Source organism: Vulpes lagopus, chromosome 1 (genome assembly GCF_018345385.1).
Source record: "Vulpes lagopus strain Blue_001 chromosome 1, ASM1834538v1, whole genome shotgun sequence".
NCBI classification, from domain to species: domain Eukaryota; kingdom Metazoa; phylum Chordata; class Mammalia; order Carnivora; family Canidae; genus Vulpes; species Vulpes lagopus.
This window is the reverse complement of record NC_054824.1, coordinates 22,773,424-22,845,512: the sequence shown is the minus strand read 5'-3', so window position 1 is coordinate 22,845,512 and position 72,089 is coordinate 22,773,424.

The following is a 72,089-nucleotide window of genomic DNA, read 5'->3' as shown; positions in this document are numbered from 1 at the left end:
AAACTAAGGCTTTGAAAGATTAAATAATGTCAAATTGAGTTATTTATGACTTCAAAGCTTATGCTTTAGGATTTGCATTTCTAAGTTTTCCATGACACTGAAGTTGCTAGTCCTGGGACAACACTTTGAGAAACTCTACAATAGTGTCTCCTCAAATCCTTGTTGAGTTCTTCTAGAAACTCTGTAAAAATGCATATGTATGCTTCTGAAATGAAAATATAACTCTTTGAAGGGAAATCAGAAATAATTCTCCACCAGGAGATCCTAAGTTAGATTCTGGCACAACAAGTCCTATAGTAGATGACTTCGTCACTGGCTGAAGGTATTTTGGGTGAACTTTATATTTCTCACCATGCCAAGGGCACATAACTTTGGTCCTAAATTGCCTAGCTCTGTGATTTATTGTCATTTCTAATAAAATAGTTCTATGCATAGTAAAACAAAGCAAGAAATAAGAGCCTGGAAATGGTTGTGGTTTGTCAATGGTAACACCATTGGTATAATGTTTGTTTGTTTCTGAGATTTTGAAAATTGCTTTAGAAAGCCTTAGGGCAGAAAGCTTCACTTAATTAAAATATTTTAAATCAAACCACAGGAACTGAATTCAGTTCATAATGCTGCAGGGTACAGCCAGCAATTGTAAGAAACTCAAATGGGATAGGGTGGATGAATATAATAATAAGGGGGATAGGTTTTTGTTATTATTTCTGCTTGCTGGATTGAAATAATTAGGCAACAGAAAATCTTTAGTTAACTCTTGGAATTCTGAGGATATTCATTAATTGATACATAACTGTTTAGTGTTTCCCAAAGAGTATTCATGGAGCATTGGGATAATGTTCCAGGATGTTCAACAAAGAAAGCATCCCCCTTGAAGGTAACTTTAGAAAGCACCGCACCACTCTCTCAGAAATCGACATTGCCCATTTGCTTAAGAAAGTCTCCTAGAAAGCCTTCAGTAAGGTAACCTTCTGGATTCTGTTTCAGTTATCATTGGGTCACACAGCTTCTTTCCCTACTCTTTTCCCCTAATTTCTACCCAAATAACACCATTTCACAAGATATGAACTAAAAACATTTGAGGAAATGCCAATATACACATTTTTAAATCAGTACTGAACCAGTTATGTGTGTATGCATATATATATATATATACACACACATTATTGCAAAGCCAGACTCCTCCCACCTTTAACTCTTACTTTTTCATAAGTATTGTCTACTTGCTTTTTGATGAAATAAGGACCTGGATGTATGTAGATACCATTTGATCACTGAAACACACAAGCAGTAAAAGATGCTAGGGTTGCTTTCTGAATTTATCACTAGGTGGGATTCAGTAAAACCATAGAAATTTGGCCTAACCAGAGGGAAGATCAGTCAGATTTGTGGAAAATTGGAAAAGAAATTTCATTACATTACCACCAATAGATAACTTTTATTCCTTGAATGCTGCCTAGAAACGGTCCTTGGAGGGAGTCTATTCTAATGACTAGAAAGAGGTGATTTATAATTACAACAGCACTTGTTTATCTGTTAAATGTACCTAAATTGTCTGAAAACTACTTGCTCAATCAGTGAAATGTTTTTCTCTTTCGAAATATTAATTTGCTTAGCAAATTCATTTTTCCTAGGTACAGGAAAGTAATCTTCAACCACTTTTCCCCCAGCTAGAGGAAAGGTAAACTTTAACCTAACCATTTTTCTAATTATCAAACGTTTTGAATTAATGGGGTCCAAATTAATTAAGGTTTTATTATAGTTTCATCCTTAGGAGACAAGGTTTCATTTCCCTCTTTTGAAGTATTTTCCATCTGAATCAAAAGAAGATTAACCTCACCACTCTCATTGCTTGAAGCCAATGGGTTTCAACTTCTTTTTTCCCTCCCCAACATACCTGAAGGTTATGAAACACTCCCTCTGTAAGGAAAAGATGAGGTGTGTGGGGGGCTATAATTAGGAAAATCTCCCTAGGTGATTCTGATAAGCTCCCTACCCCTTCTTGAGAATCCTGGTTTTATGCCTTTGATTAAAACCTTGTAACCCTCAGGCAAACATGGAATTGGGGCAGGAAGGGCAAGAGAGGCCCTGGCAGGACTCCAGGTAAGCTAGTGCTCTGATGGCAGGGGGTTTTGTCATAAATGGTCAGCTAAAGCTTGGATAATCAAAAGTATGGCAGGCACCATAAGCATTACTAGCATTGTTAGCTGCTTCCACCATTTGTACTGAATACTGGGTGTTGATAACCCGGCGGGGGGTTTTGGGGAGCCAGAAGGAAGGAGGTTGAAGGTCTTTGGTGCAAGCAAAGTTGGAGATTTATAGTTAATCTACTGGACACTGGATCTATGATTGAGGTGGAAAAGAGAACCCCATCTTGTGCTTCCTCACCTTTTCTTCAACCTCAGCCACGGTCTCCTGAAGTCACTGGTAAGGAGATACACTATTTAATATGGGTTCATAGATAATAGGGGTAAGGTGTCTGCAAACTAGGTAAATGAGGTGCTAAAATATGACTTTCAGAGAAGGAAATTAATGGTATAATGGAAGTTATTAATGGAAGAACCATAGCCTTTTTTTGAATTCTTACTATGATCTAGTTTTTGATGTTTAGAACAGAGACCTAGTGAAGATAAACAAATATTTAAAAATTTTTACTTGTAAACAAAATATTAAATGTGAGTAAGGTAACACATTTCCTCTTGGTATTGATATACTGAATCATGTAGGCTATTAAGCAAAAAGCCTTTCAGGAAATACCTTGGCCTTACCTAATACCCTTATTGTTTTACTCTGGTCCAGGACTAGCTGGGTGCTTATTTAATTACATCGGTATTTATTTAAGTTCCTTTTAACTGGTTGTCCACTTTTGATAACATTCCATTTATCACCTAAATATTTTAGCTTGAGGACAGATCTGTTGATTAGAGGTGTAGACTGATATAAAAGAGGATTTCCCCCCCTCCCTATGTTGCTCTAAGAACCAGTAAATAAACCACTTAAGCTCTCTGAATTTCAGTTTCCTTATCTATTGGATAATTGTTTCTTCCTCAGGCACCTGTCTGATTTTATAGGTCAGTGACATTTGACTTAAGTTTTAGGTTTTGGACACTAGATGGTGATGTTGTGCTGCTTTAAGTCTCACCCAGCGAGGCCAAGGTCTAGAGTTAGGCTTCTCATTTTCTCAGATCTTAATAAGAATGGCTTATAATGAAACCCTATCCATGAAGCAAACATAATTGAGCATGGAAATAACACAAGGAGCAAGAAGAAACCAAAAATAACCTTTGTGTGCTTTTTGACATGCTAGCTTCTAAATACACTGAACCTTATCTTAATTAGCTTTAGCATCCTTTGGCGTCCGAAGTCCCTCCTTTTTTCATCTTACTTTTATGTGAGGCAAATTATTGATCTATTGAAGCTACTTTGGCAAGCCTGGCTCCTGATCCCAACTTCTGTTTCTCTCTCTTTTATTCTACTCCTCACATTCCTGGAACTACTCTCCTCAGAAGTACTTGAGAGATTTTTAGGCAGCCTGTTGAAATGTTAGAAATATACATACTAATACAGGTTTTGTTCAGAAGCAAACTCCTTAAGAATTCATTTCCTCATCATAGGTCAAAAAACCTGAGAACAGTTCTTTCAGAAGACCAGTTCTCTCCCATGGACAACTTACTGCTTGTTTATAAAAGCAGCTACAGGAGGAGAATGGGTTTGCTGAAATGGCGGCTGCCTCTCCTATTCTTCCTAAGTTTTCAAGCTTGAAGCCCAGAATGGGGGGTGGAGGGGGAGCTCCTTCTTTTCCTGGCACTGAGTCTGCAGATTTTCTGGGTGGTTTTATGGGGGATGGTGGCAATCACTCAGCCCAAGCTTCTCTCCTGCAGAAGGCCTTGTTAATGAAAGGGCATGTCTGGTTAGACTCCTGCCACTCTTGGGCCTGGGTCCTTGGAACACGGAGTAGGCATTTTTTTAAAAGAATATGTTCATTTTTAACCATTTTAAGTTATCTATTAAGTATAATTATATCCCACTTAAGAAAATGCATCTTTGCATTTGATCCTACTGTGGTATAGTCCTTTACTGACATGAGTAATTAGAAATGGAGACTTCTCCATTGTGAAGTCTCTTCACTAGAGACCCTGTATGATGTCTCAGGAAAATAGCTATACGAGACAGGCTGGGGAAGCCATCTTATGTAGATAGGTACCATTCCCCCTCAGGCATGGTGTCCAGATTTAGGAAACTGGCACTTCTGGTTCTCATGATAGTTTGGGTCATCATATTACATGACCTAATCTTAGACCTCAACCCGAGCAGGTAAATTTCTGCTATCTTCTGAACAGATGACACCATCAACTGTCACTTTTCTTTGACTTATTATACTTGAACACATTGACATGTAATTCATTTGAGGCTTATGAAAAGAAAAATGGTTTTAAATTTGAACTCTTCCACTCCAAACAGATAAGGTTGAATGAAAATGAACTTGACTCCTATAATCCTCTAATTTAAGGCTAAGAGAAGAGAGGCCCTTTCACACAGTCTGAAAACATCCACCTCATGGAGAATGTTTATTGCTTCATCTAAGGAACCTGAGTGAGAGATAGGCTCCCTGAGGACCTGAGACTCAGAATTTACAAATTGAATTCTTATGTTTCTTTTTTTTCCTTTCATTGAGCAACAGAAGAAATAGAACTAAAGAATATAAAGAAACAAAACAAAACAAAACTTTGAGACAAAGGCAAGGAAAACTTGGAGTTAATTTTATATGGCCAAAAGAATAGACTCATGGGGTAGCACAAAGACCATTTTTGAATGAATTGAGTCTGTATTTGGGTGATAGCAAGGAGATAAGTATAATGTAGAACTTGGCACAAATGAATAGAAATCCTCACAACTACTCAAACCACATCTCTTTTTGTTTCATTGTATAGTTACAACAGAACAGTTTAAAAGACCAGAGTAAATGTGACCTAAACATTTGTCTATCTTGGGTTTTACAAGTACAATTTGAACTAAACTGTGCCAAATAAGTAAAGAAAGCTATAAAAATAAATACATAAAATGGAGTATAGCATGCTAACCAAATAGAGCCTATATTTAAAATGCATTTCAAATATTATTTAGGGAATTTAAAAAATCATTTTATTGCAGATAATGGCAAATTTAGTAGGACGTGGTAAGAAAATTTCATCAGAAGCAATAAACAGGTAGAGTGAAAACTGATTATATTCTGATTTATGTAGTTAATTCAAGTTCTGGGTCATTTGTTCTCGCAATGTAGGTTCCTTGGTTCTAAAAAATTCTATTAAGGTTATTTGGTTACCCCCAAAATAGGCTTTATATTAGGATACCATACAGCTTTTCATCATATTCTTTATGCTCTGCTCTCTATATTTCATGTGAAACTTTTTCACTCTTCAGTACTATCCAAGGGGAATTTTTTATCAAGAAAATGATGTAAAGGATGGAAGAAAATGCTTAAATCTTAATAGGAGGGTTTGGTTTGTTTATTTGTTTTTGCTTTGTTCTTTTAAACAACAGAAATTTATTTTTCATGGTCCTGGAGCCCAGAAGTCTGAAATCGAGGTATCAGAAGTATGATTTTATTCTAGGACCTCTCCATGGCTTCCAGATGGCATCCTTCTTGCCGTGTCTTCATGTGGTCATCTTGCTGCATAGTCATGTCTGGTATCTCTCTCTATGTTTGTCTCTCTCCGTTTGTGTCCTAATCTCTTTTTCTTATAAGGACACCAGCTATGTTGAGTTAGCCCCCACTCATGTGATCTCATTTTACCTTAATTACCTTTTTAAAGGCTCTAGCTCCCATTGCAGTCACATTTTGAGATACTAAAGGTAGGACTTCAGCATATGAATTTGGAGATGGGGTGACACAGTTCAGCCTGTAACACATAGTAATTCTATGTTTAACTTTTTGAGAAACTGCCAAACTATTTTCCAAAATAGCTGTACCACTTTATATTCCCACCAGCAATGTATAAGGTTCCAATTTCTCCATATCCTCAATAACACTTGTTATTGTCTGTCTTGTATTTTAACCATTCTAGTGGTGTGAGAAGTGGTATCTCCTTGTGGTTTTGGATTGTATTTCCCTAATGAGTAATGATGTTGAACATTTTTCATGTGTTTGTTGGCCATTTGTATATACACTTTGGAGAAATACCTATTCAAATCTATTGGGTTGTCTTTTTATTGTTATAAGTGTCTATTATATATTCTAAATACTAAATCCTTATCAGACATATGATTTACAAATTGTTATTCTGGCTTATCTAAGCTGGTTGAGTGAAAAAAAAAAACAAACCTTCCCAAAACAAATGTAGAATTTGATATTTATGGGTAAAATAGGAAAAGTCCCTCTCTTAACTCAAGAATACATGGTAATGGGAATCCTGGGTGGCTCAGTGGTTTAGCACCTGCCTTTGGCCCAGGGCATGATCCTGGAGTCCTGGGATTGAGTCCCGCATCAGGCTCCATGCGTGGGGCCTGCTTCTCCCTCTGCCTGTGTCTCTGCCTCTCTCTCTCTCTCTGTGTATCTCTCATGAAGAAATAAATAAAATCTTTTTTAAAAAAAGAGAATACATGGTAAGGAATGAGATTCCTTTTATGTCATTGCAAGAGGGGAACTTTCTTCACACAGTCTCTATGGTGGTGGAAGAGAGGGTCTTATTGCTGTTGGGGAGTAGGGAAGCAGGGTTCAGGTGTCATATGAAGTCAGTCACCCCTTGGACATATATGATTCTGAACCATTGGTACTCTATGCTAGGGCTCAATAAATAGATCTCTTAGGGGAAGTCCAACATGGAACAATTGAAGAATGAGTGTAATGGAGGTGTGCAGACCCCTATAGAAGAATCTAGAGGATAGGGACACCTCAGTGGCTCCATCAGTTAAGTGTCAGCCTTCGGCTCAAGTCATGATCCCAGGGCCCTAGGATTGAGTCCCACATCAGGCTCCCTGTTGAGCAGGGGGCCTGCTTCTCCCTCTGCCTCTGCTGCTCCCTCTGCTTATGGTCTCTCTCTCTCTCTCTCTCTCTCTCTCTCTCTGACAAATAAATAAATAAAATTTAAAAAAAATCTAGAGGCTAAGATTAAGAATAGGAGAGTGTTAGCTAAGTGAGGGAGGCAGATGGCAAAAGATGGGTGTTCTGGTTAAGGAAATAAGGCTTGTTGAGATGAAAAGCAAGTGAGAGAGGCAGGTGTGGTAAGCAGAGGCAAACCCATGCTGGAACTTATAGGTTCTGTTCAAAATACTGGTCTCTAGCCTAGGAGTAACAAGAAAACTTAGAAGTATTTTAAAATAGAGGGGTGTCACTGTCAGTTTTGCCTCTATAATAATATTCTGATTACACTGTATCATAGCCAGAAGTTCTCATTTTTTCCCTACTATTTTTAAATTTTTAAGGAAAGTCTCATTATGACTCATATAATAGCACAAATTCATTCAAGTTGGGAACCGACTTTATTACCTAATCTAGAGAAGACCATTAGACTTTTATATGAGGATAGAAGTTCATATTGTAGTAACTAAAATTTTAAAAAGATAGCCAATTTATAAAGAACTGCTTATTGTAAGAACCTTTTTAAAAGCAACCTTTGTAGTGTTTAATATTCATTCTGGAAAGTTTAAGTATAGTTTTGATAGGATAATAATATACTCATTTGACCAACTCTACCAATTTCCAACATTGTAATTTTTCTCATATGCTTTGTTTAATCTTGGAAATCCAATAAGCAATTTAAAAATAGAGATATAAAGACTCATTACACTATATGGACCCACTGGAAAGTCAATAAGCAATCGACTTACTGAGCCTTCTGAGATATGATATTTTTAAAAACAGTAATGTGAAGGGAAAAAACTTATTGGAAGTTAGATCAGTTTAATTCTGGTATGTATGGATACTGTGGAGAATAGATAAGCCGTTATCACTGTCATCACTTCAATACCTAAGAATTGCATCATCTGCTAGAAGTATCAAAGTACAGAAACAGTTTTCTCTTTCTCTTTACATATATATACTTATATAAGTGTATGTGTGTGTGTGTATATAACACACATATACATGTGTAATACACACACACATACATACAAACTCAACTGTGTAAGAAATGTCATATTAGTTTTCTAAAAACTGAGAAAGTGTTACCCTGTGTGCCTACCACACCAAGGTGGTGGGGAATTCAGTTCCTCTCATTACTGGGGCTCCCTTCCTGAGTAGATTGATTAAAAAAAAAAAAAAGCCCGGTTCTATATGTAACAACACATTCTAGGAGAGCCCATTAGTTTTCAGTTCATATTGTTTAACCTGATATCCACATGATTTTCAATACGGTGGGTGGCTCAGCTCATTCTAGGCCAGGCTTGTTCCTGGGAATCTTTGCTGAGCCTGGGAACCCTGAACCAACTTTCCTTGGGATGCCATGAAACTCTTGCCCTCAGGTTCTGAGACCTTCCTGGGGCACCTGGGGGAGAAGGACACAGATTTGCCTATTTTCAGTTTCCTGCCTGATTTTGGAAAATCTTTGAGAAACTTCTCTCTGAGTTGAAGCTTTGAAAGCAAAGGCCAAGGAGTGGTCAAGGGATGTTTTTAGCTAACTTTTGCTCTCAGCCCTACAACACAAGACTCACAAAAACATTCTGTGATCAGGAAAAAGAAGAATATAGTGAAAATGAGATGCAACGTCTCGAAGATTACTCTACCATATATATATGCTTTTTTTCCCAATCTAGTAAACTAACTGGGTGCTATGGGTACCTGTATGTTGCTATATTTTTTTAATTAAAATAATAACTAAAACATTAGCAAGAAGAGAACTTAGCATTTGCATGCTTACTATGTGCCAGGCCACTATGAAGATGAAAAGTTCACAAGTATTTGCATCTCATTTTCTTTCCATTGCCCCATGAGATGAGCACTATTGTCCCTACTCTAGAGTAAGGAAATTGTAGCTGAAAAAGGTTAAGTAGCTTGCCTGAGGTCCTGTAGGTTCTACTTGAAATTGGTCTTCTCCAGAGTCCAGTTTTTAACACCATGCTTAGCTTTTGCCTCTTTCATGGGAATCACTCTTCATTCTTTGGGAGTTGTGAGGCTTTTCACTAAGATACATTGCTGTCTGTCAGCTCCAGAGACACAGGAAGAAGACTTGAGGAGCATGCTGGTTCTTTTCCTTACCACCAAAGCACTTCAGGTGCAAATTTCCAGCACCTTGCTCATCACACGAGTATATGCTAAAGATGGTGAGAATCTGAAATTGAATTTAGAATAAAATATCAGATTTAAAAGATGTGATTATATTACTGATGTTTAATTAAACATGGGTCCTAAAGTGATGCAGTTCCCAATATGAAACCAAGTATATTACTCCTGTTTAATCTTCATGTTTTACTTTTTCCCCTAGTCTAGGGCAGGTTTTAGCTTTGAGCAGATTTATGTGAGGTATTTAAAGTCAGTTTTAAAATGAGATGATTCAGTTGCCAATTTATTTTCTAGAGAAAAATTCTATGCATAATTTTGTTGAATGTTTCTCTTTAGGCTAATAATTGGAAGAATAAGCTGTAGCCTAAATCTATCTACATCCACGAGAGCTCATTTACTATCTTAGTGCTTTGCCATTTCAATTACTTTTCAAAGCTTTCAAATTATGCTGAATTTAATATACATACATGTGAATGAATGCACACACACATAGGTGGATATATATGTGTGCGTTCTCCTCAGGTGAAACATTTGGCACATTTCAGTATATTCATGATGTTATGGTGTTTCAATAATATATTACTTAGTGGTTATGCTTATTTGTAACCCACATTATTTTAATTTAATGAGTGCTAAGAACATTTTGATGAAATATATTTGACACCCTGAATGTAATTCTTTGTCCTATTGTGAGAGAAGACATCTATGACAGTCTGGAATCTGCTTGGGATTTTGGCAGGCATTTCTGTCTACAGCCAGCAGTAGAAATCCTGATTACCTACCAGAAGGGGCTTTCATACCTCATTCTGGTGTGAGGAAACCACTAGGAGAACACCTACTGTCCGCAATGGTATTGAGGTGTGGAGGCAAAAGGAATCCCAATCCCTAAGGATGGGGATGATTCTAACCATTAGAAAGCAATTGCTGAATACCCTTATTACGTAGAGTTGGCTTGTATTGGCTTAGGCTTTTAAGGAAATTCCTTTTGCCTCATGAAACTGAGTATGCTTTAATAATAGAAGTTATTTCATGTAGACTAAATCTCAAGTCTGTACAGAGAAATCAGCCACAGTTTGAGAAGCAGCTCTGAGGGGAGATGAGATTGTTAAAAACCTCCATGGAATGTGGTTGTTAAGTGTCAACCCCTTACAGATGCATGAAAGTTATCTCAGGATTGTTTAGGCCAAGGTGGTCAGTCTGAGGGAAGACTGCCTTATTCTTGGTCAAATAGCCCCTTTTAATAAGGCATCCATGGTACCCAAAATTGTGTGATATTCATCTAGCCTATTTTGAAAATGATCCCTTTCAGTGCTATTGAATCACAGTCCTTAACCATCCTTGACATTTAAATACATTCACATTGCCCTTAAACAGAATTTGCGTTTTGAAAACTTGAAGTATTTCTGCTGCTTCTGATAACACTTTTCACAACTCTTCTCAGCAAAATGTCCATCCAGTTTGGTGATCCGCAGGAGGAATTTGCTTGGAAATTATGTTCTCCCCTGTTTCTTTTCCTAATAATTTGTAATACAAGTTCCAACATGAAATTAAAATTCTTTTATAATTTCATTATCTAGGAAGTGATTTTGCAGTCTGCTGAGGATCCGATGTTGAAGTACAGCACAGTGTACAAAATAATTCTTGTTTTAATACATCGCTATGGCTCTCAGAGGAACCTCTGCTCAGCTCAGTTTATCATTAGCTTCTATATGACTCAGGTTTCCAGGTCTTTAATTCAAAATGAAAATTAAACAATATTCATTTTGTCAGGGCAGTTTGTAGAGAAATTGGTTTTAAAAACCCTATATTTTTCAATTAGAAAGGCTCTTACTGTAACAATGTCCAGTGTTCTTAATTGTTTAAAATCCAAATGCTAGAAGCCAGAAACCCTTCAGAGGATGGCCTCAGAGCCCCTGAGCCCCCGAGCCCCCATCGCAACACACACCATTACTACTGATGGGCACTAGTTAAAACCTTATGAAACCACTAAGCATATAGCAGGAAACCAAAATCAAATAATATCCACCCTTAGTGAAATTTTCAGGGGATCCAACAAGCATTTTTAGTTTGTATATAAATTTAAAAATTAGTGTTTTTAACTAGGAGTAATTGCTGTATTTTGGCTTATTTAGGTTAGGTCATTTTCATATCCAATTATCATAAAGCTGCACGGTGTGATAGAAAGGCATGAACTTTGCAGTTTCAAAAATGTTGGACTGAATTCAATTTGGTGCCGTATTGGAGCAAGTTGCTTTAGCTACTTGAAGCCTCAGTTTACTCATTTGTAAATGGGACACAATTATACTACTTTATAGAGTTGGTACAAGTAGGAGATAAAAAGCACAGATGAAAGCACCTAGCATACAACTTGGCATAGAGTCGTCTCCTATTAAATTTTCTTTTCTTATACCTATCAATTATTTAAAAATGGAATTGGTAGAAAAGCATAAAAGTAGAGCCTCTTGAATTTTTCTGCTGAAAGTCAGGCTCAGCTTCATGGATCAGGCTTTAAAAAAATCTCACCAAGCCCTCAGGATTGATATTTCTATAGCATTAACAAAAAAGAAAAATGAGATTTTTTCCTTCCTCGGGCCTATTATTTTTTTATTCTTTTTTTGTTCACTCACTTACAGTGTATTTAAGTGGAAATCACTTGAAGCCCTTGAACCACCCTCCGAAAGCTTTGCTAAATCCCACATTTTTGGTTTCACTCCAGATACAGTACTGTGTCCCCTACCTTTGAAGTCTTTGAAGTGTCCACATTGTAGGCTGAACCTGTGGTGAAGCCCAAACTGGTGGTTTTGACTGCACAAACCCATTTAAAGCTGGGACAGGTGGAATTGAAGCGGGATATGAGAAGGGGTGGTGTTCGCTTCCCTTTCTTGACCCCCACCTCTCTCCACTCTTAGTCTCTTCAAACACTCCTGCTATAGTCGCAGACATATCAAAGACTGCTCTACTATGGCTGCGGTGACACTGCGGCTGGAAGTGACTGCTTTACCCGACCACAGCTGTTCACTGCCTTACGGAGTGAACTGAAGCGGGAAGTACATCATGAGGTCTTCAGTTGCAGCCAATGACCTCATGTTTCTTTACATGGGGGAGATTTGCATCAGGGGTATAGGATAGAATAAAACATTTAGAATGGAGTATTTATGTTATAAAGTCTTATAAAGTTTTGCTATTATTGTAAATTATAAGTATAAATAGGATTTATGGCTTTATAATCCTACACCGTATCTGTGTATTTTTGAACGTTATAGGACTTTTTTTTGCAGTTTTAAAAATAAATGTAAATGATGTTACACTTTACAATTTAAAGAAAAACCAGAAATAATATAGTACCCAAGTTAAGAGCTAGACTGGATTGGAATACTCCTTTATGAACAATGAGCTGTATGGCCTTGGGTAAGTCACTTTACCTTCCTATGCCTCAGTTCCCTCATCCATTAAATGGGACTATAATAGTAGCAGTCTCTTAGGCTTGAGGTGAATATTAAATATAAATGAAAAGAGAATCAAATGTATAAATTAAATGATAATATGTAAGACACTTAGAACAACACAAGGCGCTTTGTAAGTGCTATGTATTTGCTCTTATCGTTAACACATTTTGAAGTTTATATATTTGACAGATTATTTTAAATGCTATATCATTGCTCATTTCAACTGCTGTAACATATACTATTGTCTACATATGCCATAATATATTTATTTTATCCTCTTGTTGATGGGTAATTGCTTCTTCCAACGACAAGTACAAACAATAAGAAGATGAACACTTTTGCACTCATTGCCTGAATATGATCTACAAAAATATCGCAAGATAAATACTCAGAAGAATTCCTGGCTTATAGGGTATGCACACCAACAGATTTACTTGATATTGCCAAATTGCTCTCCAAGCAGTTGGGCCAATTCATGCTCCTAATGTCAGTGTGTGAGAATTTCCATTGCTCCACATCCATGCCAACTCTAGCATTTTTACCAATCTGGTGGGTGTGAAATGGGAGTGAATGGCATCTCATTGTTTACATTTTATTACCAATTGGGCTGAAAGCCTTTTTCATATGTTTATTGGCCATTTGTGATTCCTCTTCTGTTCCTATCCTTTGCCCATTTTTCTACTGAGTTTTCTTTTCCTTACTGCTTTGAAAGAGTTCTTTAAGTATGGCTAGGTAATTATTATCTACTGGTTTTAGAGATTGCAAAGATCTGTTCCAAGTTTGTCACTCATCTTTTAACATTGGTTATGTTGTCTTTTGTGAAAAAGTTTTGAATTTTATAATTAGTTCAATATATCAGTTGTTTCCTTTATGGATTAGGCTTTTTGGCACCTTGTCTAGGAAATTCTGCTGTAATGCAATTTGGTAAAGGCATATGCCTACGTTTTCTTTGAAAAATATCAAAGTGTTGATTTTTATATATAGATCTTTAGTTCAGCTGGGATTTGTTATTGTTTATGGTGTAGAGTGTGTTTCTCTCTTTTCACATATAGATAACCAATTATCTCAGCAAATTTTTTTGAGCAGGGTGTTTTACTTTTTTCATAAATGTATAATGCCAATTCTGTCATATGAAAAATGGCCATATACAAAAGGGCTTCTTTCTGTTTTATCAATCACCATGAATATATTTGCACCAATACCATATTGCATAATAGCTTTGAAATACATCTTGATATCTGTTCGAAATAGTTTTCCCACTTTGTTTCTTTAAAAAAATCTTAGCTATTCTTGACATTTTGCCCTTTTGTGTGTCAAGTTCCATGAAGAATTCTGTAGGCATATTACATTGAACTACATTGACTATATAGATTAATTTGAGAAGAACTGATATCTTTATAGTATTGTCTTTAATCCATTCTGTGTGATAGTGCTCTATTTATTCATGTTGTATTTTATGTGCTTCACTCATATTTCCCTCATATTTTTATAATTTTTTCCATAGCATTCATAAATATCATTTCTTAGGTTTATTTTGAAGTAGCCAGAAGTTTTGAATGCTATCAGAAATGGAAGGGCTCCTTTTCCACTTAAAATTTTACCTTGTTTATATTGATTATAGGAATGATCTATTCCTTAAAAGTTCTAATAGTTTATTTGTAAGTCCTCTTGAACTTTCTATATATGCAATTATTTTTTGTTTTCTTTCCCAGTTTTTAATGCTTTTTATTACTTGTTCTTGTCTTATTGAATCATCAGTATATTTACTACAATGTCGAATAGAAACTCGAATAGAAGGCTCTCTTGTTTTTTGTCTGACCTCAATATTAATTTGGTCACAGATTGCTGTGCACTGCTGATTGATGCCATTTACCAGTTGGGCTGAAATTTCCTTCTATTAGAATAGTACTATATTTTTATAGTAACTCCATCTTAAATCGTGAATTTTATGAAAAAAATATTGTATCTGTTGAACCAATCATTTAGTTGTTTTCTACTTTAGCTTCTCAACATAGCATATTTCACTAATTGTTTTTTTATATAAACTATCCTTGCATTCTTGAGATAAATATAACAGGGTTATGGATTAAGAGAGGGAGAAAAAAATGTAAATGTCTTAGAGAAGAGGACTTCAGGAATAGGGACTAACAAGTGCAAAGGTCAGCAAGGTGTTTGGTCTATTTGGAAGATGACTGAATAGAGTCGTCTGATGAGGACACTACTTTATCTAGTAAATTTCTGGCAACAGACTATCCAGGTGTTGTGTTGGTCCCAGCCTCTCAGTAGAGATACTATTGGCTAGGAATGCCTGAGCACTCAACTGGGCTTGTATTACTTATGATAAGCTCCATAGACATTTCCCCCACCAAAACCAAGTTGTGGCTGGATTGGCCATTGTGGTTCTTATGACTGCGGGACACACCTCTGCAACAACCATTTGGAAATTTTGAAGAACAGGATTTATTACTCACAAACCCTGGAGGTTACACTGCATGCCCAAATCACAGCGAAGTACAGATATATAGAAGAGAAGGAGCAGGACCTGGAGCTCTGTTTTTATTAGTGTCCAGGAGTAGGATGTCTGTTTCATGAGTTCACTCTGTTAGGGAATTTAAAACATAAAAGCAGGAATTAGAGAGTGGGAAGGGAGAAGCGGGGTCATTCAAGTAGGCAATTATCTAGGCTACCCAGGGCTTACTATAAAGATATCCTCATGGGCAGGGGCCACCTGGTTTCTTATCTAGTAAGTTTGCTAGTTGCTTTTTCATATACCTGGAAGTATGGCTATCCAAGATGGATAATTTTTGAAATACATGCCTTGGCAATCAAAAGCTTAAGGTCAGGCACTTACACTGCACAAACCTAGGAGTTCTGGCTTCTCAAGGCAGTGCACTCTTTGCACACCTCCCTGTATCGTCTACCCTAATTCTAACCACCAAACCACATATATGATCCTCTTTCACATCCTTGGAGGCACAGCTAAAGTCCTAGTCCTCTTTCTAGCTCATAAGGATACATCTTTGTGGGCCAAGCTTCTCCTATAGTAAAGGTGAATAATTTGCTTCTGGGACCTCTTGGTCAGCATTCAACCCTGATTTGTAACTATGAATGACCAAACAGGGAGTGTGCCTAAGCCACACGCTAATATTGCATGGGTCTGAATTGGTGAATGCTATCTTCTAAAAGTGATTATGAGGAACACTGGAAGAAGGTCTAAAGTGTGCTGAATTGACCCTGAATATTGTCAGAAGCTAGAGGAGAAGATACCACTCTTTCAAGTGAGTTGAATAAAAGGAGATACTATATATATATATATATATTTGATTTAGTTCATGAGTAGAATGTCCTGGCAGTCTAAGGACAGTCAACATACTCCTTGTACAGTGAGGATCTAAGGTTGCTCTTTCAGGCTAAAACTAGAAGGCAAAGAAATGGAAATACTGAGTGGGACACATGTAATACATTTGAAGAAGGCCAGAAAACACTAGAGCTCTGTCTCACCTATGCGTGGGGCCAAAGGCAGAACAGTCTCTATTTGCCTTTTGGGACAGATAAACCCATCCATCAGGCTGCATCTGGTGCACAGACTGAAGCCTTGACACCCACGTGCTGAAGGATTTATTGGCCTTGTTCAGGGACTCATAAACTTCCTTCTTGGCTTCTTTTCTCTGGCTCCTTGTCCATGGGTACTTTGGCTCAGTAATCCTATTGGTTATGCTGGTCAGTGTTTCAATCTTCTCCTTTGTGAAGGAGACAGCGTTATGCTTCTTGTGCCTTTGAGTATCTCCCAGGCTCAGACAGCTCCTTAGCAAAGAAATCCTCACACTTGCCAGCCGACAACACAATGATATGATACAATGACAAAACCAAAACCAAGGGATTGTTTTCCTTTTCCTTACCTAGTCCTTTCCTTTCCTAGTCCCCTCCATTTTCACATTTTGCAGAAGCACATGGCTTTGGCCTACTAGCTAATGGCAGTTTTTTCTTTTCCTTTAGGCTCTTTCACAGATGAGGTGGCTGGCTGCTTGCTTAATGATTATGATAGTGAGACACAATCACTCTTTCATCGTGGCTCTGTGTCCTTAGGTAGCCAATAGCTCAGGATCTGTCTACCTTTGTCTTTTGGCATCGTCTTAGTTTTGCTCTGCCCCAAGATGACTAAGCATACTTTTACATGAGCAGGTGAGGTAAATTATTCTTGTTTCAAAAGAACTATTTTCTGAGAAAGCATTTATCTTGGGATTTCTTTAAATGTTAAACTCTCCAAATGCATTTCAAGTTAATTCTATTTGTGAAAATTCTATTTAGATACTCTGTTGATGTGTATTGTATGGATTATTACATGTGCCTGCTGCAAGTTACAAGGGACAACTAGGCTTAAGACATATTTGGATGAATGATCATTTTGAAACTGTTCAAATTGATGTAGTATTTTAAAATGATAAGCTGTCCTGAGCTGCATTGAAAATGCCTTGAAAGATATGTGGAGAATATGCTATTAGAGGCAGGAAGATGTCTGGTTTTAAAACAATAACAGTAGGTACATATTTGAACTCTTGTTTTTCCAATAACATCTTTTGTAATTCTCATAGCAACCCTTTGAGGTATGCACTATTTTTACCCTCTAGAGAAGTAGGAAATTATAGTGAATAAAAGCACGAGCATGGGTTTAAATCTGGAATCACTACTTACTACATGTGTGAACTTGGGCAAGTTATTTAACCTCTCTGTGTCTCATATTTCTTATCTGTGAAATGGGTGCTAACTGATTTTGATGACTAAATGAATCAAAATATCTGAAACTGACAGAACAGATTCTGACACACAATAAATACTTGATAAATGTTAGCTCTGATCTATTCTTACAGGTAGGTCAGCATCCTTACAGATGGGTCAACCAAGATACTGAAGTATAGGGGGTTTAGTTATTTGCTTAAAGCTATGTAGTAAGTATCACCAGAGCTAGATTATAAACTGGAAAACTGACTCCACAGTGGAAGTCTTTCCACTGGTACTCATACAAAGAACCATAATATTTCTTGTCTCAAGAGATGCTGCATAACATATTTTTTTAAATTTTTTTATCACAGAGAGAGAGAGAGAGGCAGAGACACAGGCAGAGGGAGAAGCAGGCTCCATGCGCCGGGAGCCCGATGTGGGATTTGATCCCGGGTCTCCAGGATCGCGCCCTGGGCCAAAGGCAGGCGCCGAACCGCTGCACAACCCAGGGATCCCTGCATAACATATTTTATTGAAATGTACTAATTCTATAATGTTGCTACCTGCTATTATTTTATAAATGTACTAGAAATTGCAAAAAATAAATTATGGCTAAAATTTAACTTTAGGCAGAGTTTTGCTTTAGTTGTAAATGCTGAGTAATTTTAGGTAAGCTTCTTCGTTTTTTTTTTTTTTTCTTCCTTTTTTAGAAGGAAGAGTCATTGCTTTTACAAGATCTATTAAACAATGCATTTGGATTTAAGAGCCCATGACAAGGGCTCCAAAGACCAAATATGTAACTTGGAATCCCTCCCCTCTACAAGCATTTCAAAACCTCTATATTCTTTTCTTTCTCTGCCTGACATCTCTTTTTTCAATGTCTTTTGCCACTAAGATCTGTCCCTGAATTTTTCCTGTCTCAATATTCAGTATAGACCAGAGCACACCACTCCATTCTACACTCTACTATGCTAGACTAGACTATATACTACACCATGTATACGAAGAAGAAAACAAAGAGCGCTTATTTACAAAATTTGTGACTACAAATAGCTGAATAGTGAATATGTTGGACTATAGAATTCAGAATTAAAGTGATATTGGTTGACTAAGGAAAAAAGAAATGTAATAGGAGATAAATATCTTAATCCAGTTTCATGAAGTGTGTGACTAGGCCTGACTTGATAGTAGTTTGTATAAATTACCTGGTAATTTGGATAATTACAAATCCAAAACAAATCAAGAGGGGCACTCTTGCTCCAAGAATTCATATATATACTTTGGACCGTATTGTAGGTCAAGGAAAATTGGACACCATCTATGTCCAGGCATGCTCAGTACATCCTCAGTTTCATTTTAGAAGGGCCTTTGCTAAACTAAAGATTTCAGGTGCTGATAGTGAGGAGGTCATAAGGGCTGTGTGATTGAAGCAGCTGACAGACAATCATTTTAGGGAAGAACAAATGTAATGTGTGCTTCTTTTGGTGTGTTTTCATAATACCCTAGTCCTCGGGATTGGAAGGAGGCTCCACACTGTCTCAGCAAGCAGTGAGCTTGTCTCCTAGCAGAGGCAGTTTGCTTTCTGCTGTTGTGTGCTGTCTGTTCAGTGGCTGTGGGCCCAAAGAATCAATCAAAATCAGGAGAAAAATGAGAGAATTGCTGAAGAACTTTGACTTCAAATGGAGCAGAAGAAATTTTGGGATTACTGAGAAATATTTTTGCTGAATCACTAGTTACTCAAGGATGTTCTGAATTTCTTAACACAATAATAGTTTTAATTAATTTAATTATAAGTACATTTCTGTATCACATAATTTTGGATGATTTTCAAATTGTCTTATAATTAAATAAAGTGACTAATTTCCTTCAAAGATGCATAGTCACTTCAGGAACGACTGAGAATATGGTTGTGGATTAGACATAGTGTAGTTAAGCCAGAAACAATCCTAGAAGCAACTCAGGGTGAATGTTTATGTGTCTGTGTGTTTGTGTATTTATATAAGATAGGACTAATGCCATTTAATGCCATTTTTAAAAAGCAAATCCAAATTGGTACCATCACTTTAATAGCTGCATTAATTTTATGATATAGATGTATTTTTTTAAGATTGATTTATTTTATATGTGTGTGTGTGTGTGTGTGTGTGTCTAGATTGACAGAGAGAGCACACATGTGAGTGTGGGGAGGGGGAGGATGAAGGGGGTTGGGTGGGCAGGTAGGTTTTTTTTTTTTCATAAGTAAAATCAATTTTATTAATAAAGATCTTTCCACATATCCAGAACAATCAAGGAATTCCAAGAGAATAAAACCTACATACAGTGAAATTAAAGAAGTATCCCAGGATGACAACAAATATACATATAAAGGAGAGGGAGACTCTCCAGGAGACTCCTTGCTGGAGTATATCATTTAAGGTGTGTTTCTAGATTAATCTGCTCTAAATTTACCTTAACCCATATTCCTACTAGCATTCAATAAGAACATCTCTTCTCTTGTTCAATAAGAATATCATCAATCTTTTCAAATTTAGCAGTTGGGACACCTGGCTTGCTCAGAGGTTAAGCACCTACTTTTGGCTCAGTGTTTGATCCTGGAGTCCTGGCATCGAGTCCCATGTTGGGCTCCCTGCATGGAGCCTGCTTCTCCCTCTGCCTATGTCTCTGCCTCTCTCCTTCTGTGTCTCTCATGTATAAATAAATAAAAATCTTTTTTAAAAAATAGAATAAAAATTACCAGTTGGGATCAGTATGACACATGGTATTTTTTAAATTGTATTTTTTTGATTACTTGTGAGGATCACTATCTTTTTTTTTTAAAGGTTATAACATTCTAGGTTTTTTAAAAATTTTTATTTATTTATGATAGTCACACACACACACACACACACACACACACACACAGAGGGAGAGAGAGAGAGAGAGAGAGAGAGAGGCAGAGACACAGGCAGAGGGAGAAGCAGGCTCCATGCACCGGGAGCCCAACGTGGGATTCGATCCCGGGTCTCCAGGATTGCGCCCTGGGCCGAAGGCAGGCGCCAAACCGCTGCGCCACCCAGGGATCCCCAGGATCACTATCTTTTGTTAGACTTATTGATTATTTCCATTTGTTTTTGTGTATTGCTTGTTTTCCTAGAAGAATCCTGTCATTTTTCAGTTAGCTTAAAAAACACTGTAGCAGAAATCATTGATGCCCTACCAGCATACCCTTAGATTTATTTCCCATTTTTGTAGACACTGGCTTTGAGTATGCTTTTACTCCCAACAACCAAAGCATGTATGCCTTTACAGATGGACTGCATCCAGGCTTCCAGAAATAGTTTTTCTTGTGTGCTAGGAGGCTTGGGTATGTAGGAGGGAGTAGGAGGTGGTATCCTTAACCAATGGCTGGCTAACAAGTGTGTGGATATAACTAGTGCAGCTTCCTTTATCATTGTGGGGGATAACCCTGAAGTGTGACCTGCACTGTGGCCAGAGTCCCCTGCATGAATGAGATAAGGTTACCTTCTACGGGTATTTGCTGGATGTTTTTACCTTTGCCGGGCTTCCTGTCCTCCTGCCTCACTCTTCTGCCATTTTTTTCTCCTGAGAACTCTTCCTAAGAAATTACTTCCATAGATTTTTGGAATATTTCCACATAGATTTTTGTCTCAGGATCTGATTCTATAAAACACAAGTGAAGACAAATACTTTATTCATTAAGGATATTTTTTCTGTGTCATAACAATTAGAATGATTTTCTACAGCTTATTAATCTCATTTTTGGGGGGAATATTTTACCATGTAGACATTGCTGTATTGTTTTGTTATACATTGAGGCAAATCTGATTTTTTTCCTTTCATATACCTGACTTCACATAATTCTTACAAATTTCTTAGTCCCCATGTTAAATAAATGTTCATCTTTCTTCAGTTGATTTTCCATTTAAATCCTTAGACTGACTATGCTTGAGGTTTGTTAAGGTTCTTAGATCAGTGGACTTAGAGATTTCATCAAATTCAAGAAATTTTCAGCTATTAGTTCTTCAAATATTTTCTGCCTCCTGTAGCTTCCATTTCACACTTTTGACTGATTGATATTTGTCCCAAATGTCCTTATGCTGTGTTCATTTTTAAAGTTTTTTTGTCTTCTTTTTATAACTTCATCTTCAAAGAGTTTCCATTGTATGCTTTCAAGTTCATTGATATTTTCTACTGCAGGATCTGATCTGCCACTAACTCCATCCTGTATATTTTTCATGTCAGATACTGCATTTTATATCTTTAGAAATTTTACTTGTGTCCTTTAAAAATATCATTTATTGTTCTCATCATATTTATGTTTTCCTCTCTCTAACATTTCAAGTGTATTTATAACAGTAGTTTTGACATCTATGTCTGCTAGTTTTATCATCTTTGTGATTTCTGTGTCTGTTTTTATTAATTGTTTTCTTTTCTGGTAATGGATCATATTTCTCCTGCTTCTTTGCATGTAGAGTAATATGCAAATAGTATTACTATTCTTTAGATGCCAGACAGTGTGAATTTTGATTGATGACATACATTGTGAATTTTACACTATTGGTTGTTGGATTTTATTAATTCCTCTAAATGGTGATGGTGTTTGTTCTGGTGTGCAGATAAGTTACTTGGTTCAGTTGGATCATTCTGAGGCTTTTTTTTTTAAGTTGTTATAGGACAGATCCTGAGCAGCCTTTGGTCCTGTGCTTATTTAGCTCCATTACTAAGGAAATACTTTCTAAGCATTTACCCAATGCCCCATGTCTTAAAACTCTGGTAGGTAACAACAAGAACTATTCCTAACCTTGTGTAAGTTCTACATATTATTATTTTTTTTTAAATTTTATTTATTTATTCATGAGAGACACACAGAGAGAGAGGCAGAGACACAGGCAGAGGGAGAAGCAGGCTCTTCACAGGGAGCCTGATGTGGGACCCAATCCTGGATCCCAGGATCATGCCCTGAGCAGAAGGCAGACGGTCAACTGCTGAGCCACCCAGGTGTCCCTACATATTATTTTAATTACTCTTTTTTTTTTTTTAATATATATCCTTCCCTGGCCTCAGGTAGGTTCTCCCATACATGTACAGAGCAGTGTTTGGCCAAAGCCTTGGAGTAACCCTTCTGCAGATTTGCAGCGCTTTGTTCTGTCCAGCCTTCTCCTCCTTGCTGCTTTGCCCTGCATGTGCTAGTTGCCTTGGCCTTTCCAAACCGTAATCTCTGTCTTTACAATTCAATGTGACAACTGAATTCTGTATCCTTCCTCTCTGCACTGTGGCCTGGACACTTTCTAGGCAGTAAGCAGGGGACATGGCAGGGCTCACCTTATTGGTTTCATTTCTCTTAGGGGTCACAGTCTTACACTCCCTGCAGACTTCTGTGTGAAACCATTGTTTCACACATTTTGTCCTGTTTTCCAGTTGTTTAACAGAGTAAATGTGGTTCCTGTTACTCTGTATTTGTTGGAATCAGAAATCTTTGGTTGATGCTATTTGACATCCCTCTCTTCCTCAGTTCCTCATCATCATCTTGACTGCTGAAAGCACAGGTGAAAAAAGGTCAGCATTTAGTGAGAGGTCAATATGTGTTAACAGAAAAGGTAGTTAGAAGTGTGATGAAAAGATGGTTTTAAACAGGGGCGGGAGAGGAATGTCCCTAAGCATATCTGTTCTTGTAATTATCTCTGTGCCTCTTTACACTTCTATGTCCCATTGCTCACCAGCTGTGCTTATTAAAGATCTCCAGGTAATAGTCATCAACCTTGCGAGAAGTAGGGACTGCCACATCCCTCGAGACTTCTTTAAGAGATATTTGAATCTCAGAAATAGCCACTTGTGTCATTCTCTCAGCATTCAGCTAACGAGAATTTTCTGTTCTACTCCAAACACTTCATTTTCTGCCTCTCTTCACAGGTAAGAGAAGTTACACATTGAAGAACTGGCTAATGATTCAGTTCCACATCACTGAATTACCTCAGAGGAAACTTAAAATGCTGCAAAATCATGATTACTTATCCAAAGAGTATATGGGGTTTTACAAATACATTTTTAGTGCCTGGATGAATCTGTTGATACAATCATTACTTTAATCTCCTTTCTTGTCTCTGTAAAAATCCACTAGCATGTTATATATTACATATATGCTATCCCATATGGAAATTTCAAAGAATAATAGAATGGCTTTTAGGATTGATATACACTGGGGAAAAAAACCAAATAAGCCCAGAACAGTTTTTTTTCATCTAAGTTTTCAAACCATTTTCTTGTACAGTAAATATTCAGAGAAATATATAAACCATAAATTAATGGTTTAATAAATAATAGAAAGTGAACATGCATATTTCTATGGCCAAGGTCAATAAATAGAACACAAACAAGACCAAAAATGTCCCCTATGCATTTCTTAATTATTATTAAGAGCTCTTTGTTTTCCCTTAAAGGTAAAGACTATTCACTTTGAATTGTCTGATAATTATTCCTGTGTTTTTCTTTGTATTTTTTTTAAAGTCACATATGTGTGTATAAATCAAAGTAAGTGAAAGTATGTATGCACGTATAAAAGTAAATGTAGCTTAAGCTGTATTTACTTTTAAGTATATTTGGACTTTATTAAATAATTGAATCTGAATCATACTGTGTCTTCCTCCTTTAGTCAACTTTATATTTATATGATTGACCCTTGTTGTATGTAGCCCTAGCTTATTTATTTTTACTGCTTTCAAGTAGTTTCTAATACTGCATTCCATAATTATTTATCCACTCTATTGCTATCATAGGTATTTTATTTTTGGAATTCCTGAGAATAATGTTCCTATGAACATTTTTGGACATGAGCCAGAATTTCTCTAGAATAAAATACCTAGATGTCTGTGAGCATATAGTATTAGTTAATTGTGGTTGTTTTAGCTTGTGTTTCCCAGGCTACAAGCTCTTTTTTATATATTTATTAGCCATTTGGATCTCTCTCTCTCTCTTTTTAAGGTATCTTTTAGTCTTGTGCCCATTTCAAAATTGTGTGTGTATTTAAAATAGGAGTCCTGTTGTTTGTGAGTGTTTTCTTCCATTCTGTATTAACTATTCACTCTCTTTGTAATGTCTTCTGATGAACAGAAGTTCTTAGTTTAATGTAGTAAATTTGCCAGTTTTGTCCTTTTTGGTAGTGCATTTGTGACTTGCTTAGGTAATTTTTCCCTACCCTGAAGTCATGCAGATATTCTGCTCTATTATATAAAATCTTAATAGTCTTTTACTTAATGTTTAGAACCTTATTAATCCATCTGGAATTGATTTATATGTATGGCCTGACTTCATGGTCTAATTTAGTTTTCTCCCATAGGGACATCAAATTGTTCCAATGCTATTTATTTAAAAGTCTGTTCTACCTACAGTCCTTATGGCTAATATTCTTATAAAGCAAGGGTCCATATATGTGCTTCTGTGCTTTTTATCATGTTTCATTTACCTACTTTTCTCTATTTGTGCCAGTGTTACACTGTGTTTATAATGAATTTTTATAATTAGTTGGATAAGTTTTCCAAATTTGTTTTTCTTGCTCAGTTGTCTTGACTCTCAGCTATTAATTTTAATAGTTATTTCTCCTTTCTGACAAAGAAAACTTTAAAAAATGGCTGAAATTTCAATGATATTGTAATAGTGTTGTATGGTGATGGATGGTCAGAATGCTTCTGGCGAGCGCAGCATAATGCAAAGAGAATGGAATCACTGTATTTTACACTTGAAACTAACATAACACTGTGTGCTTACTATATTCAAATAATTTTTTTAAGTGGGTGAAATTTTAATTGGGATCACACTGGATCTAAAGATCAATTTGGGGATAACGATCATTTTTATAATACTGATTTTTTGCAACCTCTAAAGGTGATTTATTTCCTGATACATTTAGGTCTTCTTCAATATGTCCCAATAAAGTTATATCTGTTTTTTTCTTAAAGATTGATTCTTAGTCACTTAAATTTTAAAAATAGAATTGCAAATATTTTAAAATTTTGTCAATTTTTTTTCTGCATATATATTGAGATGGTCATATTATGATTTTTCACCTTTCATTTGTTAGTTTAAATTAATTGGTTTTCAAATGTTAAATCAAACTTAGGTTATTTGAATAAGTTTGACTCAGTGACAATGTATCATCTATTTCACCTATGTTATATAGGCTGGGTTTTATTTTCTACTATTGTATTATTAGGATGTTTGGATCTATGTTCATGAGTGAGTTTGGCTTGTAAATTTTTTTCTTGTACTATCCATGAAGGCTTTGTTATCAAGATTATGGTAGTCTCATTAAATGAGTTGGAAAAGTGTTTCATTCCCCACTTTCTATTTTCTGGATGAATTTGGGCAGTATTAGAATTATTGCTGTTTGAATATCTGGTAGAGATTGCCAGAGAAGTAACCATGGCTTAAAGTTGTCTTTGTGGAAAGTTTTTTGAGTACTGATTCAATGTATAACTATTGATATTTTCTGTTTTTTTCTTATCTATTTTGCAAAATCGTTTTTCCATGTAATTACCCGTTCCACCTTAATTTTCAAAACTATTGAATAAAACTATTTATAATAGTTTTTTTAAAAGAAATTTTCAGGATATGAAGGGGTGTCTCTTTTTTCATTCCTGATAATGGCTATTCATGCTTTCTTTAATATTTTTAAACAACCAACTTTTAGATTTATCTTACCTATTATATATCTGTTTGTCTATTTTATTAATTTTCATCTTTTCTTATGTCTTTATCTCCATTCTACTTTTGTTGGATTTCTTTTAACTTCTTATATGGATGTTTACTATATTAATTTTGAAACATTTTAAAAATTAATAAACACATGTAATAAACAATTCTTCTTTTAAGTACTGCTTTAACTTTGCCACAAGTTTGATATGTAATATATTAATATATTATCATTCAATTTAAAACACGTCCTAGGGGATCCCTGGGTGGCGCAGCGGTTTGGCGCTTGTCTTTGGCCCAGGGCGCCATCCTGGAGACCCGGGATCGAATCCCACATCAGGCTCCCGGTGCATGGAGCCTGCTTCTCCCTCTGCCTGTGTCTCTGCCTCTCTCTCTCTCTCTGTGACTATCATAAATAAATAAAAATTTAAAAAAAAAAATTTAAAATACTTCCTAAATTATGTTGTGATTTCTTTTTTAGCTTATGAGATAATCAGAAGTTTATTTATTTCAATATATTTTCACATATATAGGTCTTAGTTTTTTGTTCTAGCATAATTCTACTTTGACCAGAGAACATACTATTTATTATTAAAATCCTTTAAAAACTGATGGGATTTAGCCCTATGACCCAGTTTATGCTCAAGTTTTGTAAGTGTTCCATATGTGCTTAAAAAGGATGTGCATAATGCAGTGGGTAGGTACAATGTTCTAAACATACCCATTAGAGGGATCCCTGGGTGGCGCAGCAGTTTAGCGCCTGCCTTTGGCCCAGGGCGCGATCCTGGAGACCCGGGATCGAGTCCCACATCAGGCTCCCAGTGCATGGAGCCTGCTTCTCCCTCTGCCTGTTCTCTGCCTCTCTCTCTCTGTGACTATCATAAATAAATTAAAAAAAAAAAAACAAAAAAACATACCCATTAGATTAAGTTTTTTCTTTTTTTCTATCTTATCAGTTATTGAGAGGAATGTTATAATCTCCCACCATGACTGTGGAATTGGCTATTTTTCACTGAAATTCTTTATTTTACTTTATATATTTTGGTAAACATATTATTAGGTACACACAAAGTAGAAATTGTTGTATCTTTAATATAGTTTTTTAAATCCATATACATTGGGCCTTTCTATCTCTAACAAAGTCTTTTGCCTTGATGTCTATTGTAAAATATTTATGTAGCTAACAAGGTTTTCTTTTTGCATGGTATTTATGGTGTATAATTTTTCCATCCTTCTATTTTCAAATTTTCTGAATTTTATGTTTTAGATTTGTCTATTATAAAGAGCATATAGGGGATCCCTGGGGGGCTCAGCGGTTTAGTGCCTGCCTTTGGCCCAGGGCGTGATCCCGGAGACCCGGGATTGAGTCCCACATCAGGCTCCCTGCATGGAGCCTGCTTCTCCCTCTGCCTGTGTCTCTGCCTCTCTCTGTGAATAAATAAATAAAATCCTAAAAAAAAAAAAAAAAGAAAAGAAAAGAGCATATGGTTGGATTGCAGTATTTTCCCCCAATCTGAAAACCACAGTTTTTTAACTAGAACAGTTAATGCATTCGGATTTCATATAACTGTGTATATAGAGAGTTTAAATCCAACATTTTATTTTGTGTTCTCCATTATCATAATCATTGAATGTTTTGTATACTTTCTTGACTTCTTTGAACTGATTCTTTATATTTCCATTTCCACTCATAGTATTTCAAAATTTATGCACTGTTTCTTTTTTTTAGTGATTATTCTGGAAATTCTGATATCCCTTCTTGACTTCTCAATGTCTAAATTCAACTGTGGATAAAACAAAGCAACTGACTACTTTAATTTCATTTACTCCCTCCTAAATTACATATAACTGTTGTACATTTAATTTTCTTTTATCCACAGAAGACATTTATTTACAGTCATTTTTAAAAGTGTTTCCTAAATATTACAACTTTTTTCCTTTTCACTCCTTCTTTCTCAGGACCTACATCTAAGCTCAATTTCCTAGTACCTGAAGCACACCCACTGGAATTTCCTTTAGTTTTAATGTGCTGGTAGTTTACTCTCTCTGTATTTTGCTTGTCTGAAAATGTCTGATTTTGCTTGTATTCTTAAAAGATATTTTCAATTGATGTCGAATTCTGCATGGACAGAAGACATATCAATCCATTCTCTCTTATGGTTTCCACTGTTCCTTCAGAACAAGTCAGCAGTTAAATTATCACATTTTAGAAGTTTCTTTTATTCTCTGGATGCTTTTGAGACTTTCTATTTGGCTTCAGCCTTCTGTAGTCTTGCTGTGATATGTATAGATATAAATACCACTTTTACTTAGCCTGCTTGGAATTTCCTGGTCTTCTCGGATCTGTGGTGTGGTCTCTTTTGTTAGTTTGGAATATTCTGAGTCATCACCTTTTAAAATATTGCCTCTGATATACTTTTTTTTTTTTTTTCTTTCAGGGACTTCTGAGAAGGTACATTGACGGTGGAGAAGAGGGTTCTTCTTCTCTTCTCTTCTTCTCTTCTCAGGGGTAAAAACATCCTGATTAGGGGATAAGTAGCAAAGTCCTATTGACTAGTAGAAAGTTAACATTTATTGAAGTCTGACTATGCTACATTCTCCACAAAAATATTTTGCATGTGTGTATTAGGTATCTAGTCTGTAAAACTAGATATTACCCCCAAAACCTAGCAGTTAAAAACAATGAGTGTGCATTACTTCACACAAGAGGGTTAGGAATCCTAGAGTGGCTTAGCTGGGTAGTTCTGACTCAGGACCTTTTATAAGATTACAGGTAACCTTGGGGGTGCAGTCATCTGATGGCTTGATTGGGGCTGGAGGGTCTGCTTACAAGCTTATGCAGTGGTTGCTGGCAGGTTGCTTAAATTCTTTGCTGGCTGTTGTGATATGAGATTCAGTTCATGTCCAGGCTATATTTATTTCCTATTTAAAGTTCTTCAGACAAAAATAGGGCAGGTACTTAGGATTAGTTGCCCAGAAAATAATACCAAATGAGAGGACCTTAAAGAAATTAAAATTTATAAAATTGGCAAGGTCACTTTCTTTAGTTTAATTTGGTTTTTAATTTTCATCTTTATTAATTTTATCCTGAATGTGCATATGAAATTCTAGGGATCAGAGACAGATTTCTTATGAATTACTTCACAGCAAATAATAAGTGTATCAGCCTCTCTTGCATCAAGCCTTATCCCTTATCAGGCATAATGATGAAAACCAGGTCAAATGTCCTTTGTGAGTAGCCAGACTCTATGTAAGTGAGGATGGAGGGTAAACAGGCAACTGTCCCCTCTCCTCCTAGAAGGAAGTCCTTGGACAAGTAATGGGCCAGAGTCCTAACTCCAACCTTTTGATATGGTAATAAGATCTCTGCAGGGGCCAGATAGTTCCCTCATATCTACAACTTAAAGTTGTCAAGTTCAGGCCTTCATCTCTTTTGATACAAAATTACCTTTGAAGATAATGCTCCAGGCCACCTGTCATCTTCAGCTGTAAACTAGAGTCTATGCTGGGATGCAACCATTTGGCTTTGGCGGAGACAATAGAAGTTTTATTATTCTTTGAATCAGTTAGATTAGGTAAATACATGGCTATAGATCTAATCTTTATGCATGTGAAAATGTTTCTATGAGAAGTAAAAGCAAAAATTCTATATTGTTACAGCTTATCTTATAATAATTAGATAAGCTTTCCCCTAATAAAAAAAAAAGATAGTAAAGTATTTTTTCTGGAATGGTTAAAAAGAATGAAAGACTCTTGGCAAGATAAATGGAAAACACTTTTTTTTTTTTTTGGTCAGGTCTTTGGTTTCCTTATAATCTAGACTTTGCCCACAGAGTCCTTTGTAGAAGACTGATGGTTAATTACTTATAGAATGATCAAATCTCATTGTATTAGTCAACTTTGCTGGGGTAATAATGTATATCAAACAAAACCTTGAATTTTTATGGCTTATAAAACAAACACTATTTTTTTTCCCTCTGGATTTTGTAGGGTTGGCTGAAATCAGCTGAGCTTGGTTTTAGGTTGCAGGTTGGATTCAGGACTGCTCCACTTAACTCCATCTTCTGGGAAGAGTTACAGCTTGTGGCATGTCCTCACACGGGATGGTAGAGAAACAAGAGTATGAACAGATAATAAATTTTCTTAAGGTCTTACCACAAAACTGGCATCTATCATTTCACCTACATTCATTGGCCAAAGCAAATCATTTTATCATGCCCAACATCAATGGGTGGGGATGTATTCTTTGTCCATAATGTGAAACAATTCATATGGATTCATGACAAAGAGCATGGATGTATGGTTCTTTTAAGGTGGGGAGCAAAGCATTGGGAAAAATAATATAATCTATGATACTCAAGTTTTGAAGTTTAGGAAAGTTTTCTAACTTTGACTCACCAGTGGCTGTTTGAAACTGAAGTTTGTTATTTAGGAAGCATGTAGCAGAGATGGTGAACTTTCCACCAAAAGTGTATGATCTCCCTCTGAGGGAATGGTGTTTTTGCTTGGAAGCAGATACCCAACAGGGAATACATTTCAGGGATACTTTTGCATCCAGGGACAGCCATGTTTCTAATTTTTACCAATGGAACGTAAGCAAAAGTAAATGTCACTTGACATTTCACTTGAATGTGCCAGGATGTCTTGTCCATCTCATTTCCTTTTCCACTGGCTAGAAGCAGAGGATGCTAAGATCTCAGAGGAAGATGAGACCATGACATCCAAAGAGCCTTGGTTCTTTAGTCACCCTATGAAGAAAAGCCACTCGCTATTCACAAACACTGGACTGACATGAACTATGAATATATTGAGCCTACAGCAATTTTGCAATTTATTTGTTACAATATCTTTGTAACATCTTTACTATGCTAAGTAATTCAGGAAGAAAAAAAAAATTACAGTCAATGGCAGCTACTGTGAGGTTAACAGGAAAAGAATAACCACCTAGATTTGAAATTAGGTTATAGCTTCTAATTCTGCTCTGCTGGTAAGAAACTGCTTGATACTAAGGACATTTTTAAAAACTATGAATTTTGGGCTAATCTTTAAGGTGTCTTGCAGCTTTAGGATTTTATGATTTTGAAGAAGACCTTTCTATAGTCTTCGAGGTATATGGAGCAGAAGCAACATTCTTCCTTAACGTGTCTTATGGGGCTGATAGATATAAAACGGGTACTCTTGTGTGACAGAAAGAATGAAAGAGACTTGGTTTTCACCCTCAAACGTGGCCTTCAGTAAGTCATTTCAACTCTATGAGCCTTGGTTCCTATCCATAAAATAGGGGTAGAAGAGTGAGTTGGCAGCATGATTTTGAGGATTAAATGAGCTATTACATATAAATTTCATGGTGCAGAGATTAGCATATAATAATTATGCAGTAAATGTCCAATGTTATTGCTGTTATTCTTGTTTAGATTAGGGTGGAGATACAAGGCTTCCTGAGGGTATGAAGCTACACATGGGACTAGAGAATTTTAATGATTAAGTTCCATGAAAGACTGAAGAAGATGTCTTTGTGGAGATTGAGATTCATGATAATAAAACCCAAATAACATAGATCTATCACTGCAAATCCATTGGTCTTGGAAGTGAAAGGAGAGGATACTAACACTGTCAACATCCTAATACATCACAGAACTTTAAATGAATTTTCTGGCCTGGCCTGTCCAAGCATACAAGGTAATGCTGAGATACTGAATAGGGATGCCAAATATTGGAGCAATCATTAGGGATTTGTCTGCATTATTTTGTTTTTGACTGCTATCAGAGGAAGCAAGGAAGCCAATGGGACTTTATAGTTTAAAAAAATCAATGGGATAAATATTAGAAAAAGTTTGAGGGTAGTAATTCTGATTTATTATTTTTAATGACCATTGGATTCTGGCTGGCAGAAGGCTTCCTCTGTCTTCTTCTTCTGGAGAGCCTCCTTGTGTGAAGACTGGGCCACATAGTGTGAGTTGCTTATTGAGGGCAGATGGGAGCCACATGCCCCTTTGTGCCAAGGAGCCTCTTAAACATGAGAAGGACTGAGTTCTGCTTGGAGATCAATTAGGCAAAGTTAAAAATTCTCTTGAGAGAACATATGGGATCCCTGAACCATATCCAAATAGCCAAATCCTTCCCCATGTTTCTCACATTAAGGATATACTCAGTGCCATTTCCCTCATCTTCTTTGACTCAATTTAATCTTTTCTTTCCCTAATAGTGTCTGTTGTCACCTTAGTTTGTAATTTCTGATATAGTTTTTTATTTGTTTGCATGCATAAATTGCTTCCCTACATAGAATACAAAGTCTTTGAGAAAAGGTCTATTTCATATAATTCCAGGGATTTCCAAATGTGACTAGCAAAGAGCTAAATATCAGGAGTTCATTAATAAAGACAAATTTGAAATGAATTTCCAACCACCTGTGTAGAGGACATACTGCATTTTTCATTTGGTAAAATTGGGTCATTCTTGAGCTTTTAAGGCAATATTGAAGGTCTCTTAAGGATGCAAATTTTGAATTAGCATTTCTATTCTGTCCTAACTCAGCTGCACAAGATTCCCTGAGTTGCCCACCAGGTATAATGAGAACTTTTGTGGAAATGTGGGAGTTGAGAAAAAAAAAAAAAAGGTAACTTGAAAAGTTTTTGACTCTCTAGGTTCAACTCTGAATGACAAATACTGGAGTCAATATTTTCCAAACTGCCAGAGATGAGCATTTTCAAAAGCCTAATTTTTAAAAAATGGTGCCAGTTTAAAAGATGTAATTTGAACATAAGGCGCATTGTGTTAGTGAAATCTGGTAGATAATGTTTTGTGTGTGAAATATTTTTGTAAAAGCAGGAGAAATGGTAGGAAGAGGAAAATGAGCTTTCCAATCAGACATGTTCAAAAGACTTTAATTCTACTGTCTTGGTGATTTATTTTCTCTAATGCATACATCCTTTGAAAAGGATACTTGGTTTGGAAGGAGAAGGAAAATTCATTCTTGTAATGTGAAAGTTCTCCAAAAACCTCTTTCCCTATTGACCTAGAATCCTTATTTCACTTCCCCCTACAGTTCTAAATTATCTTTAACTACTATGACATTAAAAAAGACATACTGTATTAAGAGTCACCTTGATTAAAGAGGAATGATTGGGTCAAATTTTGCCTCTAGGTTCCTGGGCATATTTTTAGGAACTGATTTGCTACCAGATTTGTATCTTCTGTTGACTCCTTGGGTGATACAATTTATTATGTCCCTAAATGGAAGACTGGGGGCACTTCCAACTAGTTAACCAGTCCATAGTCATTTTATTGCAAGATAGTCCTTGATCGAACAATGAGAAAAGTAATTATGATCTACAAAGAAGACAGATAATTACTGATGAGTAACAAGGCATAGTTTCCTTATAGGGTCATGGAGTACATAGATGGCATGCTGGGAGTGTCTTTAGGAGTTGCCTAGTCCGGTTAAAATGCACCCTTAGTTAGGTAACACTTATCAACTCTCTGTGTTTTATGATTCTGTCTGAAGTTTGAAGAAAGAGATACTAACAGTGGATAGGAAATTGGATTTGATGTTGAAAAGAGTCATTTGAAGGAAGTATCAGGGACACTAGGAAACAACTCCATGTTGGTAAAATGAACATGTGGATAGAAAAATAACTTTGTGCTTCCAGAAATCTCTAGCTATCGATCAGTGCAATAGCTGTAAATTTCTCTGCTGATTACAATCAGCAAGGTTTTTCCCAAAGGACAATAATGGTTTCAATAGAAAAGTCTATAAGCAAGTTACTTTGGACATTTAAACATGGCTCTTAGCTATGCAAATAATGAATTTATGTCTTGTAAAAAACAAACTGAGTAAGGCATTGTCTTTTCCTTTGCTGCTTTTTTTTTTTTTTCTCTCTGATGCCTAACCCATACCACAAACATTTAGCTTGAAGTTTGGTTATCTAATTCTTTTTGCTATCCATTTTACGAAACAAATTAATTTTATAGTTTCTTTCATTGCACTTCAGTCAAGCTTGTCTTAAAGTAAGGACAGTGTTATTTAAGATTTCCTTCTGTCATGTGCGACTAATTGGTCTAATTCATTATGTAAAAAACTATATGGGCTATGAGACAAATGAGGTAATGTATTTTGAACACTAGTGTAATTGCTAATGAGATCTAATGTGAGTAAACTGCCTGTAACTTAAGTGTTTCAGCATGATGGATATGTTACACTTTACTAAGGAAAGAGCTGAAATAAGTTATGGCATCAGTTAGCAATGCACTTACAGATGAAAACACAGAGCAAGGGATAATATAATTTAAAATGTTTTGCTTTAACGTAAATTTTTTTGATGTGTGGTGTTTTTCTAACATGTTGGACTTAAATAAAATGCTAACTCATGACCAAATACTACTTTTTTAAAAAATTTAAATTCAATTTGCCAACATATAACATAACACCTAGTACTCCTCTCATCATGTGCCCTCCTTAATGCCTCTCCCCCAGTTACCCTATCCAAATACTGCTTTAAATGGCTTTTAGACCAGTGTAGCAACACATTCATTTTGAGTATGGTGTTTCCAGGATGATTTCAATTACAACAGAGCTAAGGTCCAGAGAAATTTTTGATGTTTAGATCAGTCACAATTGAGACTTAACATTCCATTGCGCTGTGACAAATCTGGGATGACAATTTACAAATAGTGCATAGTCTATGTCCTTGAAGGATTTGGGAGATAGGTGAAGGGGTTTCTGTAGTTATGGTTTTGTCCACAATTTTCTTCTTGATAACACTGATATGTATGAATTAATAACAGATGCTAGGGTGGGGACAGAAATGTTTGTCCCAATACAGGAAATGGAGGATGTTCAACCAAATAGGCAAGGCATAAAGTCCATGAGGACTTAACAATCTCTACGGATGATCAAGAAAGCAGTCAGCATTCACAACTCATGAGGTATCAGGGGGTCCCGACTGGTAATTTAAGTATAACATTAGGGACCTAGTAATATGATAATCAAAGACTAGATGGGTACCCAGTCCCAAACTTTGGAGTGTTTAGTGTTAATAAAATGTTTCTGGGTTTTAACTCAGGAAATTGGCAAGAGTTAGGTGGGATTCAAGCTGTAGGAAAGAACAGGAAAATAGGTTTATTAGAGTACAACCTTAGAGTGGAGATGAAAGCTAGGGGATTATCTTATGAAGTATGGGACTTGGCTTGGGAACTCAAACATATAGGTCCTGTTATCAAAATGAGTTCTTGTGCTGGAGTGGAAAAGTATCAACTGACATTTGGGAATCCATGTGGAAGCCAAGAGTTAGCCCTTCAGGTTAAGGCTATAGTACAGATAATTCAGAGAGGCAAACCATTAAAATGGAAATTCTATCAAAAAAGACACCTTCCCTGCCTTTTCATTGTTGCCTGAAAAAAAAGTTTGGTGTGTAGTGGGGGCTCGTTGTATATTTTTAAATGAATAAATATAAAGAGTTTTAAATAGTTATAAAATGGTTTAGATAGTGCAACTTAGGTATAGCTCATGTTAGTTAAGACTAACTAACTAGGAGGAATTAGGATACGAGAAATTCCTACTTTATCTGTTAGGGAAACTAATGGGTACATGGGTAAGTTGGAGAAGGAAAGTACAGGATGGAGAAAAGAGAGACTGGCTGGCCCAGCCAGTTATAGAGCTTCCTCCTTTTGCATCTCCTTATCTCAATCACTGGGGTCATGGTCATACTCTGATAGCTAATATAGAGAGCCATTTCAATTTTTTAGTATTTTCATATTAAATTACATTAAATTCTTACCTAAGCCCTATATAAGGCCACTCTCAGATCCTAGGGATAATTATATATAACTTGAAAAACTGACCTCTATCCACTTACCTCACCTGCATTGCTTCTTTCTGGGACCAGTCCTTAGAGTGCTAAGGTGGAGGCAGCAGTTGGCTTCTATGTCATTTTGAATCTCCTCTACTAATCAAATGACTTAAGAGAAGATATATTTTTCAAGGAGTATGCCACAGGTTCACAAAATGTGTACAAATATATAATATAAATTGGTTGCTTTATAAATGCTTGATAATAATCACAAAGAGGAAGAAATTGTATTGATCATCTTTAGGCAGTTTGTAAGTCATATGTCTAAGTGCAAGAATTTTCAGGGAAACAAATTCCTTCTTGACAGTTTAGAGCAATGGATTAATGGGAAAAGGGTAATTTTACTTAAGAATGGGAACTAACTGGATAAAGTTAATAGAAAATACTAAAATAGAAAATATGATAAAAATTATGCTAGTAAAGAAACTTACATGGTGAAAAACTATCGAATATGAAAACAGTAGAACTTGTAATGTGGTATCTAATAACACGATTATTGATATTCCTTGTTATCTGATATCTCCTATGTAAAACTTGAAACAAATAGATTTGGCTTATTTAGCATCCTCTCTATCTTAAACCAATATCCAAGTGCCAGTAATCTATACTCAGGAACTAACTATATTCACATAGAAAAGAGTATTTGTATATATGTACAGTTATGACAATTTATAAAAAAAGATTTTATTTATTTATTCATGAGAGACACACAGAGAAAGGCAGGGACACAGGCAGAGGGAGAAGCAAGCTCTCCTCACATAGCCCGATGAGTGACTCGATCGCAGAATTCCAGGATCATGCCCTGAGTCGAAGGCAGATGCTCAACCATTGAGCCCCCCAGATGTCCCCCGTTATGACAATTTTAATTGATATCAATGATATTCCCCAGAATATTCTCCTCAGTCTGGAGGGCATGACAATTAATAAAAATAATAACCACAGTTAGTCTCTTCTAATAACAATGTGTTGGATGCTTAGAAACACAGCTCTGCTGAGTTCTACTCTTGGGCTAGGGGATTCCTTACAATATAGGAATAGGCCTTTCTTGTACTTCATTGTGGGTAACTGCCCAGCAATGTCTCAGTGATCCAGTTTAGTCGCATTTGGTGGTAATTATTAGTGTTCTCATTCTCATCCTCCCTATCTCTTGGATGAACAAGCCATTTGTTAGGTGCTGGGATAGCCCACTTATATCTCTACCTCTAGTCATGGCTATAATCTCTTTTACAAAATTTCCTTTCCTAAATTGTATCAGAAACAGCTAATGCCCTCCAATATCTATTTGATCCTGACAAAAATTCGTCTAGCAAGAAATTACATTTCCCAGCCTCTTGCACCTTGATGTTGATCATATGACTTCATATGACTACTTTTTTGGATGCGATGGCATTGAGAGAGATTTGTTTTATTTCTGTGTTATTCTAGTTGCTTTCCATCCCCCACTCCTTCTTCTTGTCTGGGAAGTAGTGATAACTAGAACTGTCACCTCATACCCAAAGTTGGAAGTCATGTATTAGTATGGTACAATTCTCCCATTTACTCTGAAATGTTCACCTCTGGGCTGTTACTGAGAAAGAGTCTAATTTAATTCATTGTATTTGGGGATTCTTTGTTACACAACTCGACCTGAATCACAGAAGCACTTTCTTCCAGGAAGTTATATGTCTTTTCACCAAGCGCCAGAACACAGCAACACTTGCAAGACTTGAAGTTTGAGTCATTTTAATGTTTTTAGTGGTTTTGACTTCTTCTAACCTGAATGAGCCTGTGGACCAGGGCATCTCTTTCTTTCTCTTGGGAATTCATGATACCAACCGAGCTCCTGTATGAAACCACTTCTGAATAGATTGATTTCTCTGAATTTGATGACAGACTTGCCTGCATGCCTTTAGTCTTCTCTGTGGGGGATTTGCCATGCAGAGCTCATCAGCTGTCTCCCCCTTTAGGACTTGCACTTGTGCTCTGTGTCTGTAATGTTTTCTCTCCAGATCTTTGCACAATACATTTTCTCTTCCATTACCCTGTCATATTTCCTTATAGCATTTTCCATTACCTAGATGATTTCTTTATTTGCTTACATGTTTGTTCTATTTCGATAGTAAACACTTTGAGCACAGAGGATTCACTTATCTTGGTCACTGGTATATATCTCTACTTTCTAGAACTGTATCTCATAGAAAGTAAGTATTCATTCATTATTAGTTGAATGACTGCATCTTTGAAAGGACATTAAGGTTATAAATTACGGTATCCTCAAGTAACTGGAAATCTCAAGTTAAGTACACAAAATAATAGTCTAGCATAATTATAGTTTTAGTAAAATTCCACCTGGATCTGAGAAGTTTCAGAAGTTTTCTTTTAGGGATAGTAGCTGATACCTATTAATTTGTAGAACCTAAAGATACCACACAGAATGATTTAGGTATGAGAAGGTTTAGAAATGAAAAAAAAACTAGTAATACCTGGTTAAATAGTGTGTGCATATCTGTTTAATAGTGAAACAAATTATAATTTCAATATCAACTAATTTACTTATTTGCATAAAGGAATAGTCTGAAGTCTACCAGTGAAATTTGAAAAAAAAAATTCTTTTTCCTAGTCTGTACACTTACTCAGTTTGAACTAGTTATGATATTTTTCCCTTCAGACTTTTGTCTCTGCATCATTTCATCAGGATTTAAGTCCACTAAGTTCCAGCTTTCGATTTAACGTATGCTTTTTCTACTTCTACTACTCTTACTTCTACCTCTCCCTCTAACTTTTCCTCTGCCTCTACTTCTACTTCTATTTCTACTTCTACTTCTTCTTTTTCTACTTGTACTTCGACTACTTCTACTTCTACTTGTCGAGGGGGTTTGATGTGGAAGTCCTGGTGTTTACATATTTTGTTAGTGATAATTTGCCAACTCTAAATTATTAATAGTATTTTTATTGGTTCTTTAAGTTTCTTGTCTTGGCTTTCTCTTTTCTTTCTGGTAAGCATCACTTGTGGGTTGAATAGTGTCCCCCTAAAATGTGCATTCATCTAGAATTTCAGAAATAGTATCTTTGCAGATATAATTAAGGTAAGGATTGAGATTAGAGTGGACTCTAAGTTCAATGAGAGTGTCCTTGTAAGAGACAGAAAAGGAATGAAGAGAAGATGATGTGAAAAGAGAGCAGAGATTGGAGTGGTGTATTTAGAAACCAAAGAACAACAGAGATTCCTGACAGCCACCAGAAGCTAGAGGTGAGGCATGGAAAGGATACTCCCTCAGAGCCTTCAAAGGGAAGCAACCCTGCTGACATATTGATTTCAGACTTCTGGCCCCCAGAACTGAAATTGAATATATTTTTATTGTTTTAAGCCACCCAATTTGTAGTAATTTGCTATGACAGTTTTAGAAAACTACTACAGTGTCTTCCTGGCTTACCAGGCAACAATCTGAGTAGCCCCTCTCAGCCCTATCTTCACTAGAACAGGCCAGTTTTGTTACTCACAGTCCCTTGATTCTAATTTCCCTCTCCTAAGGCTGTCCTCAACACAAGCTACAAGCTAGCTACCTTTGAAAAGAACCATAGTCTTTTAAGGTGTGATAGATATTAGAATCAATTATAGTCCATATTCACACTTCTCCTAATTTCTTCATCCGTAATTTTGTGAGAACATATCAGACATACTTAGCCCTTCCTTATTGTTGGTAATGGAGGAGAATAACACATGAATTTGAAACTTGATTTTTAACCTGTGACTTTCTTAAAGCATTTTCTAAAATTAGGCAGGCGAGCTGCATCCAGTGTAGCTCCAGGAACCCTGACGTACTACTTAAAAGAATGTGGGCTCCATAACTTGTCATTTTCTCTCTTTAATTTCTGCTGAAGAATTTCACTGTATCCTTTGGGTATCTCCATTTCATTCATTAATGAGTCCTGGGGATATGAAATGAATGATGGGACTAAGCTGATGGGCAAGAGAGAAATATTGTGGATTTTTTTTTCCCTGTGTGATATTACTGTTTTCATCTTAACTCTCTTGCTTCAAGTTCCTGTCATATTAGCCCTATATTTAAAAAAAAAAAGGGAATAAACAGAAGCTTATTGTTAATTTGTTTTGGTTTCCTACTTAGTATTAACTCATTCCCACTTTCACTGTTAGGTTTTAGGCTTTTATTCTAAGTTTGTTGGCAGGTTATAATGAATTGCTTTAAATTATAAGGGTTTTTTTAAGGCTTTTGGGGTGAATTATTAATATGAATGATAGATGAAAAGAAAGTCTATTATTTAGTTTTATTTTTGATAACTCTTTATGAAACCTTTCTTAAGTAAATTTTAGGATTCAGTAGACAAGTAATTTGCATTTAATAGTCCATGTTCTAGCTTTTGGAAATATCTGCATAAAGTAATTTTTTATTGCTTTTTTTGTTGACATAGATTACTGTTTCATTTTCGAGTAGCCCCATAATTCACTTAAATGAAGGGTTTGCATTATTTTTTACTTGGAGAAGAGAGAGAAGCCAACTTTCACATTGGTATGGTGACTATGTGTTGCACATCTCTGTGATACACTTGTTCATTCATGCAACGTATATTTATTGGTCTTCTTTAAGTGTCAAGCTCCACCCTCAACCACCTCAACTATTTTACTTCTTTATCCCTAATCCATCCATCAGTTCTGTGTCCCTTGTTAAGACTGGGGGTATTGTTACTCATAAGATTGTTCAAAATAGAAAACTTCAGCTAATTCTCAGTGTTCCTTTTGCCCTGCATTTCCACATCTGGTTGGTCACCAATACCTGTCAATTCCTTCTAGGTATCACCTAGATTTTTCCTTTCTCCTCAACTCTGCTGTGCATGTCTTAGTTTGGGCTCATCATCTCTGATGCTTTTTTTAACAGCTCACATCTCTAATGCTATCACTCCCTTTCTGGCTAACTACTTACTAGTATCTTCCTGTAATTCAGAGAGTATTTACGAGTTCTTAAATCATTAGACTTTTTCATCTTCAATGAGATTTTTTTTTATTTGAGTTTCACTTTGTTAAGAAATGAAAAGGTTTTCTAGATTCAGAAATATCTCTTTATACATTTGGCCTTTACATACTTTTTGGTCTATCCAGACCAAACAGCATCATAGAATTTTACCTGCTCAGTGCCTGAGTGTCTGCCTTTGGCCCAGGTTGTGATCCCAAGGCCCTGGGATCGAATCCCACTCAGGCTCTTTGAAAGGAGCCTGCTTTTCCCTCTGTGTGTGTCTCCGCCTCTCTCTGTGTGTCTCTCATGAATGAATAAATATAATATTTAATTAAAAAAAGAATTTTACCTACCTGCAAGCATAGATTGCTTTTTTACTCTTAGTTGGACCTCATAATTCACTTAAATGAATGACTATCCATTCTATTTTACTGAGAAAAAGAAGATAAGCCAACTTGTGACATTGGCTTATTGACTCTACATTTCATATTACACTGCTGGGAAAGTCACCTGGAGAGAAGAGAGGGGCAGGAACTGAGATGTGAATGTCCAAGTTCCTATCTTAGGGTCACAACTATTAGGATGTGAAAATTCTAGAACAACCCACATAGATTTTGAGGAATCATAGAGAGCTAGAGCTAGTCCATGCCTTCCTGTGTATGCTTGGAAAGACTGCAAGTCTCTTGAAGAATATCTCTGTCCAACATTGGCCTGCTATCAACAGGGATGCTGGAGGAAAATATCTAGACCAATATACCCATCCATGGTCAGAGTGTGGTTGCAAGACACCAAAAAGTTCCCATCTGCCTCAGTAGGGGTATGTGAAAGCTTCAAGGACACAGGTAAATTAGGTGCAGTGTGAGTTGGGGTGAAGTAGTCAGTGGCATGATACCCCCAAAGACCCCAAAAGCTGCTACACTTCAATGTACATCAGTACAAGCATCTCGATGAAGGTTGACAAGGTCTCAGAAGAAAGCATGCTCACTGGAGACCTGTCTTCCTGTCTCCTTGAAAAGCTCCAATGTCCTGCTATCAGAGGCAAACCCAGAACTGAGAAAGCAGAGAAGAGACTCTGCTCTAAAGAGGAGAATTAGTTCTGACAGGGAGTTTAAACTTTGAATTCGTTCAAATGTCTAGCTTTTTTAGGCCAAAAGAAACCAAATTATTCTTAACTGGCACATTTTTATTCTTTTGTCATCGGCTAGAGCACACCTCCTCAGGCTCTCCTCTCTTACCTATAATATAAACCATACTCCTTTGTGGACCATAAGCGACTTCTCTAATTCTCATCTCCTAACACTGCCATTCTCAATCCCTGTATTCCAGGTGCTCTGAAATTCTCCCTAGATCGGGAACCCAAAATTGCTTCACTCCTTTGTGGTATCGTATATGCACTTTTGGACCTAGAGTATCCTTTTCCTGGAGTGCACATGGCAAATGCCAACTCATTTTTATCAAGACGTGAAGAACACAGCACTGTCTTCTCCATACTTCTGTTTCTGCATTTATATTTTCTTGCAGCTCTGTTTGTACATCCCTGCCTGCTACTACACGACACCAACCCAGTTCTGAGTAGGGAGACAAAACACTACCAACAATGTTTGTTGAATGATTCAACTCATAAAATTTTGTAACAAAATTGTCTTGTTTACAGTATATTTCCTCTTAAACACCCCATTGAACTTTCTTTTGAGTTTGTTGAATAATTGCTTCTATCTCCAATCTCTTAGTGAGAAAAACAGTAAAGCTATGGTTAGTGAAATTTTAACTCAGACAAAAGCATTCAAATGCATGACACTAATGGCCATTAATGTTCTCTCTGTAAAACCTTCCTGATTTAAAATAAGTATTTTCAAATTAACCATCATTTAATAAAATTTGTATCACTTTAAAGCTTTATGCTTTGACCTTGATTAAAGACAAAGGATTTAAACTTTGTTTTGGGGTGGATGTGTGCATGATCTCTCAAAATGTAACTTCTATCCTTAAATGAAATAAACCAGAAATTGTCATAGGAGGAAAAAAAGCAGAGTGAATAGTTTACCAAAATGTGCCTCTTTAATATGTTCCATAGTACAGCCTCCGAGTATAAAGGAAAAATTGGTCCCAGGAAACTCGGTATTAGGACTTATTTTAAAAATCACCGACTTTAATAAAAAAATGCTAGCTTTATATAAGTCAAAACATAACAGTGTTTATGAAATAATATCTTCAGAGACTACTTTCAATCATTGAGCTAATGTCATACATTTTATATATATATATATACGTGTGTGTGTGTGTGTGTGTGTGTGTGTGTGTATTCTAGGAGTCAAAATGATATAAGGAAACTTAATCTTGTAGTATTCTAAAGGTGTTTATAGCTGGAAAACCTGAATTTTAATCCCATATTTAATATTAGCTAGTTATATGACCTTAAGCAACTGAACTTCCCTAGGTATAGAATGTGACAGAGGATCTCCAAGTTCACTTCGTGAGTTGTAATTTGTTGGCATTTACATCAAAACCTCAAAATAACAGATTAAAGAAGGCAAGTAAAAACAGACCGGAGAAGTATAAAATGGAAAGAATAAAATTAAAAGGGTAAATGGCATAAGATTTCAAAATCTAGGTGGTAGGCAAGCAATCTGAGTTTGTAAAAAAAAATAAAACATTTTCAATAAAGCTAATGCTATCCCAGTTTCTTTTCTTGAAACTTAATAACATATTTTCTGACCAGGGTAATATTTTCAAATTTTTAAAAATCTAAATCAGTTCTATACTCTATATAGAGAGCATATATATATATATATATATATATATATATATATACACACACACATTATATATATATAAAAACTCTCTCTCTCTATATGTGTGTGTGTGTATATATATATATACCTAATATATATACTATATATATATATATATATATATATATATATATACACCTAATACCAAGTTTCCTGGGACCATATATAAATATATATAACATCCAGGTGCATATATATATATATATATATACATATATATATTCACCTGTATGGCTCAGTTGAATTAAGCACCGACTCTTGGTTTCAGCTCAGGTCATGATCTCAGTGTTGTGAGATCAAGCCTTGTGTCGGGCTCCATGATCAGCGCAAAGTCAGCTTCAGATTTTCTTCTCCCTCTGCCATCTCCCTGTTCTCTCTCTCTCTCTCTCTCTCTCTCTCTCTCTCTCTAAAATAAAATAAATAAAATCTTTAAAATGTGTATATATTTTTTATTTATATACTTCATATATATGCTATATGTATATAGTTTATATGTCTATAGACTATAGGCATATATTCTATACAAATAGTCTATACCATATGTTTATGTGTATATATATATAGAGAGAGTTGAAAATTCCAAGATTACAGTATCAAATCCTTTCTTTTATAATCCTTCTCTCTTACTTTGTTTCTTCTTTTCTTTTCTTTTCTTTTCTTTTCTTTTCTTTTCTTTTCTTTTCTTTTCTTTTCTTTTTTTCTTTTCTTTTTTTCTTTTCTTTTTCTTTTTTTTACTTTACACTCCATGCAGGAGAACTCAAAGTGAGATATGTGCCACCGTGTGGTGGGCAAGATAGTGAATGCATTCGAGTGAAGGAAGAAGGCATTTGAACTTTCACTAATACATATTTTTGTGTCATTTTTTTCAGTTAATGTTGAAAGTAAGTTTTATAATATTTATAATAAGAGTCATCCACATATGACAATTTAAATAAAGAATAGACACAAATCTTGAGTACATGATCGAAAGATTTATACTGATAGTGCTGTGTATAGAATCTAAAAACTCTTCTGGGAGAGATGCCAACTGTTAAAAATTTCTTTCCTTCTGAGATATACCTATCAATGTATCTATCTAGACATACATCCAGTTTATATATTAATGTTTTATTGTAAAATTTAAATATAGTCAATAAAGAAAATTTGAAGAATACAAAATATGTAAGGGGACAGGTAAAAGGCATAATCTTCATGTTTCATCATCTATTTACTCATACTTTCTTTCAAATCATAATATCATAAACAAATCTAATATAATTGTACATGCCCAAGATAAGTCACATAAAGATGAAAAATTTCCAAAACTATCTATGATTATTTCTTCAGAGAATTGAATGAGTTGTCATAACACTTTTTTAGTTTCTATTGGAATTACTTTTAGAAAGTGAAAGTTCCTGCTATTTGACTAGGTTAGCATCCTAACTGATAATACATCTCAGAGATATTAGTTATGGGATGGTACATAAGCTTGCAACAAAAAGATCTGATTTTCTTATTTAATCCTAGAGAAATAGTCAGAACCAGGTTGGCCAGTGACTGAAGCAATTAGTCTTATGTACTAAATGTACATAATTCCAACAGCATCAAACTAGAACTCTTGATCATTCTTTCTACGTGCACTATCCAAGCCTGGTTCCCAGATGAGCAGGTCTTTTGGTTATTTTTGATACTGTGATTTTGGTTTTTGTTGACATTAGGCATCTTGTTCTCCAGACATAATAAAGATATTTTGGTGAGAAAGAGTAGTTTCTAAGAGTGACTTTTACTTGTACTTTTCTCTCCTAGAAAAGGGGACTCGGTTCTCATTCTCCTTTATTCATGCATGTATTTAATGTAATAAATATTTAAGTGATTTAAATGTACAAAGCACTATGCCAGATATAATCTGGATATCCTGGACAACCTTTTCTCTCTGAATTTTACTTTCAAAATGTCTTGACTTGCTATTTTCCATGGACTTTGCTATGTATCTTATTAGCATCCTATGAGCATGAAATTTACCTATCTGAGCTCTCTTGAGAATAAATGTATTTTAAAATCTGACTTGTTATAATATTTTGAAACTTTTTAGTTTGATACATATTCTAGAGGTTATTTATTTCTTCTGAGCTACTTTGGCTTCACTGAGGACAAGGTGATCCTTGAGCTTGAGTGAAACCTCGGCTCGAATGACAAAGCCTAAGACTGTGAGATAAAAAGCAATGGCTTTGGTGGTTAGTGTTTTTTAAATGTAAAAGTTAAAGCTCTCTTTTCAAATCGAGTGCAAAACTTTCAAAATAAAAAAAATATAGGTAAATGTGACAACTACTTATTTGATAGCTTTCTGGGTAAACATGATCAATTATTGTTTATACCAGTAATTCTTAAATTATGCGTTACTATTCTACAAACCAAACTATAAATGTTATATGGCTTAACTAAATGACAGTCATCTTTACTGTATTTCTGAAAACATTATTTTCATAAGTATAGTTTTCTGAATTTGTATTTATTTCCTTTCTTACCTCCTCTATAAAATGAGGATAATACTAAGATCTATCTCCTAGACTTATTGAGAGGATTAAATGAGTTACTACGTGGAAAGTGCTGAGTGTAGGGCCGGAATGTGTTCTCAAAATATGTACATCTTTCCTTAAATTTTTCTTTAGTATTTTATTCATTTATTCATGAGAGACACACAGAGAGAGACAGAGACATAGAGGGAGAAGCAGGCTCCCCACAAGGAGCCTGATGTGGGACTTGAGCTTGATGCAGGACTTGATCCCAGGACCCCAGGATCAGGACCTGAGCCAAAGGCAGATGCTCAACCACTGAGCCACCCAGGCGTCCCCTTTCCTTAAACTTTTGACAACTATTTTTACTTAATCTGGTTGTCTTAGGAAACAACACAATTTACAAGCTCATATCAAATGAATACGATGAGAATCATGAAATAGTCATGCATTTTAGCTCAACATTTTATTTCTATTGACAATAGTGCCTATAATATTTATTCTAGATTACTCACATGTTATAAATTTGGCAATAAAAGTGCCTTAATTGCACATAGTTAGATTAAATGGATGGATGATTTTCTGCCATGAACAAGTACTCTAAAACCTGAACACATTCCAGAAACATTGTTTATATTTCTCCTTGAATTTCCTTCTATTTGAGAAATCTTTATATTTGAGTCCACACATCCCAGGATCACTACAAAAATCTAGATTAAGTTTTTCTAGCACCTTGTCCTAAACTTTAAATTTGTGTACCTTCTCTTTTCTAACTCCTTTGCAGAATGTAAAGAGCTATCTCTGCCTCAGTTTCCCTGTCTGTCTATCCATTGAAAGAGGGAGAAAAGAGGGAGAAAAGATTGTTACAAAGTGGAACAATCCTTTCCTAGGGGTGAGACCAGTGTTTTTTCCTTGTCCTTAATTAGTAAAGTTATTTTCAACTCTCCTGTTCATTTAATTTGGAGAATGTTTTACTTCAAATTGCTCATATGACCTGTTGTTTCTTCATCTACCAGGCTCAACACCCCGGATTTGGCCCTTACAACCTCCTAAACTATATGCTGTTGAAGGCAACAAATCTCTCTCCACAAGACTAATATTTGAGATATTTAAAATGAATTAAATAAAATAATTCGACTGGTTTTAAAACTAAAACGTTCAGGGATTTTTCTTAGTTTATTTTTGTTTTTGTTTCATTCCACCACTGATAATTATATTGGGATTACCTACTTCGACAAGGACCAGCCCTCTCTATATAGGCCCTCCTATTTTCTGAATACCCACATTCAGAAATTTTTGATTATTATTAACTACTCAGATTCTCTAGCCTCCAAACTTAGATTTCAATGAATATTACAGGATTTTTTTTTTTTTTAAGAAATGACAAAGAATAACTAAGAGTCTAAATAGTTTAAAATTAGGCCCTGGGCATATTGGTCAGTTTATTTTCATGGTTATGAGATCCTCGTCTTATTCAATGTAGTGAAAATTCAATACCTGAGGCAGTTGGCCCAAGTTTGATTTTTAGGCATTTTGATTTATAAATTGAATTCTATGTAACCTTTACAGGATTCCCAACTCCATTATCATGTTATTACTTTTGTAATGTGTTTTGAGCACTGCCAATGTGTTCAGAATTGAAAAGCATATTAAAGTGAGCCTATTCCCACAATGGTCTAAACATTTTAGCTGAACTTTTTATTTTTCCACCTCTGCACATTTTGAAAATGCTGCTGTATATTATTTTTCCCCAAATAGATAGAAGTTCCTTTCAAAGCAAGTGTTGAGAGTTCTCCTCTGCTAGTGTTGCTAGAGTTGGATGACGTTCTTTGGGGGTCCTTAATGGTAGCCTAAGGTGACAGTCATTGTCTCGTCATTACTCACCTCTTTTAGAATGTTTGGGCCCTGTTTTAAGAAATGATCTTTGAAGTGTCCTTATTTTCCTCCAGTATCTCTGTTTGGAAAATGGCCATTTTAAATTTCAGATTTCTACATTTTCTTGTTGATCTAAGTCCATATTCTACTAATGAATATGTCCAACTGAATACATTACAAATTTCTTAAGAGGTCAGAAACTCGAATAAAGTCTTTGTCTTTCAAGTGTTCCTCTCTTTTAACTTTTCTAATCATTGTAGATGATGCTCCAGTTGTTCATTTCCCAGGGAAGCATCCAAGAGTCACTTTAAGGTGATTATCTTTTTATCTTCAGGCTCACTGAATCATTGAATCCTTGCTCTACTTCCAGGCCCACAAGACTATTATGCCTGAAATTTTGACTACATAATAATAGATTCAGGATATCCAGGGTTTCGTTATAATTTGCATGTCATTCACTTAACTAAGAGGCACAGAATTTTATACTGACTTTTAGTTTTCATTTTGTCATATTAAGCTTGTCAAATTTGGGCAAACTATTACTTAGATTTCACCCAGAACCATTTAGGCTGATTTGAAAAACTGGTGTATTGAAACCGATTATAGCACATATTCATTCCTTACTTTGCATGTACATGGCTCAGCCCCACATCCAGGTGCCAGTAAATTTGGAAGCAGTTTATTAGTTTATTAAATTGCATAAGTGAAGATAAGATAAAAACAGGGTATTTATAACTACTATTTGGTAACTTAAAAACTTGGTTGGTAGTTGACATTTAGCTTACTCATTCGAAGATCAAACAGGAAGAATCACTCTATCATTGTTTTTACATTGACAGTAATCAACCACTGACCTTTGTAAAGTGGTTAGTTGAAATAAGCAGAAAGCACTTTCTAATTCTGAAATGGTTGTTTAGGATTAATGTTAGCGTAATGCCTGTGATTAATGAAGATGATCTTGACAGTTATGGCTCACTATTTGTTCACATTCCAATATAAAATAAAACCTAAAAGCTTAATGCTATCTTTACCATTAACCTTAACCATTTCTTCATCCTCCTGGTATATATTTATTTTTTACTTTTTAAAAGATTTTGTTCATTTATTCATGAGAGACACACACACAGAGAGGCAGAGACAGGTAGAGGGAGAAGCAGACTCCATGCAGGGAGCCCGACATGGGACTCCATTCTGGGTCTCTAGGATCAGACCCTGGGCCAAAGGCGGCACTAAACCGCTGAGCCACCCGGGCTGCCCTGGTATATTTTTAAATGAAGAAAGCTTTATGGTAGCTGCTTATATTTAAAGGAGATGTAGAAGCATGGCTAAATATTTGAATAAATAATGACTGGCTGAAAAATAAATCTTAGTATGTAACATTGCTAAAAACTGCTAAATTTGGGGGAAGAAAAATTAGCTTAGCATTCAAAAATATTTATTTAGTGATTGTAAACATTCATTTGTGATCAGTTTGTTTCTGAACATTTCATTTAATGACAGAAACAGAATATTAATAATGCTAAAATGTTACCAAATAATTTGAAAAGGCATAAATGACAAAAATTGGTCTAAAAATCAAAAGTATGCATAATTAACAAAAATTAAAAAAATCCAAAATGGCTATAAAACCATTCCAAGATTTTGCTGAAATTACCCAGTCTCCTCAGCCTAATTATACTTATAGTGTGCTTTGATAGATAGACAAATATGCTCATAGGCATATACAGATTTGCCCTTCATCATTCCCATGATGTACCAACATTATCATCTCCTTTACTCCTTCTGAAACATACCCAAAGATCATACCTCTCTGTGAACACTGCATCTAGGTTTCAAGGCATAAAATGTGTCTGGAATTTCTAAGAATTCTGCAATACTAGACTTCGGAGTTGGGTGGAAATAAGCAAGGATGACAAGATTGTGTTCATAAGAGATTGAAATCAACTGGCTTTCCCATGTATTGAATAATTAAAGTGAGTGGGCGTGACCTAGTAGCACTCTCGACTAGAGAAGGAGGTGAAAGTACAATGTGGCTGGGGTGGAGTTTTAGTCTCCTTATGTATTTCTCTGTTAGGGCTGCTGTAACAAAGTACTGTAAACTGGGTGGTTTAAACAACATAAATGTATTTTCTCACAGTTCTGGAAGCTAGAAGTCTAAGATAAGTTGTCAACAAGGTTGGTTCCTTCTGAAGGCTGTGAGGAAAACATCTGTTCAACGCCTCCTCAATCTTAGCTTCCGTGGTTTGCTGGCAAACATCTCTTGGTTTGTGGAAGCATTACCCTGGCAACTTACATGGGTAGCACAGCTCACAGCTGTGGGCATGATATGCTGCCTTTTGGGTCTCTGTCAATATTGCTTCTGAAATTGCATATGTCTCCATGACACTCTACCATCCTTACAAGGATTGATTCTGAATGCCCTTTTCTACATTTCATTCTTCTTTGAATGATAGTCTTATGCATGTGCAGCTCCTTCCTAGGAACTAGGTCACATACCTGAATCTAACTGAAAAGGATGCTGAGAAAAATTTCTGACTTCTAACTTGGGGAGACAGGACTCAGATAGTGAGAGTCCCTCAAATATAGGAAGGATATATTAAATGAGCTGAGGTATCAGAAACCTTGTAAAAAATGTTCATTTCATATTCCATCATATGCAACTACCATACATTCCTCACCTTTTTCCCTTAATAATCGTCATCTTTGTTGACTCCCAATTCCTTGTTCCAATAAATTACTTGGTAACAGACAATCTCTTTCTCTGAAATATATTTGAGTTATAAGGTAGTTACCATACAGATTCCATTTTATGAGATACTACTAAGTTTCTGTTGGAGAAGATCACCGAATAAGTGTCCTGTCTTTCTGCTTTTAGAAGTTTGATCTTTGGGGATCCCAGGGTGGCTCAGCGGTTTAGCACCTGCCTTTGGCCCAGAGGGTGATCCTGGAGTCCCGGGATCGAGTCCCACGTTGGGCTCCCAGCATGGAGCTTGCTTCTCTCTCCTCCTGTGTCTCTGCGCCTCTCCCTCTCTCTCTATGTCTATCATAAATAAATAAATCTTTTTTAAAAAAAGTTTTATCTTTAATCTTCTTTACAGTTTTAACCTTCGCCTTTATTTACTTATTTAATCCACCAGATGTTTCATTATATATGGAGTGAGAAAGAATGCCAGATTATTTTTCTCCATATTGAGTCAGGTATTTTTTTACCTCCATCTACTAAATCACCACCCCCTAATTTGTGATGCTACCATTTACTGTCCATACTTAGATGGATCTATTTCCACACTTTCTAGTGTGTTCAATTTCTTCTCTTTGTGTAAACCTGCCTTAGTTTTACAATATTATTATTTTAAAAACTATTCCTAGAATTCTGTAGAATTTTTTTGTTTGTTTGTTTAAAGATTTATTTTATTTATTCATGAGAGACACAGAGACAGGCAGAGGGAGAAGCAGGCTCCATTCCATGCAGGGAGCCTGACATGGGACTCGATATCAGGTCTCCAGGACCACATCCTGGGCTGAAGGCAGCGCTAAACTGCTGAGCCACCCGGGCTCCCCAAATTCTGTAGCATTTCTTGATCTCTTATTAGATGAACTCTTCATTTTTTCTCTCTCTCTTTTTTTTTAGAACTGACTCAGCTCTTCATGAGTCTTTATTTTTCCATATACATTTTAATAATATGTTAGTTTTCTTAGAAATTCCCTTTACAGTTTAATTAGTATTATGTTTATAGGTTAATTCAGGTGGAATTTTCATTCCATTCATGAATATATGAATATATTTGTCTTTTTCTTTGGGTCTTTTACGTCTTAAAAGTTTCATTCTAAAGGTCATGGACTTTTTTTTTTTTTTTGGTCATGGACATTTTCATTGGGATAATTCCTCTATATTTAATGGTTTTGTTTAATTGTGAATAATGTCTAATTTTTCTATTTGGTTATGTTAATATAAAGGAATGATGGTGAATTTTACTGAATTTTATCTGGTAACTATTGCTTTTATAGAACTCTTCTCAGTAGATGATCAGATTACCTGAAAATGATAATTTTGTCTCCCTAACCACATTTAGGAATTGAAAAAAATTGATATTTAAAATATTTGTCTTGTTTTAATGTAAAAGGAGAAATTTAAATTTCTCTATTTTATATAATATTTGCTATAAATTTTAGCAGGTGGTTTTTTTTCAAGTTAAATAAGTTCCTTTCTATTCCTAGTATATCATAAATATATTTGGATATAGTTTGATACTTATTCTTAATTTATTGACATAATCATGTGAATATTTTTCATCTTTTAGTTCGTTCATATGATAAATTATATTTTTATGTTTGCTGATAGCAAACCATCCTTGAATTCTTAGAATAAGCCATACCTGAGCATGATGTATAATTTTAATGCATATTTTTGACTAAGCTAATATTCAATTCAGAGTTTTTGTTCTCTCATGTAAGATAAATAAGACTACTATTTCCTTTATTATATTGCCTACACAATTTTGAAATTAAGCTTATATTAACCTTTTCAAAGTTTTTTTATCTGTCTTCTGCCTGGATCAACTGGTATAACACAGAGATTATCGACAGTATGGAAGAATGGTTTTATAATGCCATCTGACTTTGAAGATTTTGAAGATCTTTGATTAGCATTTTAATTCCTTTGGAGGGAGGTATTATCCTTACTGAAATAATAAGAAAAATTGCTATATTATCCACTCATACTTACCTCTTGCATCTCTTGTGCTACTTGCATTTATTTCATTTTTTTAAAGATTTGTATTTACTTACCCATTCATGAGAGACACAGAGAGAAAGGCAGAGATGTAGGCAGAGGGAGAAGCAGGCTCCCCACAGGGAGCCTGATGAGGGACTTGATCCCATGATCCTGGGATCATGATCTGAGCTGAAGGCAGGCATTCAACCACTGAAACACCCAGGTATCCTGCATTTTGGACCAAGTATTTCTATCAAAAAAGTTTTCAAAGACATTTTAAGGGCAAATTTTCTGAGGCCTTATATGGCTGAAGATAGCTTTAATTTTCAATTTTAAATAAAAGCTTGGCAAAACATTAAATTCTAGGTTCAAAGTGCTATTCCTTAATTATTAAAATATTGTTTTTTGTACTCAGTATTCCTGTTAGAAGCAAAAGTTTTTCTCATTTTTTCTTTTAAGCTCTTCTGTTCTTTCAGGAAGCTTTTTATATTTTTCCCTATATTTGAAATTATTAAATTTTACTCTATTGTAGTCAGAATATTTCTTAGCTTTTTCTATTTATTTTGGTTTGCTATCCTCAGTGATTTCATTTGAGATCTTTTATTTTCCTTTAATTGTGGAGAATTGACAATTGTTATTTCTTCAAATATTTCCTTTCCTCCACATAATTCTTTTCATTAAAACACTGCTGTTACATGGATGTTGATACTTTCTTCTCTTTTATACTTTTTAATTTTTTAAAATTTCTTTTTTATTTTTACTTCCTTTTGATGGCTTCTGTGAGTGTTCTTTGACCTGTCTTATTGCTAACTCTTCATTCTTTGAGTGTAACTTTCCTTCTCCAACCTATTTAGTAAGTTCTGTCTATCAGTTGTTATAGTTTTCATTTCTAGTGTTTCCTTTTGGCTTTTCTTTATAATTGCTTTTCATTCTTCATGTAATTACTATTATCCCTTATCTTTTTGAAAACATCTCTTATTAATTTGACATTCCTTTCTATTTTAGATTATTAATTCAGTTTCATCTAATACAGTTTGTCAATTAAGTGTGTGTGTGTGTGTGTGTGTGTGTGTGTGTGTGTGTGTTTGATAATGATTGGGCTTTCTCCATGGCTATTTTTTTTTTCCCAAAAGTTCATTGTCTCTAGAGATGAGCAGTAACTTTGGCTGACTATATGTATTTTCCTTTGAGGGTGGGGATGAGGAAAGCTAAAGACCAAACCTTTGCATGCTCTTCTACTTGTGAATTTAGAAATAGGGGGTAGGTGGGTCCTGGCTTGGACAGAGTGCCTCTGCCTTTAAAGTAGGTCTAGATAACCTTCCATTTTGCCACATCCCAGTAAACTTCTCTGGGCCTCAGGGAATTTCCTTGAACATTCCTATGGACACTGTTATTTACTTGCATGACCTAGAAGTCATGATATGAAGGGAGTGAGGGCTGAATGTCTTCCTGTGAATGTTGGATGTTATCTACCTCCTACCTTAGCCAGATAGAGTTCCAACCTGATATTGCCATACCATCTAGCCCGGGTGAGGCTGTTGACATTGCTGTGGGTCTACTTTGCATGGGACATGGTGGGCACTGATCCACCCAAGTAATTTGAAAAGAAAAAATATTCAATTAAAAAATTGCCCCTTCCAACCATTCCCCAAAGCCCTCAAATGCTCTTGTACTTCAAAGTCTTCTATTTTCCTAGAGGCTTCCTGCCATTTAAAAATATTATATTCTCAGAACTACCAATATTCCCCTTGATTTTGTGCATCTTTAGTTTGGGTACAAAGGAAAGTGCCCACTCCCTGTGTTTGTTATTTGGTCAAAGACCTTGATTTCATTTTCTTCATTTAATTTTGGAGGGATGGTGATGATGGTCACTGGTTGTTGACTCTTCTATTTCTTTGGACCTGCTAGTCTATCCCTCATTTTTTCTTTTGGCAACATTGTTACTATTTATAACTATTTTCCTTATTACATATTTGTATTCCTGTGTTGTATTCCCCAAACTCGCCAAAGAAAATCCTTTCTCAGATTTTAGATTGATTTTGTATTTCATGACAATGATTTCAGGGTTCACAGACTGAATCATAATTTCAGCTGTTTCAAACTCATAAATCAGTATTACTAAGGTGTATCTGAAGAACTAAAATACTTTTATTGCAAATCTAAGTGATAATATGGGCCTCAGGATTGCCCTGGAATATGGATGAGAACCGACCATTTAGGAACAAATATTCTGGCTGATAACAGACAGCCAGCCAAACGCAGCCCCTGATAAAGATAAATAACCTGTACTCAGGGAAATTTTTTGCATCATTAAACATGGTGAGCATATTAGCTAGCAGGGGGTGGAGCCGAGTCCCCAAAGAGATAAATCTAAATTATGTGCGCTGCAGTGATCATAACAGTAATGCACCATCTTGGCTAACTAGCTGACATCAATGGGGAAGGGAATTTCAGATTTAAATGAACCAAACTAAAAAGCATTTCAGTGCACATACAGATTAATTGGAGCATATTCATGAACTTTTCAGCCCTATTATGCCTCTTTTTTTTTTTTTTGACTGGTGCCAAATACAAAGAGCTTAGAATTTTCCTGTCAAACCTTGCATCTTTGTTTCTTCTTTTCACTTTCTTATGCAGCTTGATTAATTACTCTCCAATTTGCTCTGCATTAATCTCCCTCCTACACAGTTGTATCAGTACTTGCCAAAGTCTCTTTGTGTGTGTATGTGCAACTAAGATGGATAGTATAAGTTCAGTGACATTTTCCTTACATGAATCAATAAAATAGTCATTTGTTAATACTGTACTTTTGAAACACAAAATATCCCAAATTCAAAGTTAAGAATCACTGCTAATTCCTTCAGAAGACACACCCTGTTGGTAATATAACCAATTTGAAAAATTTAAGAAAGCTTTCTTATAATCAAATTTGATTTTGTTATTCGCTGTTATTTGTGTTAGATAGTCTTTTGATGGTAAGGTAACTGCCCATACTAAAAAAATCACAATATCTGATTTTCTTTCATTCAGTTCCCTTTGTACCTCTGGGAAGTTATAGTACTATTACTAGAAAATGAAGAGGAAAAACACTATTGGTTTATGGGGATGAAGTAGCCAATATTTAATTATTTTTATCTGAAACATGGAAAAATATATCTTTAAGTGAGCTCCAGCTAGACTGTAAGATATACATGATGACATCTGTCTTCATTCATAGTCGTTGTCCTAATGCACAGCACAGTTGTGCAATAGGTGCTCAGTAAATATTTGTTGACAAAATGAATGAGTAATTTTCAAAAAGGATTATTTTCTGTCTATGATAAGAAACAAGCTATGTGAACTTGGGATAGTGAGGGGAGTAGCAGTCAAAGTTGACTTACCATTTTAACCAGAGAGAAAACTACTTGAAATAGGTACCACCAAACCATTTCTTTTTGATTAACATTGACTTCTCACATGTTTGTGACTATTCCATTCATTTTCATTATTAAGTTTATTTATTAAAGACAAATTAACAAGAGTCAGTCATGGAAAGATATCTAGATAATCTGGGTTTGAATTACATTTCAACTGCTTATTGTAAAATAATCTCAATCAATCCTTCAACTTCTTTCTTTCAGCTTCTTCAAGAGTGACAGGACATTTGACAACTGGGGCTGTTGCAATGGTCATATGAATGAAGCATCACGTGTGCTGGTACCTCACACAATATGCAGAAGGTAAGCATTGCACACCAGTTTCCTTTCCTCCTGCTTCTCTGCTCTCCTGGGTGCAAAATGATATTTTCTAAATAATGATAATTTTATTTAGAATATTCAGAAATTCCATATATAATGAATATGCCTTTAATTGTTCTTGATTTTATTTTTTTTTTATTTTTTATTTTTTTATTTTTATTTTTTTATTGGTGTTTAATTTACCAACATACAGAAAAACACCCAGTGCTCATCCCGTCAAGTGTCCACCTCAGTGCCCGTCACCCATTCCCCTCCAACACCCGCCCTCCTCCCCTTCCACCACCCCTAGTTCGTTTCCCCGAGTTAGGAGTCTTTATGTTCTGTCTCCCTTCCTGATATTTCCCAACATTTCTTTTCCCTTCCTTTATATTATGCTGAGTGAAATAAGTCAATCGGAGAAGGACAAACAGTGTATGTTCTCATTCATTTGGGGAATATGAATAATAGTGAAAGGGAATATAAAGGAAGGGAAAAGAAATGTTGTTCTTGATTTTAAAAGATGACTATAAAGAAGCTAAAGCATAAATCAGGAGCCTGTCATATTGAAAATAAATAAGATTTAAAATCTAACTTTTCTATATAATCTTTTTCTTCTAAAAATGACAACTTAACCTAATCTTATTTCTCCTTCATTACTGAGTAAACTGCTTCTTTCAGTTCTCCTGGAATCTGTTACAAATCAATGCTGATTCCAGTTTCTTGGCCTCTGGGAGTTTCTTTTTTTTTTTTTTTTTTTTGCCTTTCTGATCCCTAGTAATTTTTGTATCTCCAACAGCAGAGAGTGCATTTACTTTTCTGGTCTGTATTGGAAGGTGGAGTTATGCTCTTCAGCCCCCTTGTTTGCATCTACAAAATGAGGAATATTAACAACATCTATGCCTTTTGTTCTTGACTTTCTTTTAATAAAGAAAATCCTATTTACTATTTCTCTGCCCTTGATTCTCTTTTTCTGAGTCAAACATGCAATTTCCTTGGTGAAAGAAATTCACCAAGTTGTCTGCCTTCATTTCAAGACCTCTTTCTCCTCTTTCAGACCTGAATTTCTTCTACCAGATTTGCCTCTAGGGTAATCAGATTGAATATTTTTTTTCAATATTTCTATCTATCTAGATTGTTGAATAGAAGGATAAAGAGGCTTTATCTTTACAAGATATGCAAATGGAAGGGTTTAGCTTGAGGAAAGAGGAACAAAAAGTTAGCAAAAGAAATTATTGTGACTCAAGTTACTTTGCTTTATCCAGATGTACTCTGAATAAAACATCTAGTTTGGCTCTTTATTTATCCAAAAAAGTTTGGAAAGAAGTTAGATTTATTAGAATCTTTTTTTTCCCCTTTAACTTTGGTGTCAAGAGACAGCCCATGTGTAATAAGACTTTAGATTCAGCACAGGAAATAGTAACAAGGCAAACTTCATGGGGGATGGGAGTAATATTTAGATCAGTCCAACTTAGGCTATCTTAGGGCAACCTACTTAATATCTAGCACAAAAGTCATATGAGAGAGATACTATCTTTCTTAGTTCAGAGCTAAGTTCTTAGATTCACTCATTGCATCTAATTATTACTACTTTGAAACATCCTTATTCCCTAGAGCTATTCTTATCCTAGTCCCACCTCTATGAAAGACTTGCCTTCAATGTCCATTGATGGCAGGCGTTGGTTCTTCTCTACTTCCTTGCCTACCCCCTAGTGTCCCTGAACATAAAGACCTTCACGGAGCTCAGTTTGGAATTTATTTTAATTCTCTTGATTGAAGAATGAGAACTAGACAGGTGATTCATAAAGAGATTTGCCCGTTCTCTGTAGCAAAGCTATAAGTAAAAATTTCTTCTCTACAGAATGTCATTTATAAATTAGGAATTAATGTGATGTACTGGTGAGTTACATTTAGTCTTTTTATGCATATTGGTTAATATCCTAGTTTTAAGTGATAACTTGCGAAACATATTTCTTGTCATTTTGCTAAGAAAACCTCTGATAGAACCACAAAGTGCATTACACTCTATGAGGTAACTTCTTGCATATTAGGAATCATTGACTATGTCTGCTATCATTGGTTTGATTATTTGTTGACAATTTTTTTAATCATAATATTTTTTGTTTATACCATCCTTAATTGGTCCCTTGTTATCATTAAACTCCTTCCCCCTTTTTTCCAGTAGAAGCTACAAAGAACTTTTTTTATTGACATATAGTTGACACACAATGTTACATAGTTTCTGGTGTAAAACATACTGATTTGATAACTCTATACCTTATTCTATGCTCACTACTATTGTAGCTGCCATTTGTCACCATACTGTAATACGATTCACTATATTCACTATGCTGTATTTTTTATCTTCATGACTTACTCATTCTATAGCTGAAAGCCTATATCTCCCAGTCCCCTTCACCCATTTTATCCATCCCCCATTTTCTTCCCTCTGGCAATCATTAGTTTGTTCTCTGATATAGGCCTATATCACATTGTGTTTGTTTGTTCATTTGCGTTTTAGATTCCACATATAAGTAAATCGTGATATTTATCTTTCTCTGTCTCACTTACTTATTGAGTATAGTACTGTCCTCTAGGTCTGTCCATATTGTCACAAATGGCAAGATCTCATTCTTTTTATGACTAGTATTTCATTGTGTGTGCGTGTGTGTATCCATTGACATATATATATATCCATTGGTATAAATATAAATATATATATTTATATGGATGCTTGGGTTGCTTTTATACCTTTGCTATTATAAATAATGTAATGCTGTAATAAACATAAACATAGAGGTGTTTATATCTTTTTGAGTTAGTGCTTGTGAAGAATCCTTTTAAAATCAAATTACTTTAAGAAAAGAAAGTACACAACAATAGCAAACTTAGATATTTACATAGTTTATTTCAGAACTCTGGGGTGAAGTATGTATAGTTAAGTTTGGGTTCAAATCTTGCCACATAAAGAGATTAAATAATATGATAATGATAGTTGGTTTGCTTGAATTAGGTACCAAACATTATCCATACATTTGATTTTGGTTTTCTCTTAAATTCTTTTTCAGGGAATCCCTGGGTGGCGCAGCGGTTTGGCGCCTGCCTTTGGCCCAGGGCGCGATCCTGGAGACCCGGGATCGAATCCCACGTCGGGCTCCCGGTGCATGGAGCCTGCTTCTCCCTCTGCCTGTGTCTCTGCCTCTCTCTCTCTCTCTCTGTGACTATCATAAATAATAAATAAAAAAAAAAATTTAAAAAATATTTTTTTCAGTTTATGATCTTTAAGCTATAAGGCAGTTCCATATGCCATCCTCTTTTTAAAAAGATATCTATTAAGGTAATCTGTTAAATATGATTAGTATAATATCTGGAACAGACTTAAGCATTCAATATGGTAGCTATTATTATTATTGTTATTGTTATTATGACATCTCAGAATATCTATCCTTTCAACTATCTCTGCTTGAAATTTGTTATTTAATTAATAACTATTTTTAGTTATTTTTTTATATATATTATATATTTTTATAACTATTATTAGTTATTTTAGTTATTTTTATTATTTTAATTAATTAATCCTCATGGGTCTGAGGATTGGTGTCTTTTGTTCATTATGGAAAAATTTCAGCCATTATCTCTTCAAATATTACTTAGCTTTCATTCTTTCTATTGCTTCCCTCTAAAATTTTGATGGATGTGTATTAGACATTCTCATTTTATCTTTTATGAGTCTGAAGCTGTATTTCATGTTTTCCAACTCAATCTCTCTGTGCAGCATTGAGTATAATTTTATCTTCTCTAGCTTCCAGTGTACTATAATTGTTCATTTCCGTGCCATCTCCCATTATCTCATATAAGTTTCTAATTTCAATAAAATTTCTAATTTTTAGAAGTTTAATTTAGTTCTTCAATAAATCTTTCCAGTGATTTTTTTGGCAATTATTATATAATTATGTTTTCAATTCTCTCTTAGTTTTTAAAATATATTGATATACTATGGTTTATATTTGATTATTGTTATATTTATATATCTTTTGTACTTGGCTTTATGGACTTGTGTAATTATGTATTTGTTATTTTCTTCCTTTTTAAAATATTTTATTTATTTATTCATAAATAAATAGAGACACAGAAAGAGAGAAAGGCAGAGACATAGGCAGAGGGAGAAGTAGGCTTGATGCAGGGAGCCAACACAGGACTTGATCCTTGGACTCTGGGATCACACCATGAGCTAAAGGCAGACAGACGCACAACCATTGAGCCACCCAGACATCCCTGTTTGTTTATTTTCTGAGAACTTCTGTTTAATGGAACTTTATCTGCGGAAAAATGAAAACTTCATTTTTGGTTGCTTTTTGAAGGTGTTTTTACTTGTTAGTTGTTACTACCAAAATATGTCTGCTTTTAATTACAATATTAACCTGAATTTCATTTATTTGGGACCTTATAAACAGAATTAATACAGATAAGAATGGATAACTTTCCTTAATGCCTCTCTCTGCTGATTAGTTTATATTTATTCCTCCTTTCTATGGTTTCCAGGTTTATTTTCTTACTTTTCTCTTCCATGGCACCCTCAGTACTTGTCAGATCAGTAGATCTAGATCAGTAGTTTCAGCCAGGGGTGACTTTCCCCCCACAGGGGACATTTGGCAAAGTCTGGAAACGTTTTTGGTTATTAGAGCTGGGGGAAAGGTACCAGTGGCCTCTAGTGTGTAGAGGGCAGGAATGCTTCTAAATGTCCTACAGGGTAAGGGACACTTCCAACACAGAGTTATCTGGCTCTTAATGTCACTAGTTGCTAATCAGATGCTAAGAAACCATGTTCTAGGTCAAACAGGATTGGTAGGTGCCACAGGGCATCCAATGTCTTCAACTTACTTCCCTGAACCCTTCTGCCTTGTTCTAGCCTTGGGGATTTCCTTACTTCTGCAAAGTTCATCTATGTACTTAAAATGACTTCAGAACTATTTTAATAACTTTATAAATATTTAGTATTTATATTATCTTATATATTTTTTTGTTTGACCTGGTTGTCCTCTTTTTCAAAGACTGCAGAATGTTTTGCTGTTTGCCTGGATGATAGTTTGACTAGTCTTTAGTTATGGATTTTAAGGTAGTTTTTAATCACTTGCTATTACAAACAGTGCTCCAATACATATTTGTATATATTAGAATATATCTATAAAGTATACACTTAAGAAAATAAATGCTAGATATGTGCATTTTAAATTTTGATAAATGTTGCCATATTCTCCACTTAGGATTTTTCAGTTTACCCTCCCTCTAGCATTTTATCAGAGCAACTTTTTTCTTACATAGGTTTAAATTCAAACTGATAGATTAAAAAATGATCCCATGATACACAGATATACAAAAAAATGAACCTTCATTTAACCATCAGTCAAATTCTACAATTATCAGGATTTTGTCACATTTGTTTCAGTGCTGTTTTTTTTTCTTTTTTATTTCTGAAGCATTTAAAAAAAAGATCCAGGTATCATTTTTATTTCATCTTTATACTTCAATAAGCATCTCTAAAACATGTGGACATTTTATTATATAACCACAATGCCATAATCATAATGCAAGAAATTTCTCCAAATGCAAGAAAAGATTCTTCTTTTATAACTGGTTTGTTTGAATCAAGATCTATACAAGGTCCACTTGTGACATTTGGTTTTTATGCCTGCTAACCTTCCTTCAAGTTAGAACAATATCCTTTTCTTTTGACCCACTGACATTGGTGGATAGAAACCACATTGATTATCCTTTGCAGAGTCCTACATTTTAGATGTGCGTTTGTTTCCTTGTGATGTGATTTAACTTGCTCATCTAGCCACTGTGAGAAAAATGGATATTGGACACTTGATTAGATTTGAACTCAACATGTTGGGCATACTGTATATGTATTACCGTTTCATTTTGCATCCAGACAGTAGGCATTCAATACCTGCTTTTGTCACTTTCTGTGATATCGGACTAATGACCATTAGATTTAGGTGGTCACAACTTGATCCCTTCATTTTAAAGTTCTCCATTTTCATTTTACCAAGTGGCTTCATTAATTTGATCATTGCTTGAATTGCTCTTTTTATGAGGGTTTGCAGAAAGGTGGTTAAAAAAAAATTCTACCTCTTTTTTCACAACTTTTAGTTGGAATTCTTCTCATTAAAGAATAACTTTTCCCCACCAATTAGGGCTAATTAATTTCCCTCAAGTATACTTCATAGAAGAAAGGCAGAATGAATTATTTCCTTTTTAACAGCCTATTTTCAGAGTAAAAATTTGGGGCTCTAGTTATTTCTAGTGGTGTTCTATTAGTTTTGTTTAAATTTTCAGGTTCTCTTTCTCCTTTTCTTTCACTGAAGGGGCTATCAATAAGAACTCTTGAATTTATATATTTCAAGTGATTTAATTATTTGCATTCACTATGCTCTTTCAAGCTCAAGTTGTTGCATATTAGTTAAAAGTAGTCCTTTCATATTGTCTCCTATGCGCCTCTGATATGGCCCATTTAATACTTGATAGTTACATTGCTTTCTGGCATAACCAGATATCCCAAGTACATCTTATATATTTTTTACTTCAGACTTGGAATCAGCTATAATTCATTGCAATTTTTATTTTATTTTATTTTGTTTTGTTTTGTTTTGTTTTTGTTGAGGACAGCACATTTTCATAGATTTGAGTGGTTTGTATTTTCTTTTTTTTCTAAAATGAATATTTATTTATGTTTTCCCTAAAGGGTTGTTGGTCTTTCTCTTTTTTTTTTCTTTTTTTTTTAAAAGATTTTATTTATTTATTTATGAGAGACACACAGAGAGCGGCAGAGACATAGGCAGAGGGAGAAGAAGGTGCCCTATGGGGAGCCGGATGTGGGACTCCATCCCAGGACCCTGGGATCATGCCCTGAGCCAAAGGCAGATGCCCAACCACTGGGCCACCCAGGCATCCCTGTTGATCTTTTTCTAATTGATTTATAGGAATTAATTTTTTAGTAGAAAATTAGCCTTTGTCTATGATATGAATGAATTAAAGTATTAGCTATATTTGCTATTTTTCATTTAGATATTCATGATGTTCTTATACCTTCTTTTTTTTCAGATTTTATTTATTTATTCATGAGAGACACAGAGAGAGGCAGAGACATAGGCAGAGGGAGAAGCAGGCTCCCTGTGGGGAGCCTGATGCAGGACTTGATCCCAGGACCCTGGGATCAGCACCTGAGCCAAAGGCAGATGCTCAACCACTGAGCCACCCAGGTGTCACTGTTCAAGGATATTTTAAAAGATTCTCCATATGGATCATGTACAACTTTCACCTTTTTTGGGGGGATGTTAGTTCTCGTATGGACTCAGCTACTCAAACAAACTAACAAAACAACTAGCATTCATAATAAGATAAGTTTATTTTAATGTAACATTTCAGAGATAAGTTATTTGGTGCTCAACTGATCATTCAGAGACCCAGATTTCTCCTTTCGTTCTTGCTCCACTATCCTAAAAGGTGTTACTTTTGTTCTAGTGGCAAATGTCACTTTCCTGGCATTAATCCACCTTCAAGATAATTGGGAGGGGAAACAAAATGCTAGTATATTTAAGGAGATTATTCGGAAGTTGCCCATACTATTTTGTTTGCTTTTATTTGCCCCTCCCCTTTCAATAGGCATATAGCTTACTTAGCTACAAAAAAAAAAAAAAAAAAAAAAAAGGATTGAACATGGAGTGCCCAAGTGGGCAGCATACATACAACTAAAATTCAGGAAGTTCTGTTATTCAAAGTAGAAGAGGAGAATGAATAAGGAGGAATGCAATTAGTAACCTCTTTGTAAATTTTATCTTTTTAACTCTTATTAAAACAGATTCTTTTCTTCTATTATATTTTGTAAATGATTGTTTTAAATACCAAGGTAATATTCTGACAATTACTATTTCTTTTGCCACCCCCTCATTGAATTATTTTATATTTTACAGAGTTGATTTTCTTGAATTACTCAAATTAAAAATATCTTTAAGTATAATAATTAAATAATTTTAAATAATTATTAATATAAACAATTATAATTTTTAGAATTATAATTTGATATATCCTTTTATAATTCTTATTCTTCTTATATATTTATATTATCTAATTGCTTTGTCTAGTAACTCCAGACCAGTATTAAATAATAGTGGAAATGAAAGGTGTTGCTGTATTTCTGGCTTTAATGTTTAAATACTGACTTAAATATATCCCTACAAAACATGATATTTGCTTTTAGGTCACATCTGATATACACATTATCATAGTAAGATACTTATTATAATATAAGGAAAAATATAGTTACTACTACTTTATTAAGGCTTTGCTCTTATCAAGATTAAATGTTGAATTTTACATGGACTCTGAGGCTTTCATAAAGATAATAATGTAAGTTTTCATTTTATATCTTTTATTATGGAAAATAAATTTAACACTAAACTTCCTTGTATTTCTATAAAGGGAATCTTCTTGCACTGTTGGTGGGAATGTAACTTGGTGCAGCCATTCTGTAGAACAGTATCAAAGTTCCCCCAAAAGTTAAAAACAGAATTATCCTATAATCCAGCAATTGCACTATTAGGTATCTACTCAAATGATATAAAAATACAGTTTCGAAGGGGTACATGCACCTGAATGTTCATAGCAGCATTATCAACACTAGCCAAATTATGAAGAGAGCCCAAATGTCCATCAACTGATGAATGAATAAAGAAGAGGTAGTATATATATATATATATATATATATATATATATATATATATACACACACAATGGAATATTATTCAGCCATCACTGAGTTCTACTTCTGAAGCAGGTACTGCACTGTATGTTAACAAACTAGAATTTAAATAAAAATTAAAAAATAAATAAAATACACCATATCTTGTCATGGGAATTATTTTTTATCTCCTGTTGTTTAATTTGTTCAGATCTTCTTTTTTGTTCAGATTTTTTTAAAAAAGATTTTACTTATTTATTCATGTTATACACAGAGAGAGAGAGAGAGAGAGAGAGAGAGAGAGGCAGAGACACAGGCAGAGGTAGAAGCAGGCTCCATGCAGGGAGCCTGATGCTGATGCGGGTCTAGATCCCGAGACTCCAGGATCACATCCTGGGCCAAAGGCAGGTGCCAAACCGTGAGCCACCCAGGGATGCCCCCAATTTGTTCAGATTTTATTTAGCATTTTTGCATCCACACTCAGAAGTGAGATTGATTTGAAATATTCTTTATTTTCTTCTAAAATGATTTTAGAAGTTTCCATTGTTTTTTCATGCCCTGGATAATTTTATTATTATTATTTTTAAATTTTTATTTATTTACGATAGTCACACACAGAGAGAGAGAGAGAGAGAGAGAGAGAAGAGGCAGAGACACAGACAGAGGGAGAAGCAGGCTCCATGCACCGGGAGCCCGACGTGGGATTCAATCCCGGGTCTCCAGGATCGTGCCCTGGGCCAAAGGCAGGCGCTAAACCGCTGCGCCACCCAGGGATCCCCCTGGATAATTTTATATCACATTATAATTATCTGTTTCTCTGATCTTTTTTGTGAATCTATCTGAACGCCGTACATTGAGAATGTTTTGAGCTTCACTGATGTTTTCTATTTCTAGCAGATACTTTCTGTTTTGTACTATTTTCCTAATTTGTATCTTCCAGTAAATGATCTAGTTCACTCTGGGTCTTAAGTTTATTTATAACAACTAAGCAACTAGATATTGTAAGATTCTTTTCATTTCTTTTCTCTGAGGTTATTTTTGTAAAATTTCCCCCCATTTTTTGTTTGTGTTTCCTCACTTTTTTTTTTAAGTAGGTATGTAGTGATGTATCAATCTATTCTGTGTGTGTGTGTTTGCAGTCAGTTCTGGAATTTATTAGTTTTATCATTTTTTTTGAGTCACTTTGTTTTGGGTATTTATTCTCAAATGTATCATGTAATTTAGATCTGCTTTCTAGTCTGATCTGAGAATGTATTTTAATAACTAACTATATCTCATTTAGATTTTTAATGAAGTATATATGTCCTGCCTTAGGTTTGTTGCTTTCTCAATAATGACAGATTTCTGTTCTTTTCTTTCTTTTTCTATGTTTACCTTCATAACTTCAAATAAACTTAAGCTCTATTATTTGATTTATCAGCTAAAATATCTTGACTTCCCCTGGTCCTGAACGTGCTACTTCTACCTTCCTCTTCTCGTTTCTGCTCTGTCAGCATATATTATATTTTAATTCTCTTCTTGAACCATAATCTTCATGTTTGTTTGATCTAGTCTTACTCTTAAATGGTTCAATGTTCACTGCCAGACATTTTGACACAGTTTTTCCATTCATCACTTGGCTGAAATTTGTTTTCTATTTAATTCTGTTTTCAAAAGCACATTTGTAAATGCTTGTGTCTTTACATTTCACTTGAAAAAACTATTTGCCTAGATATATAATTATCACCCAAACATTTTTTGAGTATTTTGCAGAAATTTTTTTCTGAGTATTTGCAGGAATTAGTCACTGTCAGTATTAATATGGAGAAAGAAATCTGTTATCTGGGTGGCTAAGTGGTTGAGCCACTTTGGCTCAACCTTTGGCTTAGGGCATGATTCTGGGGTCATGGAATTGAGTCTGGCATTGGGCTCCCCTTAGAGAGCCTACTCCTCCCTCTGCCTATGTCTCTGGATTTTTCTCTGTCTCTTGTGAATAAGTAGATAAAATATTTAAATAAAATAGATCTGTTACAAGTCAGATTTTTTGTTTTTGTGTTTTTTTTTATCTATGTATTTATTTGTTTATTGTTTTTTACATGATTTTTTCCTGACAAAGAATTTTCTCATCTTTGAAATCCAGTAACTTTATTAAGATGTGTCTTTCAGTTGATCTATATCAGTTTTTATTTTCTTGAGGTATAATATGCCCTTATATTTTATAGGTTCTGATCCTTTGTATTTCTGAAAAGTTTCTTGAACTATATCTTTAAATAGTTTTCTGCTATGCTATTTTGGTTCTCTTATTCACCAACATCATTTACTTGTGTCTTAATGCTCTTTGCCCATCTTCTATATCTACAATTTTTGTTCCAGATTCCCTTGGTCTCTTTGTTTTCATTTTACTTTGTCTATCTCAGTCATGCCCTCTTATTTTCCTTACAGTGTTTCCACCAATTCTGTGTTTCCCTTGTGTTTCCTACTGTCAGATATCCATTGTTATAATTGTTCACACTATATTTGTTCATTGCTCCCACCTCCCAATAGGTGTATTAACATTTTTTTCTCTAATTACCTATTTTCTTCTTTGTGCTCTTTTATAAAGCAAACTGTTTCATTAAACTTTGAAAATTCAGTGTGATATAGTTTTCATTTGCTGGTTGCTGTGTTTTGTGTGTGTGTGTGTGTGTGTGTGTGTGTGTGTGTGTGTTTGTGGGCATTTTCCATTTGCTATTCATAGCCCTAGTGCTCTCCTAATTTTTTTTAAAGATTTTATTTATTTATTCATGAGAATACACAGAGAGGAGAGGGGGAGAGAGGCAGGCAGAGGGAGAAGCAGGCTCCACACGGGGAGCCCAACAGGACTCGATCCCGGGTCTCCAGGATCAGGCCCTGGGCTGAAGGCAGCGCTAAACTGCTGAGCTACCCTTAATTTTTGAGCTGCTCCTAATTTTTTCTTTGTGGCATTGTTGTGTAGGCCCTTTGTTGGTTCCTTTTTAATTACTTATGTTTTACGTTGACCATCTCTTATAGGAAGTTCATGTTGGGAAGGGGCTGGGGTTAGCAGGAATTCTGCCTATGAATCTGTGCATGTGTGTGAAGGAGAGAAATAGTGCATAGTAGGGAAGGAAAAAGAAAGAGAAAGAGAGATAAAGGGAAGAGATTTGATATTCACTCCAGGTCTATTCCCATTGCTGAATCTTTCCTTTTCTACCACTATTACCCCCAGATATATCCCCACAGGCTAAGCTAACTAACTCCACTCTTCACTTTCTCAAGACTTTGTGCCAAATGGGATCAAGTAAAGCACTGCCTGTAGTCCCCCAAATCTGGTCCATTGTTGCAAATAAATTATTGTTTTTCGTTTGTTTGCTTTATTTTAAACTTTAGGGTATGCCACTCTCTTAGATGTGTACTTGGTTAGCTTTTTTCTGGTGTCTGTAGCCACAAACATACTTTCTCTTGATTTTCCCACACTTTTCTTTGATCATCATCACTTTTGTAAGAGCCTCCCATTTTGTGACATGGAATTACAAGCAACTGAGTTTTATTGGAGACTGTTTCTATTCTCCTCTCTTCTTCCCCTTGCTGTTTTAAGATGAGTTCCTAGAGAAGAATGGAAGAAAACTAACTTGATACCCTTATTTTTAAATTATAATCCTACTTAAATATTTTGCTTATTTTCTTATTAGCATTTCCCAGATATATGGATATTTTCTTTTTTTTTTTCCCTTAAGTGGGCATGAGAGAAATCCTTGATATTGTTGTTCTCTTAGCTTTTTCTTCTTTCTGATACATAATTATAGTTCTCTTGGCTGCCTGTCATGGTGACAAGTTAAAAATTCCATAGGTTTTGATTTTACTGTGGAAGCACTTATATAGCACATATTTAGTTTCAATAAACGTTAGCCTCATCTAAATCTCATTACAGTTTCTTGTTCTTGTTCCTAAAGAAGAAAAAACTGAAATATAAATTAAAATTTAAAATTACTTTCTAATTACAAGCTATGTATTTTGAGATTTTGCACTGAATTTTACTGATAGAAACATGATGGATTATTTCTTTGTATCTAAAGTATTATGCATTGACTGAGGGAGAATGTGAACTACTAAAACGTACCTGAAGTGAAAAATACGTCTAGAATTCCATACAGTAAATCATAAAAAATATTAATTTTGGAGTCTTTCATTTACTAAAAAAAAATATATTGAGTTCCTACTAATGCTTGCTAAGTGTTGAAATAAAATCATGTGGCCCTGTTATTTTCCCAAAGACCAAATACAGTTTAAATTGTATACTTTTTTTTGACTCATGCTTCAGTATGAAGCAATGGAAAATAAAACATGCTGTGGTAATGAGACTGCATTATATTGAATATACAAGATACATATGATCATAATCTTATAGTCATATTCCATAACAATGTTATAATTGAGCTAACTTTTGAAAAACCATCTTTTCTGTTTTACTAGTTGCTACTTTTATGTTTTTTTCCACATGTCTTTCTCTTTATGAATTTGCTCTTGAATAACTTTTTTTCTCTTTTTACCTGGGTTTTCCCTCAAGTGACATCTTGGATGTTAAATTCCCAGGAGGCAAGAACCATAGCTATGTTGTACTTTGCCTGACGCTGTGTTTAATATTTTGTGATGGTGATAATCTGTTGCCTTCTGCCCCTTCTCTTCCATTTTTTTCCCTCCTCTTTTTAGAACTGCACATAGTCTTTGCTAGATTTCTGTGCTGCTCACTTTTGCTGTCCTGTCTAGGTCTGCTGGTGGCAATGGAATTTTTCTAAAGCAATGGTTCTATTTTCAGGGGGAAAAAAGGTTAGCAATTCAGTTGATGCATTTTCAAACAGCATCTCTTTGGCTGCCTGGAGTAATCTGGAGAACTATGAAAGTTCCAGCATCATTCAAATCTCTTAATTTGGAAAGTTACCATGATCATGTTATTCTGAGGGCAAATCAACTGCTTTCCTCCTGGTATCCTTTGTGAAGGCAGGAGCCTTGGAGCTATCTGAGGCAGAGAGCTACCTCATTTATAATTTAAGTCCTAGAAAATACCATTCACATCCATGGTATCATACAAATAAAAAAATAAAGAATGCCACTAGACAGCACAAATAATCAACTGTTATCAACCGTGAAACTCTGAAGGGGTGAGGAGGAGGACGGGAAGTAAAATCTAATAAAAAATTATGTGTAAACTGTTCCATGAAAGTCATTTTTTATTACAAAAGCAATAACACTCTTCCATCAACTTTGTACAACAATTTTAATAACCTTTAGTGAATGTTAGTAAATCATATTGACCCTTAAGGTCTCTGGATGGCTAGAAATAAACACGCACAGATTAACCATGTTGCTGTTCTTCAACTCTGTTATGCAAACAGTTTTATACAAGGTCAGACTGGGGCACCATTGATATTGTTTGCCAACCAATTTATTCCTAAGACCCTTGACCCCATTTTAATGTGTGCATTTGGAAGAATACTCCATGTGGTGTTGCTAGTTGCAGCCACCAAAAATTGGGAAGTTGGCATTTTTTTCCAACAACAGGGTGCTGGAAATTCTGTTAGAAACTCATTTAATGCAGCTTAAAGTTCATGTATCATTTAAAAAATTCTGATTCAACCAGAATGCTTTTATTCGTCATGTAAATGTAATATGTCAGATCTGGTAAGAAACTGTATGGAAGAGCTAAAAGTGGACCTAGTAAATTAAGTTTTTCTTTCTTTTCTTTCTTCTTCTTCTTCTTCTTTTTTTTTTTTTTAGTTTATAGTGACATCAACTAACTTCCCAATTGCTTTCTGCTCTGGTTTTTTAACAATGTGCCTTTGTCAGATTTCAAATACTGTTGACGGCTTTTTCTAAGTATTACTTAATTTGAAAGTTTAATCTTTTCATTTTAAAACACAACATTTTAAATGGAAATGGGACATTTTAGAACTAGCTGGATTTAACGAAAATAAGCAAATTCATATGGTAGTTCATTTGAATTATGGATACCTTATTCAGAAAGCAGGAAATGACCTGAAAGGTGAATACAAAGAAGGGAGAATGAATCATAGGAAAAAAATTTAATCTAATGTGCTTTAAAACCAATTATATTTTTAATACTGTCTATCCTCAGTGGGCCCTCAAGAGGCATACACATATTGCTAGAGCTGTCATTAGGATTTCAAGAATGACTTTAAATCTTTCTGTAGCAAATATTTCCAATCATTTGTAAATTTAATTATCAAGTTAGCAAGCACCCAGATTTGATTAACATGTTTGCAAACATGATTGCAAAACAGAAATGGCATCTATGCTTCTCTCAGATATCCCTTTAATCTCTTCACAGTGCAAAGCTTGTCTGGGCTCAAATTAAGAATCTGAATTGGAAGCCACAGATGCAATATCTGTATATTACAGTACTAGAAAAGGCGAGGTTTGTTCTCAATTCCCTTTGCTGTTATTTTCTACCTTTGTAAATTATTGAAGGCAACGCATTCTCTCAACTTATATTTTATGTAAGTCTCAAATGGTATCATAAATAGTGTATGCACAGACATATATTCCTGTATTAGCCAAAAAAATGATGCTGCTACTGAAGTTCAGTTTAATGAATTTCTAAAGCTCCCTCTTAATTCTATTTCATGGTAGCTTTGCATTTTTATGGAATTTGAAAGCACAAGTTGTAATTGCTAATATCTGAAATTAATATAAGTAAACTAGAAAGCTCAGCGGTGCTCTTTGCTTTATGATTCATTCATATAAAGATAGTACTGTCTACATTTTATGTGTTTTCCTAGTATACCCTTACTGGCACATTTTTTTAATTAATTTGAGATACTGGGTTTCCAGTCCATTAATTTATTGTTTTACAGTAGCTATTAATAATATAATCCTTAGTTCATTTTATTTCTTACATGGTT